Source organism: Medicago sativa, chromosome 8 (genome assembly GCF_051527215.1).
Source record: "Medicago sativa cultivar Bolivia chromosome 8, Bolivia_mono, whole genome shotgun sequence".
Lineage (NCBI taxonomy): Eukaryota > Viridiplantae > Streptophyta > Magnoliopsida > Fabales > Fabaceae > Medicago > Medicago sativa.
The window spans coordinates 52174948-52247036 of record NC_140756.1 but is presented as its reverse complement, the minus strand read 5'-3'; the positions used below and the strand labels follow the sequence as shown (position 1 = coordinate 52247036).

The following is a 72089-nucleotide window of genomic DNA, read 5'->3' as shown; positions in this document are numbered from 1 at the left end:
GAATTAAACAAAATCACATCCAATCAAATCCATATGGAGGGGTTTTTAAATTGTATGCCCATAGCATTTTCATATGTACCATTTTCTTAGGATCAGATTGCATCAAGCCTGTCACGTAGGCCATATATCCCAGTTATTTAAGATTCTGTTCAAGACATATGATATTAGTACACCAAAAGGGGACTCTAGCAAACACACAAATAATCAACCCAATCTTCAACTAATTTATGAGAATTGATAAGCTTGACATATAATTGATTTGAAGAAAATACCACAACTCTAATAACAAGATAGGCATTGATAAAGTTTTGTATGTGGAGCATAATAGGTTGACCTACAGACGGAAGTAGGGATGACAAAAAAATGTGCATCCGCGGATAAAAGCCGCAATGTACATGTAGAGGATGCCTTAACATATATTTATGGATAAAATGAACATGTATTTCAACAACTTGTTGTTTTATGGATACATAAGTAGATTTGATGGTGTCCGCATCCGCAAATACTTATACCTGCTATTAAACTAAGTAAATTACATAAATAACATTACTACTCTTTCAACTTCAATAAAAAAGACGTAATACTATCTCTATCTCTATTATAAACAAATGGCTTAATTTTTTTTCAAAAGCACATGTGTCGTCTTCTAATTCTAAGGAGCATTAATTGTTTCACCATGTCATAAAAATGTGTACACATATTAAGCAAGGCAATACTTATTTATTTCTCTACTAGTATGGAGCTGTGCCAAGCACGGGTAAATAAATGGTTATTAAACTCTATCGAATGAATGTGATGTGATTTAATTAAATGTATATGTAAAAAAAAAAATTCACTATTGACTTACACAAATTAAATTCTAAATTTAATAATATAGATTGATCACAAGTCCCTAAAAAAAAATTGACCACACATTTTTTTTGGTGTTAAATACGGGACAGTTTACGAGATTTTGATGGCGTATGACGCACTTACAATTTAGGTCATAACTAATAAATATATATAAACATCAAACTTGATACAAAAACTAAGTAATTTATTTTAGGGCCTAATAGACCCCTAAAAAATTTGGAGCCCAAACTTCGTACTTATTCTTCGGGGCCCAGGACACGGTCGCCCTCTCCACCCCGCCTCAAATAATAGGAGTTATTACCATAAAAGGAAACGCTTTTGACTTTATTATAAATTAATTGCACAATTTCAATGCATTAACTACTATATAATTTCCTTTTTCATATCCTTAGTAAAAAGATTTGAAAAAATGGGAAATTGATGTGAAAACTGATGAATTATTTGACTAAGTGTAATTTGTGAATTATTTGATGATGTGAAATTGATGTGTTATTTAACGATGTGTAATTGATGTGCTATTTAACGATGTTGTATTTGACGATGATGCTAATTAAAGATGTGTATTTATCGAGTCATATAAAGATGTGCATTGTCGAGTCATTACTTGGTGTTCATGCATTCATGGTCGATCCTATTTGACGATGTCGTATTTGACGATGGTGTGAACAAAATCGGTAACATACCTACGATGTCCAAAATATTTGACGATGCGATAGGTTTGGTACCACATGCATATAGAGTCGAGTTAGGGACATTGCATTCATTGTCATGTATATTTGAAGATGTAATATATTTGAAGATGTAGTATATTTGACAATGTAATAAACCTACGAGGATGGCTTTGGAGCCTATTCGTTTACTTATCGCTTTTGGGAGTCTTTATTGATTCGATGCTCTGATCTGTGACACTAGGGATTGGGGATTTATTTTAATTTAGACTAGGCTTTAGAATTCTTTTGAATTCAGTTTTGATGTGAAATTGTAAATGTGAATATTTTATTTTATATATTTTGAAATTATTCCGCTGCTACATTTAGAATTTAAATGAAATGTTTTTGAATTGAAGAAGATGTTTTTTTTTGTTACAGAATTGAAGAAGATGTGTGACACCCTTGCATGTTAAATTAATTATTATATTTTATTAAAAAAAAATATGTGGGTTTAGGGTGTTACAATGGCACAACCCACACATGATTCTTTCAATTCTTGCAGAAAATTGGTGCTATAGATTAGACTTTTTGGAGATCTAATGTACAGCTAATAACTTCCAATGTGGATTATATGAGTGTTATTATTATCATTTTGTAAATGAATATGAACAGGTAATGAGTGAACCTTAATGCATGACTAATTTTTTTGACAAATTGTCTACATTATTGTCATTATTTTAAGATAGCCACTTATAGCATTTCTATAAGCAATATATATGTCTCATTTCAAGTTAGGGAATATATATGTCCGATTTCATTTTTATTCTTTATTTTTTTTGTATGAAATATATACATCATATAGTTAATTAATGAATCAATTTAGTTTTTTTTAAAACACTATTGTATTCCATTAAATGTTTCTGATAATATAATCAATTTGATACATATACATGAAACTATAAAAACAACCGTGCATCGCACGGGTTAGAGTCTAGTTAACGCTATATGGTACTCTAGGAACCAACAAAGATTCAAGAATAAGAAGATTCACCGGAAATCAACAATCTCTAAGTTTGTCATTTTAAAGAAGTTTAATAGCTGCATACATCCCCCTAAAGTCCCAAAGATCATAGAAGTAGTTTGGCATCCTCCCATCTTCAATTGGACCAAATGCAATACAAATGGATCAGCTAACAACACATCCTCATCATGTGGAGGTATTTTCATAGATAAAAACTCAAAATTCATGCTTTGCTTTGCAGAGAGTACTGGCTATGGTAATGCTCTCCATGCTGAACTCTCAAGTGCCATGAGAGGCATATAAATTGCAGCTAATCACCATTGGAATTATCTCTGGTTGGAGTGTGATTCTGCTCTTGTTGTGAATGCATTCAAAAACAATTCCCTTGTGCCTTGGAAATTAAGAAACATGTGGAATAATTGCTTGCATATTACTAATACCATGAATTTTCTTGTTACACATGTTTATAGGGAAGATAACTATTGTGCTGATGCTCTTGCTACTCTTGGCCTATCCTTCACTAATTTAACTATTTGGCTAGAGTTCCCTAATTGTATTAGTAGCTATTATGTCCAAAACATGCTTGGTTTGTCTGGTTTTAGGTTTGTTAATTTTTGAAGATCTTTTTGGTTTGGCCCTCCTCTTCTTTTCCTTGTATCTTTTCGTTTTGCTAATGTATGTTGGATAATCCTAGCACACTGCTAGGCTATTTTTGTTTAAAAAATAGCAAAACTTTTACAAAGTGCAGGGACCAATGCAAAAAAAAAGTGTAGAAACCAATGCCAAAATATGGTGAAAATTTGAAAGTACAGGGACCAATGCCAAAAAAAAAAAGTGTAGAGACCAATGCCAAAATATGGTGAAAATTTGAAAGTACAGGGACCAATGACATGTTTAAGCCTTTAAAGAATTAGCAAATAATATTTTTTTGAAAGTAAGAACAAACATGTATCCTAGTTCCTTCCCAAACCCTAGCCGTCACCTCTTTCTTCTTCTTGTCGAGAGGGTGATTTAGGGTCAATTTTGACCCAAAAATCACCCCCTCCGAGTTGTTTTTCCTTATATCTTAATTGAATAAGTGATTTCACATATTTTCTGTTTTCTTTCGTTTGTTTTTGTGACATCGTCGTCTACGAACGACTCGTTTGTTTTGATTTCCCGTCTTCGTGCGGTGTGTTTTTGATTTCTCGTCTTAGTGCGGTGTTTATTTGATTCGGAGTTGAAAGATTAGCTTTGAGCAAGTGCAGATCTGATCAAGATCAATGACAATGACTTTGGCGGTGTATTGACATGTATGCGTGGATGACTGCGACATGTATTTTGAAATGGATGAAATATGTGCTTACTAGAATAACTCCAACTCACAAGAAAATTGAAAGTATATTAAACAAAATAGGAAGTTTTTTCAATTTTTTTCATGTCTATGTAGGAAGGTCTCAATCAAGAATGGCTATTAATTGTAGGCCATCGATCGGCAGCTTACTGCCGTTATGAGTATTTTGGCCACTTTTTGGTGCCTGAGAGCAATTAGAAGATTAAGAGTATATATATATATATATATATATATATATATATATATATATATATATATATATATATATATATATATATATATATATATGTTTCACAGGCCAGTTTCGTTAAATTCAAGAATTTCACAAAGTTCGTATCGTTTTGTCATTTTTTTAAAGAATCCTATTTTTCAAAGTAAAACCAAGTTAAAGTTCATGATTATCATCCAAAACCATTTTAAAAATCATAACTATAGTAGACAATCCTAGTCCTACCTTTTTACTTTGAGAAAATGAGTTTTTTTGAAAAATTCATGTTCTTGAACCATTTTCAAACAATATCAATTCGATTCCATAAAACCAAGTTCAAATGTTTCCAAAGGTTTAGAAATCATATAGGTATTGAAATACATCAAAAGACTCGAGTTTGGACGATCCGGATCGATCCCCCTTTGCTCGGAACACTTAAAACATGGGTGACTGTCTCGTGCAACTTGCTATAGCGAGCTCCGGCTCGCCCCCAACAGCTACACCGAACAGGTCACCCTGTTTTGGTTGTTCCCTCTCGGGAACTCCCAATTTTTCACCCAAAATCCCCGTTTTTGATCCCCATGACCCCAAATTTGACCCCAAAACTTGCACACTAATTTATAAACATCAAAAGGCATACAAAACAACAACAAACATCGAATCATAACACCAATTCACCTCAAATTCATCATCTAGTTCATTTTCACCAAAACCCTTAATTTTTCTCATTTTCATTCAAACTTTACAAAAAAAACTACACCAATTCAAACCCCATTAACATATAACCATAAACAAACATTTATGAAGTGAATTTAAATACATTTCAACAACAATCACTCACCAATTCATAATTCACACTCAATTAATAGAAAATCATCAAATCAACTTAACAACAACAACAACTATGAACTTTAAGCTCTTAACACAACAATTTCATGAAGTTTATCATACCTACAAATTCACATGAATTAGGAGCACACATTTCATCATTCAAAACCACAAAAAGTCACAATTATCACAAAAACACTTAAACTCATAATTGAAATTAATAGATTATGACTTAATTGATGAAAAGAAACCATCCCCTTTACCTCTAGTCTTCAAGAATCCAAACCCTAGCTTTTACTTTAGCTCCTACCTCTTCAAACCCCAAGCTCTCTCTCTAGCATCCTTTTTTATCTCCTTGATTCACTTTGTTGGGTATTTGTGTTGGCTGAATTATTGCTAAAACAAATATCATCATTCGTAAGTTGGGACCAATGTTCTAACATGTGGTTAGGCATCTCGTAAGATGCCGGATAAATGTGCTGGATGATGATTTAACATGTCCATTTTGTAGTTACTTTTCTTCATGGTTGCGGTTTGAAGAAATGTATGTGTGGTATCTCTCTACCTTGTCCGAATGGCCTCGGGTTGTTTTAACAACAAATAAATCCAAAGGGGAGATTGTTGGGTATTTGGGTATTCGCTTCATTGTTGCTAAAACAAATACTCGTGTATGTTGGATACGATGTTCCAACATCTTGGCACGGTTCAGTGTGCCCCGTTTACGTGGCTTGGTTTACACAATCCTTATCTCGGTAAGGAAACCACACCTTATTTCTTGTTCACCAAGCGGCGCGTTATTGCCCAAAATCAGTGAAAGATTTGTTTCTAAAATATAAACAATATTTTAGGATTCCTTGGTGTTGTGTGTGGCGGTTCCTAAAAATGTTCCTACTTTTTAGGAGTTACCATACTTGTAAAATATATTTTCAAAAGAGATTTTGGAAAATATATTTTACGAAAAATATTTGTTTCAACATATTTACGAAGAGAATATTTGATACAAATATATGTTTAGCCTATGACGAAAATTCCTATGCTTTGAAAGGCTATATAAGGAAGACTTGTACCCTAGTTTTATTCACCAATTCAAGAATATTGGATTTTAGGGTTTCAACTCATGCTTTATTTGTGAGCCTCTCTTTGTATCACCTTGATGCATCAAGATGGACCTTTAGTTGAGTTATAATGTATCAAAACCATCGATTTGTAAAAGAATAGATTTTTAGGGTTTTGAGCCGTCTTCCCAGTGTGTTCTTCTCTTGTATCGTTTGTGATGCAAGTTTAAAAGTGGTTTTCATGTTCACTACTCCGAAGCCGTGAAGCAAGGAGCTAGGTAGATTGTGTACTACACCAAAGTTGTGAAACAAGGTGTTAGGTAGTTTGTTGGAAGGTAACTTCTACTTTTGTTTTGATTGAGGTCTAATAAGGTCAATGGGGCGGTGATTGACCATTAGGATAGTGAGATGGGATCTCGGATCTAGGAGTTCCTAGGTTGAAGTCTAGACGGGTAGGTACTAGGTCATATATTGTAAACAAGGAGTTTGCCGAGAGCTATTGAATAAGGACTACACTAGTGGATTTCCTTCCCGGCTTGGTAGCCCCCAGATGTAGGTGAGTTGTGCCAACTGGGTGAACAAACTCTCTCGTGCTTTTACTTACTTGTTGTTTATTTTGCCTTTTCTTTATGCTTACTAATAGCACGATGTTGGAACATTAAACGGAACATCTCGCTTTCTGTGCATCCGGAATTGAAACATCACATAAAAACGACTTCAAACTAACACGCTAAAATTTGCATCCGTTATATTTGCCTTGATCCGTCTGTTTTACGCTAGCTCGATGTTAAAACATCTTACTCGACATTCTGTTCATAACATCGTATAAAACACATGAAAGCTAGCTCGCCGAATTTCACACTTTCTCTCTCTACCTCTCTCACAAAATGTTTTTGTGAAATGAGTGAATGAATGTAATGACCTAATTTTCTCACGGGGTTTTGTTTATATAGTCACCACATAAATGGGATAGGTCTCTTATTGTCTTAACGGGATCAATATTCTTACCAACTATTTTACCAAAGTTACTATCGGGGGTGGGAACAAAGCCAGCCGTCCGACAGGGGCCTATGGCCTAGCCTATTTAAAGTCTAGTTCGGCCCGGCTCGTTTATTAACAAGGTCAGGCTCAAGCTTTTTATAAAGCCTATTTAATTAAATAGGCCAAAGCTAAGGCTTACAAAAAAAGCCTATTAAGCCCGTCGGGCCGGCCTATTAAGCTTTTTATGTATAATATATCTTCCATTATTGATATCGTTGAAGTTTTTTTCTCATAAACTCAAGCCTTCATAAGATTAGTTATTTAGTAGCACATATATTGTTGTGATTATACCTTCATAAGATTTCATTATTTAGTTGCGTAGATATATTCATGTGCTTTAGGCCTTCGTAAATTTTGGCCTATTTAGTAGTAGGCTTACATGTGTTGCTAGGCTTTGGTGTAAAATAGGCTTTTAAATAGGCTTTCGGGTTTCATCGGGCCTTTAAATAGGTCGAGTCGAGCCTCGAAAATGAGCCTATGACAGGTAATAGGCCGAGCTCGGGCCTATAATTTTTGAAGTAGGCCGAGGCTTAGGCCTTACAAAGCCCGGCCCGGCCTAGCCTATTTCCACCCCTAGTTACTACTCACCTTAATCGTTAAAATAACGAATAATTACCATCTCTAAATAAATACCCCAACACATTAGTAACTTAGTAAAAATAATTATTCCCACTTAAAACACCAAGAATAACTCTCTTAATGAAACGACTAATTTACCATTGCTCACCAAACGACCAAATTTCCCCTAAGTCTAGAATAACTAAACTACCCTTCTTAAGTCAAAATTCACTAATCTCGAATAAAATACTCATAGAGGCAATTAGTTACATACACGTGTAACAACCCGATTTTTCGATAGATTTATTTTAATATTTATTTATGTGTGTTATATGTGCTCGTATGTGATTGTGTGCCTCTGTGTGTAATTGTGGTTGGGAATTGTAGAATTCGGTGCTAGAAGGGTATTTTAGTCATTTTGGACTCGGGGTATTTTGGTCATTTTACGAGTAGGGGTAATTTTGTAATTTTGATGAGGATTACTTTTAGTGCTTAGTGAGAGTGGGTATTTTACTAAGTTACTAGAGAGAGTGTAGTAATTATTTTATTACCGGTAGTTGACGGTTGTTATTACATTTTACCGTTAAGTGAGTAGTAACATTTTGGATTAGAATAGAAATGGGTTAGGCCCATTAAGGCAATATGAGTTGAGCCCAATTAAGTAAAGCCTATTTAAGCACTAGTGTTAGTAGTGAAATAGGGTTTTACCAACATTTGCCATTTGGGAGAAGAGGAAGAAAGAGAAAGAGCAAGAGAAGAGAAAGGATTTGAAGAAGGAGAGCTAGAGAGAGCTAGGGATTCAAGTTACGGGAGCTAAATTGAAGCCTTAGCTTGAGTTTGTGAAGAATTAAGGTAAGGGGGTTAGTCTTTGGTCATAATTACTTAGTTGTAGCTTCTACCCTAATTCTTTACTTAAGTGCTTAATTGAATAATTGATTATTGTGGAATTAATTGTGAAATTCGTGCTTATGTTATGATGCTATGTTTGGGTATGTAAATTGAATGTTAATTGAGTTGTTGATGATGAAATTGCAAGCTTAAATCATGTACATATGAATGCTTTGTGTTTTGCCCAAAAAATTGTTGATATGAGATGTTGTTGTTGATGAATTGTGATGAATTCATGATTGGTTGTTGTTGTTGATGTTGTGAGGTGTTGTTGTTGATGAATGGAACCTTGGGTTATCATTATTTTGAGCTTTTGATGATTGTGTTGTTATTTTTGAAGTTTTATGGAAATGGGTCAAAATGGTGAATTTTGTTGGGATAATGTTTTGGTTCAAATTTCATATCAATTTAAGTGTCTTTTCATGTTTGGAAATGTTTGGATAAACCTTGGGATCAAATTTGGGCATTGGGAAGTCAAAATTGGGCTTTTGGGGTGAAAATGGAGGTTTTCCCGAGACTGAACTGTCATAACTCGCCACCGCGCTCGCGAGGCGAGTTGGACGCGAGCAGCAGGGAGCTTCTGGGAGCTTACTCGCCTCGCGAGTAAAGTTACTCGCAACGGCGAGTTGCACAGTGCAGTACCCCTGTTTCGCGTTCTTGCATCTTTTCCCTCATCTCTCGTTTTTATTTAGTTTTTGGTGTAAACATGAAAGTGTTAGATAATTTTGTTATCTTTCCAATGGCGTTGGTTTGGCTTGAAAATGATTCTTGGATTTTAAGTTATGAGGAAAACACTCTAAGGATATCTTAGAGGAATTTTATGAAAACTCCGCATAACCTCTTTTAAGTCGACCCAAACCTTATGGATTGTTTCCTACTTTCAAACTTGGGTTCTATAAGTTCAATTATGGTTTTCAAATTGTGATGTGTTGGGTCTAACTTGTTTTGCTTAGAAAATGGGGAATTCTTTGAAAAATGATAAGAGAGACGAACTTTGGGTTTTTCATGATTTCGTCGCATTTGGCCGGTGAGACGCCAAAGTATCCTCTACTGCACCCACATGTGGCCTAGAGGTATACTTAGTTGAGGCATTGAATCCTTTTACTTGGTTTGGTTCAATAATTTCAATTATTTTGAAAATGAGATAAGATAGACGAATTTTGTTGAAAACGGTTCCTTTGGACCAATTGCCTTGTGAATCTCTTGTGAATGATTTTAAATGATCAATTGAGGGTGTATAACTGGTTGTTGAAGGTTGAATATGATGTTTGTCATAAATGATGTATTTTTCCACTCGCTTGGTCATGAGAAGTATGTGGATTGGTTGTGAGATATTGTGTAGTTGATGATGACTTATGTGATGATGCCTCATATGTGAATTGTGATTTGTTGAATGTGTGTGGACATGAATATTTGATAATGCTAATGTTGTTGAGCTAGTCAATGTAATTGGAGGTGTACATTTGCATTGTCGTTGGTAGTTTTATGTTGAAGTTGTGCATTATGAGGTCATTGTTGTATGTCCATGCATCATATCATATGAAGTTAGTTGTTAAATGTAAAAGGAGGTGTACATTTACATAGTAAGAGGAGGTGTGCTCTTACTTAGATGTGCGGTTGGCATCTAAGTTGTTGTATGGTACCACATGCATGTATGTGTCGAGTATAGGTGCATTGCATATTGAAATGAAGTCTTGATGTGATAAGTGAATGTTGTTTGTCGGTGGCAAGTAGATGTTTACTTGAAATATTTGAGTTGGTTGAATGAATGTATATATGGAAGTTAATTGTTTATGCAACTATTGAGAATTAATTTGACTTCTTTATATCCAATTATTATTTCTTAATTATGATTAATGTGAAGCTAACCTCTAGTGGTTTTTGCCGCCTACCCGTCCGTATGGATGGGTAGACGCCGTGCAGTATTAGCCGCCTTTGGTGAGTTGATGCTTGGATAGCGGGAGTTGTCTCGTTGTCGGTTGTCGAGTCTAGATCTTAGGCTCTGATTAGGGTGTAGTGTCCTTCGTTCGTTGATTCCGTTATGTTGTTGGAATTTGTCCGGTGTCGGACTCGGAGGATTATTTTCATATGTTGATGTTTTATTGACCATGGCATGTTGTGTTGGAAATATTATACTTGTATCCGCTGCTCTTGTTGAGATATTATGTTATATGCATGTCGTATTTGGTTTTTGTTTAGACATAGCGTCTCGTTTCTTGAATATTAACAATATTCGCGTGTTTTATCGCTTTAATAGAAATAGGGCGTTACAACACGCGCATGTAAACACACATAATAAATAATTAAAATAATTCTAGTCAAAAACGGGTTGTTACAGAATGCACAGTAACAACATGTGTTGTTACGCACGGCCGCCCTCGCGCAGCCGCTTGCCCAACGAGCCCTCTCCGTTCTTGGGAGATCAAAATATTTGATTTCCGTAAAAATCTCATTTGACCCAAAATCATTTTACAAACTTCATCCAATGTTAACATAGTTTAAAACAACATTTAAAACATTTCAAAACTCGGATTCAATCTTCAAATTCATGAAATCATTATCAATTTTCCAAAATTCAAAAAAACCCCACAATTTCATCCAAAAATCACTTTTAGCACAATCACTTGCATAAATTTCGACATATAAACATATCCAATCATATAGCAAGCATTAAGAACTTGTTTTGAACAATAATTATCAACAAAATCATGATTCTCAATCATTTAAACTAAAACTTCAAAAACAACTTATTCTATAACCTCATACATGAACTTAAGCACATAAACGACTTAATTTCACAAAGCTCAACATACCCATAATCAACATAATTAAATACTACGAAAATCACTTAATCATAACACCAATTTTGATAAATTAACAAAATCAAACATGACACAAATGTCATAAAAGTGATTATAGCTTATTATGAGAATGTAATATTTCCCCTCACCTCAAATCCCAAGCTAATCTCTCGAATCTTCTCCTCTCGCCTTGCTACCTAGCTTTGCTCCTCTTCTTCCTCTTCTAAGATCTTCTTCTATCTTCCTCTTCTCTCTATCTCTCTATTTTCTCTCTCTAGCCACTTTTTGGTAAAACTTATGAAATGAATGCACAACCCTAATTCACAACTAGAGTTATCTTTACATAGTCTCACTAAATGGTTTAGGTTTCCCTCATTCTTAATGCGCCTAGTCACTTCCTCATCTCATTAAAATGTTACTACGAAATTACTTCATTAAAACCCTCAATATTACTCATACACCACCATTCTAGTAATTACCCCATGTTACTACCAATTCCCATCAAATAACTCTACGTATCCAAAAGTACCAAAATACCCATAATACCTCTAAAAATCCAAATAATCAAAAATTATAACACGCCAAATAATTAAATAATAAATAAAACAATTAAATAAATAAAATTTAAAATCGGGTCGTTACATTATGTTTGGTCAATTGTGGTTTTTAAAGGTTGGGTGTTCGTAATCGTTGAAGGAGGAGGTGAGAAGGATATGTTTTGAATAATGGCCACGATGCAAAGCAAAAACCTTATTTTCACGCATTTGATACGATTCACAACTTAGTGAATCGATTCAAAATGAAACGATTCAGTGGTTATACTTGAATCACTTGGAATCGATTCATAACATGTTTAATTTCATTTGAGGAATCTCAAACACAAAATATGGATATCAGCTCTCAGTCAATATTTGAATATTTATTCATCTTGTTGTGATAGTGTAACTCCTTTCATCAACACCATTAGTACAAGAACTTATTAAAACATATATTTGGTTTAATCAACAATATATGTTGAAAATAATATTTAATATAAACATTATTTACCTATTTTAAAGCCTGAAAATAACAAACTATAATGTTGAATTTTAACACAAATATAAATTACTTTTTTACTTTTACATAAAAACATGAAGAATAAAAAAATAATTTAAAATACGTATAAGCAATAAATTAGCTATTTTTTGGATCAAACATACAACATTAACTCAAATCTACAACTCTCAATTTTTTTTGAGGTAAAAGTGCTTATAACATTTCATTAACAATCAAAGTCTCAATACATTGGGGTATATGAAAATAAATAGCGGGATTAGCTAGAAATATGGTCTCTCCCCGCAAGAGTATGATCAACCATATTTGCTTGTCTCCTAACAAACTCCATCCGAGAGTAGACAAAGTTGGAGGAGAGCAGATTTCGGAAAGCCGTAATGATGTGACCAAGCTACGAAATATCTTCCCTATTTTTTTTTTGGGTGACTACAAGTTGTTTTCATCTTTTTCATTTCTGGATGGATTTTTGCGGAATATGATAGTGTTGACGTTTTCTCTCGATCATTCATTCATGACTTGGTCTTCCTCAAATTCAAAATTAAAAGCTCGATCATTCATGATATAGTCTTCCTCTTCCTCAAAAGGAATATATCTAGTCGTTTCACATCATACACAGTAACAGGTTTCTGACATGATGATTAATGAATTATTAATATGAATGATGATAAAAGGATCTACAACTCTCAATTTTACTACCAACCGAGTTAGGTGCAAAAATCCTTAAAAAACTTAGAGAAATGATATTTGTACAACCATTTTGTGATAACTTTTAGACAACTTTCTCTCTCATACTCACATTATATTCTTACTATTTCTCTCTCCCCTTTTTCTCTCTCCATTGTTTTTGACCAATGAAAAGAGAGAAAATGAAGATTGTCAAATAGGTAGCACCAAATGGTTGTTCAAATATCATTGCTCAAAAAATTAAGTTACGTGAATATATTTAAAGCGAAAAATACAACATGAGGCTTACAAAATTAGAGCCTGCTCATGATCAGCCCCGAAAAGTTTTGAATAGATGTGTTTTTTATGGTTTTAAACATTTGATTAATTCGGTTACATGAGATGTACGATCTGTGTGAAAGTATCCGTTTTTTAACCTAAAGCATAGATGCTATTTTGAATTGGTATGTTTGATTGAGTAAATGTATATACATATATGGTATGAGTGGAAGTGGAACAATAATTCGGTATTTTTTTTCTTCTTCTTTTTATTACTAATAAACTTTATGCAACAAAAGTTGACTATTGGGATGGAATGATTGAATATCTTTTCAAAATATATGGAAGTAACATACGTGTTTCGAATTCAATTTTTTATACAAATGGTTTGAGTACAATATATGATGTTTTCTTAAAAGTTTAGTTAAATCAAAGTTTCTTTATTCAAAAGGTTTGAATACAATGATGTTTGTCTTGAACGTCAACGCAAATTTTTTGTAGAGACAATATTTTAACTTCAACATTTTTAAACATGGATTGATGTAAAAACTTTGAATTTTGAATTCAAAAAATTCCCTCAAAAAAAAGTTTGTTTTTCCTGGAGATATTTTGAAATAATACTCCATAGATATTTCGTTTTTTTTTTGGGTATGGTCAGTTCCTTTGTTTTAAATTCAATCAGAAATTGGTAAGACATTTATGTTTAAACAAACAGGTGTACTATCGGATCAAGAGGTGACTTCTTCTCGCCGGTTGTTGGATACTACACGAAGGGTCGTACATCCTTTCTTCAGAGAAAGGGGTGTATCTGGAAAAAAAAAATTGTTGATGTCGAAGTTAAACACTGTGCTCTTGTTGGTTGTTATCTTTGCTCGTGAGATTGCTTTGAAGATCGTTCAGATTGTTTGCATAAACTTAATTGAAGATATGTTGAGATGTCTTGCTTACCGGCAACGAAGTTCGCAAAATATTTACGCAAGGGCCAACTATAAAAAATAAAAATGAACTGGGACATTTTAATCCTCAGTAAACTATTATCTAAAAATCCACTATTTGCCTAGTTATCTAAAAAAGTGATAGAATTTTTTTATTTTTCGTATATGTGGGAAAGAAAATGATATTAGTCCATTAAAATTATGAGTACAAATTATGTTATCAAGAATAATTCCATTAAAAAAATGTAATAAAGAATAAAAAAATTGATCTCCTTCAATGTTTTCTTACACAAAGTATAAACACATTTTATGCTATAGGATGGAAGATCATGCTGAAGTTGCTCGACATTTTGATGACATAAAAGATATCGATGATTATAAGGATGTTTGGACATTATCAGTTAGGATTGTTGATATTTGGTCTGTAATTAGTAAATTCAAGCAAGAACATATTGAAATGGTTATTATGGATGCCCATGTTTGATGATTATCTTACCTTTAGCATCCCGTTTGCAGTCTAAATTTTATGTTTAGATTTTTTATTATTGTTGTTGTGAAAGTGCCTCAAGATTGAAGAAATTGGAATTGGGAAGGCAGAAAATCGGTGGCCGATTTTCTGTGAGCTCTGATGTGGCCGATTTTGTACCTCGGTTTTTGTCGGTTGGTTCGTGCAAAAATCGATGGCCGATTTATGGAGTTCGGTGGCCAATTTTGATAGCGAGAAAATGAAACGAGAAACGTATTTTCGGGTTTTATTGAGGATTCTTTTACTATAAATATAGACATTGTATCAATGTAAACCTTGAGATAGAAGGAAATTTGAAACAAGGGTTCGAGAAAGGCAACAACAAAACTAGGGCTTGTATAGAGTTTGTCTCTTTGGAACAAACATTAGGGTTTGAGGGTTGATTCACCTTGGGAAACACTATTAGGATTGAGTCTCTTGTTACGGGAAGAGATTGGGACTTTGGGTAGAATTAGGCGGAGACTTATTCTTGTAACCCATTGATATCACTTTTGTAAAGTTACATTGTTGCAGAAGTGACTCTAAATTGGAGTTTGGAGTGCAAAATCATGTTTAGTCGGAAGACCCAAAATCGGCGCCCGATTCTCCGGAGGTCGGGACCGATTTTGGCTGCCTTTGGGAGGCTTCCTCGTTCGGAAAAATCGGCGCCCGATTTGGTAAAATCGGGGCCCGATTTTGCGTGATTTTTCAAAAACGTATTTTTATGGGCCAGATTTGTTTCAATTTTATGGGAGTTACTTTTACTATAAATATAGGCATTGTACCGTGTAAACCCGGAGATAGAGGGGCTGAAACAAGGGTTTAGAAAGGCAACAACAAATCTAGGGTTTGTATAGAGTTTGTCTCTTGGCAACAAACACTAGGGTTTGAGGGTTGATTCACCTTGGAAAACACTAATAGGATTGTGTCTCTTGGTTACGGGAAGAGATTGGGACTTTGGGTAGAATTAGGCGGGAGACTTATTCTTATAACCCATTGATATCTCTTTTGTAACGTTTCTCATCATATAGTGGAACGGAGGGCTGCTCTCTCCCCGGACTAGGTCAATTTGGACCGAACTGGGTCAACAAATTCTTTTGTGTTCTCTCTTCTTTTCTCTCTCGCTATTTTCTACTTTTGTCTTGTGTTTATAATTGTTCCATACATTTTGATTTTGGTTGCTTGAGTATTCCGTGCTCCACACATCAAGTTTGTTATTGGTGTGTTTTCTCATCGAATTCGCAACAATTGGCGCCCACCGTGGGGCAAGGGTCAAAGGATAATTAAGTATCATGGGTTCGAAGTGGGAAATTGAGAAGTTTACCGGAGATAACGATTTTGGGTTATGGAAGTTAAAGATGGAAGCGGTGTTAATACATCAAAAGTGTGAGAAAACTTTGAAGGGTGAAGGTTCGTTACAGTCATCATGTCACGAAGCGGAGAAGACCGAGATGGTGGACAAGGCCAGGAGTGCCATTGTCTTGCGCCTCGGGAATAAAGTTTACAACCACGATATCGATGTGGTCAAAGTTCGAATATTTGTAATGACAAAGTCTTTGGTTCATCGGCAAGTCCTAAAGCAATAACTTTACTCATTAAAGATGGTAAAGTCAAAGGCCATCATGGAGCTACTTCTGGAGTTCAACAAAATCATTTGTAACTTGGAGAACATTGAGGTGCGTCTTGAGGATGCGGGTGCTACTGATGGTGTGGTGTTGTTTGGAGGATGAAGAAGGTGATGTGTCTCACCTTGGGATTGATGCCTAGTGGAGCGGTGGTCGTCTGGAGAGATGTTAAACACTCAACATCAGCCTGGAGAGGCGGTGGTAAGAATACTCATGGTCGGTACTGGAGAGGCGGAGGCAGCAATACTCATGATCTACTTGTTGAGGTGGAGTTTCAAGGTTGAAGACATAGTGGGATATACGCATTTACTAGTTGAGGTAGAGTCCGCTCACTTGAAGTGGAGTTGAACACACCGGTAATGGTACGACTATGGAGGACCTTAGGTGCTATGCTCTATGGTGAGCAAGGGATTTCTTCAAGAAGACGGAAGACATTTCGGAGGTTGAAGAAAGTATAGCACGACTTGAGGGATTACCCTAAAAAAGGCCAAGGGTGATTGGATGCAAGGTGATCTTTAAGGAAGCGGGAGATGTCCCGTGTTGAAGATGTTATGGTGAATGCTTGTGGAACTACCTAAAATTCCTAGCATAGTTGGACTGCAAGGACCTTCGAGGAGGCGGAAGACATTCCGAGGGCTGAAGGGGTTGAGGTGTCTACTTGTGTATTACTCTAAAAGCCAAGGGTGATTGGGCACAAGTAGATCTTCAAGGAAGCGGGAGATGTCTCGTATTTAAGAGGTTATGGTATAGTCTTGGAGAACTACTCGAAATTCCTAGCGTAGTTGGACTACAAGCATCTTCGAGAAGGCGGAAGACATTTTGATGGCTGAAGAGGTTAGGGTGTAAACTTGTGGAGCTACTTGGTGTAGTGGGAAGCAAGGGAAAGAGTAGCATGGTGGTTGATGTTAAATTAGCATCATCACTAATTTGGAGTCAAGGTGAAGATTGTTGTAGAAGTTAATCAAAATTGGAGTTTGGAGTGCAAAATCATGTTTGCCGGAAGACCCAAAATCGGCGCCCAATTTATGGAGTTCGGGGCCCGATTTTGGCTGCCTTTGGGAGGCTTCATGTTCTGGAAAAATAGGCGCCGGATTTGGTAAAATCGGGGCCCGATTTTGCATGCGGTATTTTTCGAAACGTATTTTTATGGGCCAGATTTGTTCCAATTTTATGGGAGTTACTTTTACTATAAATATAGGCATTGTATCAGTGTAAACCTGGAGATAGAGGGGGCTGAAACAAGGGTTTAGAAAGGCAACAATAAATCTAGGGTTTGTATAGAGTTTGTCTCTTGGCAACAAACACTAGGGTTTGAGGGTTGATTCACCTTGGGAAACACTATTAGGATTGAGTCTCTTGGTTACGGGAATAGATTGGGACTTTGGGTAGAATTAGGTTGGAGACTTATTCTTGTAACCCATTGATATCTCTTTTGTAACGTTACTCATCATATAGTGGAACGAGAGGCTGCACTCTCTCCCCGAGACTAGGTCAATTTGGACCGAACCGAGTCAATAAATTCTTTTGTGTTCTCTCTTCTTTTCTCTCTCGCCGTTTTCTACTTTTGGCTTGTGTTTATAATTGTTCCATACACTTTGATTTTGGTTGCTTTATTATTCCTTGCTCCACACATCAAGTTTGTTATTGGTGTGTTTTCTCATCGAATTCGCAACACTCATCATTATAGTGAAACGGAGGTCCGCCCTCTCCCTGAGACTAGGTCAATTTGGACCGAATTGGGTCAACAAATTCTTTTGTGTTCTCTCTTTCTTTCTCGTTGTTGTTTTCTACTTTTGTTTGTGATTATAATCGTTACCCACTTGTATTGGTTGCTTGATTATCCCTTTCTCCACACATCAAGTATTTATTCGTGTGAGTTTTCATCGAATTCACAAAAATTGGCGCCCACCGTGGGGCAAGGGTCAAAGGATAATCAAGTATCATGGAGTTCGAAGTGGGATATTGGATAAGTATACCGGATATAATGATTTTGGGTTATGGAAGGTAAAGATGGAAGCGGTGTTAATACAACAAAAGTGTGAGAAAGCTTTGAAGGGTGAAGGTGCGTTACCGGTCACCATGTCACGAGCGGAGAAGACCGAGATGGTGGACAAGGCTAGAAGTGCCATTGTCTTGTGCGATAAAGTTTTGAGGGAAGTAGCGAAGGAAACAACCGCAACATCGATGTGGTCAAAGTTCGAATATTTGTATATGACAAAGTCTTAGGCTCATCCGCAAGTCCTAAAGCAACAACTTTACTCATTCAAGATGGTAGAGTCAAAGGCCATCATGGAGCAACTTACGGAGTTTAAGAAAATCATTGGCGATTTGGAGAATATTGAGGTGCATCTTGAGTATGCAGGTGCTCGATGGTGTGGTGTTGTTTGGAGGATGAAGAAGGTGATGTTTCTCACCTTGAGAATGATGCCTAGTGGAGCGGTGGTCGTACGGAGAGACGTTAAACACTCAACATCAGCTGGAGAGGCGGTGGTAAGAATACTCATGATCGATTCGGGAGAGGCGGAGGCAACAATAGTCATGATCTACCTGTTGAGGTGGAGTTTCAAGGTTGAAGACATAGTGGGATGTACGCATTTGCTAGTTGAGGTAGAATGCGCTCAACCCGAGGTGGAGTTGAACACACCGGTAATGGTACGACTATGGAAGACCTTGGGTGCTATCCTCTAGTGGTGAGCAAGGGATTTCTTCATGAAGACGGAAGGCATTCTGGAGGTTGAAGAATGTATAGCACGGCTTGCGGGATTACCCTAAAAAGGCCAAGGGTGATTGGATGCAAGGTGATCTTCAAGGAAGCGGGATATGTCCTGTGTTGAAGATGTTATGGTGAATGCGTGTGGAACTACCTAAAATTCCTAATGTAGTTGGACTGCAAGGACCTTCGAGAAGGCATAAGACATTCCGATGGCTGAAGGGGTTAAGGTGTGTACTTGTGGATTACTCTAAAAGCCAAGGGTGATTGGGCTCAAGTAGATCTTCAAGGAAGCGGGAGATGTCTGTGTTGAAGAAGTATGGTATAGTCTTGTAGAACTACACCGAAATTCCTAGTGTAATTTGATACAAGGATCTTCGAGAAGGCGGAAGACATTCCGATGGCTGAAGAAGTTAAGGTGTGCACTTATGGAACTACCTAAAATTCCTTGAGTAGTTTGGACACAAGGATCTTCAAAAATGGCGGAAGGCATTAGATGGTTGAAGAGGTTAGGGTGTAAACTTGTGGAGCTACTTGGTGTAGTGGGAAGCAAGGGAAAGAGCAGCAAGGTGGTTGATGGTTTGGCATCATCACTAATTTAGAGTCAAAGTGGAGATTGTTGTGAAAGTGCCTCAAAATTGAAGAAATTGGAATGGAAGCAGAAAATCGATGGCCGATTTTCGGTGGCTCGGTGGCCGATTTTGCACTGCGGTTTTTGTCCGTTGGTTCGACAAAAATTAGTGGCCGATTTTGACGAGTAAAATAAAACAGAACGTATTTTCGGGCCTAGATTTGTTCCGATTTTATTGAGGATTTTTTTACTATAAATATAGACATTGTATCAGTGTAAACCTTGAGATAGAGGGGGCTGAAACAAGGGTTTAGAAAGGCAACAACAAAACTAGGGTTTGTATAGAGTTTGTCTCTTTGGAACAAACATTAGGGTTTGAGGTTGATTCACCTTGGGAAACACTATTAGGATTGAGTCTCTTGGTTATGGGAACAGTTGAGACTTTGGGTAGAATTAGGCGGGAGACTTATTCTTGTAACCCATTGATATCTCTTTTGTAAAGTTACTCATCATTATAGTGAAAAGGATGGCTGCCTTCTCCCCAGAGACTAGGTCAATTTGGACCGAACTCGGGTCAACAAATTTTTTTGTGTTCTCTCTTTCTTTTCTCTGTTGTTTTCTACTTTTGTTTGTGATTATAACTCAAGTTACCCACTTGTATTGGTTGCTTTTGTTATCCCTTGCTCCACACATCAAATATTTATTGGTGTGAGTTTTCATCGAATTCACAACAATTGTAGTGGTCACTTGCTTCACTATTGTCTTTGGGATGCTTATGCAAAGCAATTTTGTGATGGTTTGTCTAGCTACAATGGTACTTGATCATATATATATATATATATATATATATATATGGGATTTGCTAGAACACACCCATTAGTTTTTATGTGGGAGTGTTTTAGCAAGCTACACCTTAGGGAGCATTTAACTACCGTTTAGTTATAACTTGCTAAAACACACTTCTAAAAATAAGTGGGTGTATTCTAGAAATGCTTATAGGAATTGCTAACATACACCCACTTATTTTTTAGAATAAGTGTTTTAGCAACATTCACCTTAAAGTGTATTTAATAACTTTTTAGTTATATTTTTGCTAAAACACGCCTTAATAAAAACTAATGGGTGTATCCTAGCAAACCCATGTATATTATAGTACTACATGCAAGAGTTAAACCTTCCCAAGGTATTCAACAATACTATTACTATGCTTACACAGTGATCATTTTTTCATTGAGCAACTACTAATAAATGTCATATTAATTATATGTCATAGGAAATTTTCCTCTTTGTTTTACTAATATACTTGGGATGGCACTCAAGTTCTATTCAATCTTGATTGTCGTGAAGTTGCTGACTCAAAGCTAGGTAAGTGAACTAAGAGGTGGATTCTTCCGGCACTAACTTATGTTACTATTTGTGCATTTCAGACTTATATTTACTATCAATTTTTTATTGTTCCTTATGATGCATATATATATACATATTTACTCAAAGCTGCAGCTTCCTTTGAGAAATCTACTTTACTATTAAAATAAAAATCTACTTTGTATCACACCATTGAGAAATCTATCTCACACACACACACACCCTATATATATTACAAATTATGTAATTTTACATAAACTTAGATAATCTAGAATGTTTCATCTAGCATCTAATAAGGAGATAGTTACTTTATTTAGTGAAGATGATATCTGTTTTTCAGAAGATGAAGATTCTATTTCATTGGATACGTTGCTAAATAAGTAACTTGGTTCATGTGGTTCAGGTAAAGTAGAATTACTGCTCAACATTACAACCACAGATGTCATGTTTGGTCTATCAACAGGAAGATGTTGCAGACATAAAAGACCTATTTGTAAGCACCGCAAAGCTTCATGTAGAATACATGTGTCCATCAAATTAGTATCAATCAATGTGTGTATAGTTCCCTCCTTCCATAATCTCCATGCCTACAACAATTTAAAGTGTTATTATCTTGGCAAAATTACACTAGAGGTCATTTATCTTATTTATTTGTAACACAAGTCCTTTATCCTCTAAGTGTCCCATAATAAATTAAATTTTTTTGGTACTTACATGCGCAATAAGATTGTGATCCTGTTGATTGTAGGTACGTGTCCTATTTTTCAGTCCACTTATAAGTTCGAGGACTAATACGCCAAAACTAAATACATCTGATTTAATAGAGAATAATCCATCGATGGCATATTCAGGGGCCATATAACCACTGAAAAAGAAACAAATCAGTATAAAGTTGATGTTGAGTCAATCATAGTAAAACTTTATCATCATTAGATACTTACTATGTGCCAACGATTCGAATTGTTTTCCCTTCGATTTGATCAGCTCCACACATTCTAGCCAAACCAAAATCTGAAATTTTTGGATTCATATCTTTGTCTAATAAAATATTATTTGCCTTCAAATCTCTGTGTATGATCCTCAATCTTGAATCTTGATGCAAATAAAGAAGACCTCGAGCAATTCCATACAAGATGTTAAAACGCGTCGACCAATCTAACAGTTTACTTTGAATTGGATCTGTAAACATTGTCCAATCAATTTAGTACTTCTTTCATTCTAAAATTACATGTACCAACAAATCAAATAAAGTGGCTAATTTTTTTTCTTTCAAGTAATCATATGCAGGTGTGGCAGGACTTGCCTGTGATAAAATTGAAATCTCAATGATAAATTTGGTGATTAAGTAGGCTAGTGATGTTATTTGGTGGCTTTCTCTAGTGTTTGTTTCACTTTATATGGTTGACAATTATTATTTTTTTTAACTTTGTTTGCAATTTTAGAGCTACATCTTGTACTAGTTTGCTTATCATTAGTAAATTTTACTTTAAAGAAAAAAACAAGTATAATGGCTAATAGAGATTGTCTAATATGAATCCGATCCTACGATAAACCCTCTTATTATTATTGGTAAGTTTTAATCAAATATTATTTTTACTTATTTTTTATTAAAAATAAAATTATTTTTTACTATAAATGGTAAAGCTCCACCTTTATATCATATTTTAGACGTCCGAGTTAGATTGACGTATTGAATATGTAGCTTTAAAAATATTACGTACCAAAAATAAATGAATCAAGGCCTTTGTTTGACATGTGTTCATAGACTAGTATTTTCTCATCTTTTTCAATGCAACAACCAATCACCTTAACAAGATTTCGGTGTTGAAGCTTAGCACATAATATTACTTCGCTCTTAAATTCTTCCAATCCTTGTCCAGAATTCCCAGAGAGCCTTTTGACTGCGATTTCTTGGCCATCTTGTAATATACCCTACATTAAAAGTAATTATATCAACAATGAAATTCATGAGTTATTACTTTAACCCTATTTTTTGAAAGATAAATAATTTTACTTTAACCCTAGAAGGTAAGTTTATATATACCTTGTATACCGGTCCAAAACCACCTTCACCAAGTTTGTTGTCAGTTGAGAACTTATTGGTTGCATCAAGTATTGTTGAAAGATCAAAGAAAGGAAGCTCTACATCATTTTTGTCTTCCATCCATATGTCGTTTTCTGATTTCTCTTTGGTTTGGTACATGTGGACAAGGCGTTGAAAAAAATTAAAGCATTGGGGGCAAACCATTTTGACTACTATGGATGAAATATATTCTCAATATTGATTAACTAATTTTACGAAACAAGGAAAAAAACACCCCGTCAAAATGCTCAAGTAAAAAGAAAAAAAAAACAAATATTTCAAAATTGACATTCTAGTAGAATTGTTTGAAATGTTCAATCATGTATAGGTTAATTACGTTTATGGGATTCTCGAGATATCCAATTAAAAATAGGGTCATGGTAACTGGTACCTCTAGAACACTAGTTAACACTTATAAATGAAAAGAAAAAAAATAAAGTCAACATCAAAAACAACACATTTTCAGATTTAAAAAAATAAAATACACAATTTTCGAGAAAACATTTATAATTTTTAACTAGTGCCCGAGAACACTTGTTAACGTTTCCCTTAAAAATAATATTTGTCAACTATCTTATGCACACAAATAAAATAAAATAAAATAAACTCACCTAGCACACAAGTGTTAATGTTCACCATTGGATGAAAAAGACACATTATATTTCACTTAATTTAATGTTGAGACTTAATGATTTAACTGTGAAACTATCTTATGCATATCCTTTGATTGATCTCATTTGTATAAAATATTATGAATTTAAAATGATTTATGGGTCAGCAAAAAACCTTTATTATTCATCTTTCTTTTGTAAATGGAGAAAGCCAATAGCATCACAATGATTACTGAAACAATGATTGGAACTCCAAAGATAACCTTCTTGTTACGCCCGTGTTCATTATCTGCATTGAAACACTTCTGATTCTAAAAAACCAATAATCCTAATTAGTTTAAATTGTAGTATATTTAAAAAGTAGAGAAATACTTACCTATATCAGAAGTGTCTGTTCGTACATACAAGTCTTGCCCACTTTCTGAACCTCTCAAATCTACAAGATCATCAAACCATATGGAACAACCTATGTTGCCTTTATTAGGGCTTAAGCTTGAGTAAGCTGTGCATGAACAATTTTGCAAACATTTGACCTTGCATTCATCCAGGGTCATATTTTCACTAACCCAACAATTTTTAGTATCTGGTACCTTCATTTTAACAACTTTAAGAAATCCATCTCTATTCTTGTCTCCACAAGTCCAATTTCCGCTTCGCGCGCATCCTTGTGTCCAGTCCATTGCATTCCACCGTTGAGGTGATTTCGGCTTAAACCCATCTAAGCACTTACAAATCGGCGATCCACCAATGACACAATTTCCATTTGCACCACATATATTATAATCATCACACCTATCTTGTGGAAAGTTTTGGTAAACATTCCAAGTTTTAGATTCCGGAATCCAAATGAGGCGTTGACGAAGTAAAAGAGTTTGGTTCAAAACAAGTATGGTAATCACAGAGCTGTTCTTGAGTGTGTATATATAATACACTTCCTCTTCATTGTTTACGAATTCGTAACTATATAGTGGATTCTCTTGCAATGCAAATACGTTACTAAATGGTCCTGTTCTGAAGATCTCAACTGAGTCTTTCCAAATAAACATTTCAGGAATAATGCTAAGTCTCATACCTGAAGTAAAATTACCTGAAGATGGGTCTTCCCAGTTTTTCCATGCATTGAAACCCCTATTAATACCACTTTTCTTGTCCCATCCAATCTTCATTCCTGCTAATATTGTATTATCAGGATAATCAAAGCTCTGCCACAAGAAATTCTCTTCGTCATTTTCGTTGTCCTTCTCATCTCTAAGTACTAAATTTCCATTGTCCAAGAGTTGCACAATTGGTATTGAAGTCTTCTTTGTTGTGTTTGTCGACCATAGAAAAGATTGATTGTTGCTGAGAACAACAAGGTTTCCTTCATTGTTTACGATCAACTTGCTTGAGTTATCTTTGATTGGATTATCACGATTGGCAACCCAAACAACGGTTTTAACCGGGATGTTTTTGTACCAAATTCCAACATAGCGGTTTGGGGAATTACCTGGACTGAAGAAACCCAATTCGAAGGTTCCATTTTTGGAAATCAAGGTGTTTCCATCTGAAAGTGATTCTGATTGACTAAAAGTATCGGCTGCAGTGGAAAATTTGGAGAACAGTAGTAACTTAGATATGACAAAAATGGTAGTAAGAATTGTCATTTTGGTGTTTCTTGTGATGCAACTCATAAACGAATACATGCATATATATAATAGTGTTTGGATCAGTTGACATGTTAACGTCAAACTTAATATATCGACTTAATATATGACACATCCAATAACTCTTACCAACATAATCATATCATAAAAATTTTATTATCATATAGATATTTTTTTTGAAAGATATTATCATATAGATATGTCAACGAAATTTTACACTAATCGATATCATTTGATATGTCAATAAGTTGCATCAAAATTAACGTTTTATGAAACTTTTATCAAACACGTTAATTTTTATGTATCTTAGTTAATATATCAAATGATACCCGATTGATATAATATTTTGTAGAGATGATATTTGTGATAATAGCTTTCAATCCAACAAGAGATTTTAACATCGTAGTGTTAATTGATCTTAACCTATAAAATAAATATTACCGATAAATATTAATGATGAGAGATTTTGAGCGTAGGAGCGGCGGGAACCTGCGGCCTAGCCATGGGCAACCGCGTCGGAGCTATTCTCCGGCAGAGAGATATCATGGGGGGGATCGGGGTCCAGCCCGGGGTGGCGAAATTGGGGGGGATAGGGGAGATTGGTCCGTAGTTAGGTCGAGGAAGAGGAAAGCGACGGAATTGGATTACGAGAGGATGGGACAGGTCAAGAGGATCGGATGGTCGAGAAGAGCGGCGACGGGCAACGGACAACATCGGCTTCGGGGTTCTAGTAGAGGTTTCAAGGATGAGGTTTTCGGTGGGCAGCGGGAGGAGGGTAGGGTTAGGAATGGCGTGGTAGCTCCAACTATTTGGGAGGTCGTGTTTCATCTGCAGAATGGCATGCTACCGATTTGGTTTCATCCGATAATAGTAACGGGCTTAAAGTTTCTTATTATGTCACAAATTTCCCGAGAATGTTCCATTGTTTCGGTTACGACGGGTTTTTGAGGTTTGTGGAATTTTATCCGATATGTATGTGGCACGCCATCTCAATGCTCGAGGGCGGGAGTTTGGTTTTGTCGATTCGTTAATGTGAAGAACAAGGGTAAATTGACATAAGCTGCGAACAATGTTTGGGTGGGGGACTTTCGTGTATGGGCGAAGGAGGCTAGGTTTGATCGTTTTGCACACAACGATGTTCCCGTGGTCAAGCCTTTAGCGGTCTTGAGGAAGGAGGGAAGGGAGGAAGGTGCGGTCGTGTCTAGGAGGGGGTACGGCAAGGGAGTCTTGACCGAGAACAAAACTCGGAGTGGATGGGAAGGTTACGGTTGGTACCGTTGTGGTTCGGTGGGGGATAATGAGAGGATGAAAAGGGTTAAACGGGTGGAGGAGGGTCCGGGAGGCGCCGATCGGTCTGTGAAGGAGAAGGGAAAGGCGGAGAGGAGAAGGTGAGGGTGGAAAGGGTAGAGGGAGGAGGCCGTGGTTATGGTAGCATGCCACATAAGAAAATTGTTAGCGTATCGAACCAAAGAGCACGCCGGTTGCTTCGTTTATGCTGTGTATAAGTCAAGCGAAGAGGATCGAGCTTGGGCTACTTCGGTATGGTGGCTCATGTGAAAGCGGGGGATTCGGCACTTTCCTTCCAACAACGAATTCTAGATGCCGGTTTCCCTACGTTATCGTTACTCCGTTGGGTGGTGATAGAGTTTTCTTGAATTGCACCGACAATGATGACTTTTCGAAAGTGTTTGAAGGAGCAAAGGAGTTTTTTGGGATGTTATTTACAAATTTCCAAAAGTGGTACGAGTCTATGATCCGATATGAACGCGGTGCGTGGTTAAGGGTGTACGGTATTCCTGTGCATGCTTGGAATGATATTTTTTTCAGACTTTGCGTGTCCGGTATTGGTCGTTTTCTTTATGTTGATGAATGTACGGCGGATAAGGCGAGGTTTGATTTTGCCGGATTCTTGTAGCTACGCATCAACTTGAGATTGTCAACAAGATGTACGATTTTGTTATAGATGGAAAACAATATGGTATTAAGATTGTGGAGGAGTGGGGGGTACAATATAGGCGAGGATGTTTTCATGTTGGAAGGCGACACGAGATGCAATACCGGAAGAGGAGCCACAAGTCAATAATTTTACGGGGACGGACGAGGTTCAAGGTGAATGGGAATTAGATGATCGGTTACTGATTTGCAAAATGAATGGTGCCAACATAACAAAAAAAAGTGCCGAGCCTAAGGTACATACGAGTTTGCGGCTTCTAGTGATACACGGGATGTTCGTGATGGTTTCTTTGAGGTCCGGTTATCTCCCATTTTAGAACCGGTTCAGCAAAGGGCGAGAGCGGCAAGTGATTGTAACAAGCGGCGAAACATGATCCGAACGTGAAAGTTTGCACCAAGCGAGGGACCTTGGAGTATTAATTGGTTAGAAAGTCAAAAAACGATTGCCGAAGGCGGAGTTGTTTTCTCTTCGGCGTGCAAACCAGACACATCGGCCAAGAACAAGGTGACTTCAACAACGTCTCCAATTTCATCAACGAATAAATCAGCAACTAGGAAACATAAAGGCGTGGTTATTCGGTCGGTTGGGTTCATGAAGAGGATAGCGCGCATGCCGGTTGGTGATCGCAAACAGATTCTTCGATTGCCGAAGAAACATAAGCGGAAATCCAGAGGTGTGGCTAAGCATATCGGTTCACAATCGCCAGGTGTGTCAACTACAAATTCTTCTAAACATTCAACATCTTCGTGGTCCGGTTCCGGTTCAAGTGACCGGTGAATTGGTGGCATCTTAATGGTAAAGAGAACTCGGTGAGGGAGGATGTGAGGGAGTTGGGAAAGGTTGTGGGGGTAAAGTTTAATTGTGATACCGCAAATAAATATAATTTACTATCGAGGGACGGGAGGAGAGAGTGGAGGGCAGCGAGTGGGTGTGAGAGTTTGACGGTGTGGTGAAGGGGAAAGAGGGTGTTGGGGGCGTGAATTGAGGTTGTAGGTGGCGAGGGGGTGGGGTGAGGGAGGTAACAATGAAGATTATTACTTATAATGTGAGAGGGTTAGGGTGTGGTGAAAAGTGGGCGGAGGTGCGGAGGGTGGTTTACGAAAAAAAAAAAAACCGGTTGTGTTGTGTATACAAGAGACTAAGTTGGGGTTAGTAAATGATCGGTTGGTTAAAGCTTTGTGGGGCGACGGTGTGCATAATTTTTCTTTTAAACCTTCAATTGGAGCCTCTGGTGGTCTCGCTTACGGTGTGGGACACTTCCAAAATAGATGTGTGGTCTACTTTCGGTCTCGGACATGTTTTGGCAATCAAGGGTAAGGATTTAATAACGGACGAAGTTTTTATTATTTATAATGTGTACGCACCATGTGATTTGTCGGCTAAAAAATTATTATGGGAGAGTTTGTCCTTGCATGTTCATAATAATAGCAATGCGGCCATTTGTGTTTGTGGAGACTTTAATTGGTCGGTGTTTAGATGAAAGAAAGGGTAGAGCGAGTGGTATACGAGCAACCAGATGTGGAGGTGTTTAATAATTTTATTTGTGATAGTCTCGTTATTTGATTTGCCTATATGTGGAAGGTTGTTTACTTGGTACAAAGGTGATGGAGTGTCTATGAGTCGTACGGATCGTTTTGTTGTCAAATAAATGGTGTGATATATGGCCTAATTGTATACGGTGGCCTTTCAACGGGGCTTATCCGACCATGTTCCGCTGATGTTATATGTTGATGATTCTAATTGGGGACCCCGGTCGTTAAGGATGCTCAAATGTTGGTCGGATCTTCCCGGTTATGCTGAGTTTGTCCGTGAACAAGTGGGAAATGTTTGGTAACGCCAAGGGTGGGGCGGTTTTGTGTTACGGCGAAGTTGAAAATGATAAAAGCAAGTTTAAAAGTGTGGCATTCTCAACACGTTCAAAATTTGGATGGTAGGATGAAGGGTCCTACGGATAAGATGTCCGATTTCGACTTAAAAGCGGAAGTTGTTGAGTTAAATGAAGCGGAGGTTACCGAATTACATGATTTATCACATCGTTACAATCTTTGGCTCGTATGCAAAATTCTATTCATTGGCAAAATTCTCGCATGAACTCGGTTGAATGAGGGGGATGCAAACTCGAAATTTTTTCACAATTATATGTCCAACCGGAGGCGCCATAATGCTATTAACATGGTGTACGTTGACGGCGGTGTCGTGGTAGGGGTTCATGGTATTCGTGAAGGCTTGTCTTCAACCATTTTTCCAACCACTTTTTGTCAAGGGGGATAAGGCGGCCGGGCGTTGATGGGCTAAATTTCCATGAGACTTTGTGTCCGACACGGGTACCTTAATAAAGCCATTCTCTTTAGAAGAGGTGAAACAAGGCTGTATGGGATTGTGACGATTACAAGAGTCCGGGTCCCGATGGTGTTAGCTTTGGTTTTATTAAGGAATTTTGGAATTTATTAAAGGATGATTTGTTTCGATTTATGGTGGAGTTTCATCGAAATGGAAAGCCGACTAAGGGAATAAATTCTACTTTCATTGCTCTCATTCCGAAGGTGGATAGTCCGCAACGATTGAATGAGTTTCGACCTATTTCCTTGGTTGGAAGTCTCGTACAAGATTCTTGCTAAGGTTCTTGCCAATAGGCTTCGGTCGGTTATAGGTACGGTGGTGTCTGAATCACGGTCCGCTTTTGTTAAGGGGAAGCGAGATTTTGGATGGAATTTTAATTGCAAACGAAGCGGTTGATGAAGCAACTCGATTGAAGAAAGAGCTTCTTTTGTTCAAGGTAGATTTTGAAAAAGCCTATGACTCTGTCGATTTAGATTACTGGATTACGTTCGGCCAACATGAATTTTCCCACAATTTGGAGGAAATGGATTGCTTGAATGTGTTGGAACGGCTAAGGCGTACGTTTTAGTTAATGGTTGTCCTACGGAGGAGTTCCCTTTACGGCGGGGATTACGTCGGGGTGATCCCTTGTCGCCTTTTTATTCTTGATTGCCGCCGAGGGTACGAACGTGTTAATGCATGCTGCCGAGGGGGCACACCTTTTCACAGGTTACGGTATTGGCACCGAATTTGAGGTTCGATTGACACATCTTCGGTTTGCGGATGACACCTTAATCATGGGGGAAAGAAGCTGGTTGAATGTTCGTACAATGAGCTCGGTGTTACTTCTTTTGAGGAGCCGTCGGGTCTCAAAGTGAATTTTCATAAGAGTATGTTATTTGGTGTAAATATTTCGGTTCTTGGTTGTACGAGGCTGCTTTAATGTTGAATTGTCGAAGAGGCACCATTCCTTTCGTTTATTTGGGGCTGCCTATCGGAGGTGATTCCGGGAAACTCTCTTTTGGAAACCGGTTGTTGATCGCATCGTCTATCGCTTGTCGTCGTGGAATCATAAGTTTCTCTCTTTTGGTGGTCGTCCGGTCCTTCGAAATCGGTCTTGTCCTCTCTTCCGGTTTATTTTCTTTCCTTTTTCAAAGCCCCCGCAGTATAATTTCTTCTATCGAATCTATTTTTAAAAAAAATTTTGGGGGGAGGTGAGGATATTAGGAAAATTGCCTGGATAAAATGGGAGTCTATTTGTACTCCAAAGGAGGAAGGAGGGCTGGGGGTTAGGAGGATGGGTATTTTTAATTTATCTTTAATGGATAAGTGGTGTTGGAGGATGTTGGTGGATAAGGAGGGATTGTGGTACCGTGTTCTCAAAGCTCGGTATGGAGAGGAGGAGGGGGAGGTTGAAAGAGGGAGATAGGCATGTTTCGGCTTGGTGGCGGTCTCGACTAGGATTCGGGATGGGGTGGGTGAGGGTGTAGGTCAACTGGTTTGATAACAATATTCGAAGGGTTATTGGAGATGGTAGGGGTACTCTTTTTTGGCACGACATTTGGGTTGGGAATATTCCGTTAAAACAAAAATTTCCCCGCCTTTTTGAGTTATCCGTTGACAAGGAGTGTTCGGTGGAGGAGATGAGGAGAGTTTTAGGGGCGGTTGAAGGATGGGAAAGGGTGTGGCGACGTCGATTGTTGGCATGGGAAGAGGATAGTATGAGGGAGTTTCTTGTATTACTTAATAATATTGTTTTACGGGATAATGTTGAGGACACTTGGAGGTGGTCGCTTGATCCTACTCTTGGCTATTCGGTGAGGGGGGCATACCGCTTCCTCACTACCTCGGCCGAAGTGATGGACAGGTCTCAAGTTGTTGACGTTTGGCATCAACACATTCCTTCGAAGGTGTCCGTGTTCGTGTGGCGCCTTTTACGCAACAGACTTCCAACTAAAGATAATACGGTTCGGAGGAGGGTTCTCTCTCGGGTAGATGTGAATTGTGTGTCTCGGGTTGGGAGCACCGAAACCGTAACACATTTATTTTGGGATGTGATGTATTTGGATCTCTTTGGTCTACGGTTTGGGGTTGGTTGGGTATATATTCGGTTTCACTGGTGATCTTAAGCAACATTTCATTCAATTTATTAATATGCACTGGTATGCCTAGATATACTCGAAGTTTTTCAGATTATCCGGTTTTCTTCGGTTGGGTTCTTTGGAAGGAAAGGAATGACCGGGTGTTTAATAACATGGCATCGACACCGCTTATTCTCATGGAAAAGGTTAAGCGAGACTTCTTTTTCTTGGTTAAAGTCAAAACAGACAACCTTTAGTTATAGTTACCATGACCGGTGGAAGCAACCGCTTCTTTGTATGGGCGTCCACTAGATTTGTTGTTTTGTTTTTGGCTGTTTTGGTGGTGCTTCGTTTGTTTGGCACTTTATTTTTGTAAATACTCTTGGGTGGTTTCCCCTTTGCACGCCTTGTGCGGGGTAAACCACAATTGTTAATATATACCATTTTTGCTTGTTCAAAAAAAAAAATTTGATCTTAACCTATATATATATATATATAGGGTTATGATAGAAGACACCTTTTGTGAAGGTGTCTTTTATCAAGTTACTCTATGAGCATTTGTTAAAAGACACCAACTACTTTTTATGAAGGTGTCTTTTATCAAAGTTATAACTAAAAAGTGAAAATCACACCTTGAGGTGTGACTTGATAAAAGACACCACACTACTTTTTATGAAGGTGTCTTGTAACATAACCCATATATATATATATATATATATATATATATATATATATATATATATATATATATATATATATATATATAAAATAAAATAAAGTCAAAGGCAAAGTTTTCTTGCGTATTGACTTTGTCTCTTAGTTCCACGTCACTTGAAAATAACATTAGAGTAAAAAATTTATAAAGGTGACAACTATATTTTTTTTGTTTTACGGGAGAAAACTTAGATCATTTCGTTAATAAAAATGTGTTCAATATACTTTGGTGGATTAACTAAGATCTCGGAAACTAGTTAATAATGCGGTCGCCTTAGCTAACCCATGAGACAACCTCATTTGCTTGTCTTCGTACAAGCTCAACACTAGAGTATTCATAGAATTGGCTAAATAAAGATTTACAATCATGAATAATGTCTCCAAATTCTTTTACATCATGCTTATTGTAGGTAAGACTATCAACCACTATCTTTGAATCAAGCTCAAAATCAACTGGTCCTAGGCTCGAACCATGAGCTCATTGAAGAGTTGACAACAAACTCAAACATTTCTCCAATATGAACATCACACTTAGGATTGAAGCATTTCCTCTTAGCCAAGACAAAGGTAACATTCTCATCCCCAATACATATTCCTATACCAACTTTATTCTATCAGGGAAAGATGCCTCAATGTGGCATTTCATCTTACCTCTACTTGGTTTGGACCATCTTACTTGTCTTGTTGACAATGCTTGCGCATCATTGGTCACAACAGTATCCTTATTTGCCATGGATGACAACTCTAAAACACATCAGCAAAATATTGCATATATATAATAGAAGACAAATAAATAATTTTGATTGATATAAACATAGCATAAATAACTCTACCTGCATTTCGTTGAGGTGTAAATAAAAATTTTCCTTTGTAAAATACACATGTATACATTATTTTTTTCTTTTTTATATTTCTCAATCAAAGTCTAGCAAAATCATAAGTGACAAGAAGAATTATTTGAATAATAATTTTTTTAGAGGTGTTACTTTTACATATTTACTTATACATATATTAACATTATAAGAGAACTAGCGAAAAGACGGCCACTCACGTATCCGTTTTTCCGCTCTTTTTATTGCGCTAAAGTTTGAAAATTATGAATAATGTTTTTTATGAAATTTTGATTAAATTAAAATTAAAAATATAAATGTGTGTTGCTTTCAATTATAACAAACCAAACTAATAATGATTATCGATTTCAATGAAACCAACTATATAACAAAAAAATATAATCTAGTTTTTTTAATGACACCAACAACAATCTTTATTATAGAAAAGGTTGTTTAAAGGTATAATTGGAATAATGAAAAAGTAAGTATAAAGATACTCATCTATTTTGTTACATGTGTTATTTGTATTGAAAATTGAGGGTATTTTAATAATGTTTTTTAAGGAAATTTTGATTTAATTAAAATTAAAAATATAAATGTGTGTTGCTTTACTGTAACGGCTCGATTTTTTGCTAGATTTATTTTATTATTTATCTAATTGCTTTTATGTGCATTTGTATGTGCTCGTATGTGATTATTTGCCTCTGTGTGTATTTTCGGTTGGGATTTGTAGAATTCGGTGTTAGAAGGGCATTTTAGTCATTTTGGACTTAGGGCATTTTGGTCATTTTAAGAGTAGGGGTAATTTTGTAATTTTACTGAGGATTATTTTTAGTGCTTAGTGAGAGTTGTTATTTTACTAAGCCACTAGAGAGAGTGTAGTAATTAATTTATTACCGGTAAGTATTTGTTAGTATTACATTTTACCGTTAAGTGGGTAGTAACATTTTGGAGTTAGATTAGTAATGGGTTAGGCCCATTAAGACTTTGTGGGTCAGGCCCATTTAGGTGGAACCTATATAAACTCTTGTTTGTAGAGAAAATAGGGTTTTACCAACATTTTCACAATTGAGAAGAGATAGAGATAGAGAGAAGATAAGGGTTTGAAGAGGAAGATCTAGAGAGAGCTAGAGGAGGCTAGAGATTCAAGCTTTGTGAGCTAAAGTGAAGCTTTAGTTGGTGATTGTGAAGAATTAAGGTAAGGGGGTTAGACTTTAATCATAATCTAGTAGTTTAATTTCTACCCTAATTCTTTGCATAATTGTGATTAAGTGGTTAATTTGATTTTAGGTGTAGGAATTCGTGCTTAATTTTGATGATATGATTATATGCATGAATTGAATGATAATTGTGTTGTTGTTGTTGAATTTGTATGTCAAAATGGGTATATATGAACATGATATGTTTTTTTGTGAAATTAATGATGAATTAAGTTGTGGTTGTTGAATTGTGAATGAATTCATGTTCAAATGTTGTTGTTGTTGTTGTTATCTTGACATATGTTGTTGTTGAATTGATTTAATGGGTATCATTGAAATGGTGAAGTTAGAGACGAATTTTGATGAAAATGGTTTTTAGAGCCAAATGATTTATAAATCCTCTATGGATAGTTTGAAATGATTAAATAAGGATATGTGAATGATTATTAAGAGTTGAATATGATGTTTATCATAATGTGTTGTATTTTCTCCATTAATTGAATTGTGAGAAATGGTATGGAGTTGTTGAACTATATGATATAGTTGAAGCTGATTTTTATATATATGGCAACTACATGTTGATTGAATTGTGAATGTTGTTGGTGATTTCATATATGTCAAGTAATGGTGAATTGTTGGTGAATGCTTATATGTTAAATGAATGGTGATATTCATTTGATGAATGAATGGTGATACACATGTTTATGTTATGTTGTTTGTTGAACATGTTAAATGTTGATTGTTGGTGGTGAATTCATACATGCTAATTTTGATGGTGATATTGTTGGTGAATGCATGTATGCAAATTGATGGTGATGATGTGGTGAATTGTTTATGTGAACATATGCATTGTGTCGAGTCATATGTTCATGCATTCATGACTGATGGTGGTGGATTTTATATCCAATTGAGGTGATAATGATATTTTTGTTGCATCATAGGTGACGACCTTGAGGTGATTTGGTACCACATGCATCTAGAAGAGTCTAGAACAATGCATGCATTTGATTAGTTGATGAGTCGTGTTGTATTTGAATATGTGACTTGGTGAATTGTGCTTTGGTGAAATTTGGAGAACGTTGTGATTATGTGGATTGGTGTATATGTGCATTGGTGGATTTTGTTGATAGTTGTGAATAAATGATCTATGCTCTAATTGCATGTCTTGCCTATTTGTGCTTATACACTTGGTGAATCAATTGATGATAATTATTTTGATAATAATGACGAGGTGAGATTTGTATATGTATGTATGTATATGATGTGGTGATTTCTTTGATAATGATGATTGCTTGCTTATAACTTTGAAATGATGAATCTTACTTGTTGAGTTAAGTATGCTAGATGAGGAATGAGGTAAGTAATCCTTTCGTTGATTTGATGTTGGTAAATCATGAGCTTATGTCGATTACTTGAATAGAGATTGAATATGCCTGCTATGCTATGTTAGAATTGTGATAGCTTGATGTGTATGGAATGAGGGATAATAATCATGTGATGATAGTATTCTAGGAGGGATGGTTATGTATATGTGTTATGCATGAAATCTTTGAATGCTTATGTTTGTTATTTGTTGATTATGATTAATGTAAAGCTTACCCCAAGGTTTCGACCGCCTACCTGTCTCGTATGGATGGGTAGACGTTGTGTAGGAGTAGTTCGCTTTTGGCGAGTGCTTGATAGCGGGAGCTTTCTCCGTTATCATCCGGTGTCGTAGTTTTAGGCTCGATTAGGACGTAGAGTCTTTTATGTCTTATTGATTTGTTTTATCTTGTTGATGTTGTCTACTTGTCGGACTTGGAGGATTTTTAGTTGAGGTTGTATTTGACCGTGACATGTATATGTTGGAGTTATTTGATTTGTATCCATTGCGATTGTTGAGATCTTTTATATATATATACATGTATGTTTGGATTTTGAATTTTGTGTTAGACGTAACGTCTATTTCTTGAATATTCGTTATATTCGCGTGTTTTATCGCTTAATAGACGTAGGGCGTTACAAGTTGGTATCGAGAGCCGTGGTCGATCTTGTTCGGACTAGTATTTGTTGAATTTCTGTTGTATGCGACATGTACGGTGAGTAGCTTTGTCGGTACTTGTTGTGTTGTTTCGTTCTTTTAGGTGGGATTGAGCGTAGTGGGGGAGTAGCAGGTTGTTTCTAGTGTGTTAGTACGGCAAGGGAAGGTATCTTTGGCTGCGGAGGCTCACTTTGTTGTGGTTTGTGGTAAGGTTCCTGTTTATTTTCATTGAATGATGTTTGCTTCCTTGAAGGAAAGTAGTGAGAAAGGAGTTGGTGATTTGCCGGTAGTGCAAGAGTTTCCGAAGTTTTTCCGGACGACATTACCGAATTACCGCCGGAGAGGAAAGTTGAGTTTGCAATTGATTTGGTACCGGAACGAGTCCTATTTTGATTGCACCGTACCGGATGTACGCATCGAGTTGGGTGAATTAAAGAAGCGGTTGGAAGAGTTGCTCGAGGGCCGAGTGTTTTCCCGTGGGGTGCTCTGTGTTGTTGGTTAAGAAGAAATATGGAAGCATGAGGTTGTGTGTGGATTATCGGCGGTTGAATAAGGTGACGATTAAGAACCGGTATCCGCTTCCGAGGGTTGATGATTTGATGGATCAGTTAGTTGGTGCGGAAGTGTTCGGCAAGATTGATTTGAGGTCGGGATTTCATCGGATTAGAGTGAAGGCGGAAGATATATCCAAAATTGCGTTCCGAACAAGGTATGGACACTATGAGTATTCGTGATGCCATTTGGAGTATCTAATGCGCCAGGTGTCTTCATGGAATATATGAATAGGATATTTCATCCTTTTCTCGGACCGTTTTGTGGTGGTGTTTATCGATGATATTTTGGTGTATTCGAAGTCGAAGAAGAGCATGCCGATCATTTGAGGATTGTGTTGGGTGTCTTGAAGGAGAATAAGTTGTTTGCTAAGTTGTCGAAGTGTGAGTTCTGGTTGCGGGAAGTTAGTTTCCTTGGTCATATGATTTCTAAAGGTGGCATTGTCGTGGATCCGTCGAAGGTTGATGCGGTGTTGCAATGGGAATCACCTAAGTCTCGTTTTTGAAGTTAGAAGCTTTCTTAGTTTGGCAGGTTGCTATCGGAGGTTCATTGAGGGATTCTCTAAGTTGGCGTTACCATTGACGCAGTTGACTCGAAAGGACAAGCTTATGTTTGGGATGCTAAGTGTGAGAAGAGTTTCCAAGAGTTGAAGAAGAGGTTAACTTCGGCTCGAGTGTTGATTTTGCCGAATACGAAGGAATCGTTTGTTGTGTATTGTGATGCTTCTAAGATGGGTCTTGGTGGTGTGCTTATGCAGAATTGTCGAGTTGTGGCTTATGCTTTGAGGCGATTGAAAGTGCATGAGCGAATTATCCGACTCACAATTTGGAATTAGCGAGTTTGTTGTGTATGTGTTGAAGATTTGGAGGCATTATCTCGTATGGTTCTAAGTTTGAAGTGTTCGGTGACCACAATAGTTTGAAGTACTTGTTTGACCAGAAGGAGTTGAATATGAGGCACAAAAGATGGTTGGAGTATCTTAAGGATTTCGATTTTCGGTTGAGTTATCATCGGGAAAGGCGAATGTTGTTGCTGATGCTTTGAGTAGGAAGTCGTTACATATGTCCGCTTTGATGGTAAAAGAGTTGGAGTTGATTGAGCAATTTCGAGATTTGAGTTTGGTTAGTGAGTTGATACCGGATGGTGTGAGGTTAGGAATGTTGAAGTGACAAGTAATATTTTGGAAGAAGGTCACATAAGTAGTTTGAATATTCATCCGGGAGCGACTAAGATGTATCGGGATTTGAAGAGATTGTTTTGGTGGCCTGGAATGAAGAAGGAGATTGCGAGTTTGTTTATGCTTGTTTGATTTGTCAAAAGTCTAAGATTGAACATCGAGGCCGTCGTGTTTGATGCAACCGTTGTTTGTGCCCGAGTGAAAGTGGGATAGTATCTCTATGGATTTTGTTGGAGCTTTGCCAAAGATTGTGAAGGGTTTTGATTCGATTTGGGTGATTGTTGATCGGTCGACGAAGTCGACACATTTTGTTCCTATCAAGACCGGTATGTCGGTGGCGAAGTTGGTTGAGATCTACATTGAGCAGATTGTTAGATTGCATGGTATTCCTTCTAGTATTGTGTCGGATTGGGATTCGAGGTTTACTTCTAAGTTTTGGGAGAGTTTGCAGGCTTCTTTGGGAACTAAGTTCGGGTTGAGTTACTGCTTATAATCCCCGATCGATGGTCGGACGGAGAGGACTATCCAGAGTTTGGAAGATTTGTTGAGAGCTTGTGTGTTGGAGCAAGGTGTCGGTTGGGTCGAATGTTTACCGTTGATTGAGTTTACTTACAACAACAATTTTCATTCTAGCATCGAAATGGCACCGTTTGAGGCTTTGTATGGTCGGAGGTGTAGGAATCGGTTATGTTGGTATGAGTCGGGTGAAAGTGCCTTGTTAGGACCGGAAGTGGTGCAAGAGACTACGGAAAAAGTTAAGATGATTCAAGAGAAAATGAGAGCGTCTCGAGTAGGCGGAGAAGAGTTATCATGATAAGAGGAGGAAGGACATTGAGTTTCGGGTTGGTGATCATGTGTTTTTTAGAGTGAATCCTGTAACCGGTGTTGGTCGTGCTTTGAAGTGTCGGAAGTTGACTCCTCGTTTTGTTGGACCATTTGAGATTATTGAGAAGGTTGGGGTTGTAGCGTATCGGATTGCGTTACCACCATCTTTGTCGAATCTTCATGATGTATTTCATGTGTCTCGGTTTGCGGAAGTATGTGTATGATGCGTCTCATGTGATTCAAGTGGATGATTTGGAAGTAAGAGATAATTTGACCGTTGAGACTTGGCCGGTTAGGATTGAGGATCGGGAAGTGAAGCGTTTGCGTGGCAAGGAGATCGTTTTGGTTAAAGTAATTTGGGTTGGACCAACTGGTGAGAGTGCCACTTGGGAATCGGAGAGTAAGATAAGAGTTTCGTATCCGTAGTTGTTTCCTTCGAGGTAATTTTCGAGGGTGAAAATTCTTTTTAGTGGGGGAGTTGTAACAACTCGATTTTTCCGTAGATTTATTTTATTATTTATCTAATTGCTTTTATGTGCATTTGTATGTGCTCGTATGTGATTATTTGCCTCTGTGTGTATTTTCGGTTGGGATTTGTAGAATTCGGTGTTAGAAGGGCATTTTAGTCATTTTGGACTTAGGTGCATTTTCGTCATTTTGAGAGTAGGGGTAATTTTGTAATTTTATTGAGGATTATTTTTAGTGCTTAGTGAGAGTTGTTATTTTACTAAGCCACTAGAGAGAGTGTAGTAATTATTTTATTACCGATAAGTGACCGTTAGTATTACATTTTACCGTTAAGTAGGTAGTAACAGTTTAGAGTTAGATTTGTAATGGGTTAGGCCCATTAAGACTTTGTGGGTTAGGCCCATTTAGGTGGAACCTATATAAACTCTTGTTTGTAGAGAAAATAGGGTTTTACCAACATTTTCACAATTGAGAAGAGATAGAGATAGAGAGAAGATAAGGGTTTGAATAGGAAGATCTAGAGAGAGCTAGAGGAGGCTAGAGATTCAAGCTTTGGGAGCTAAAGTGAAACTTTAGTTGGTAATTGTGAAGAATTAAGGTAAGGGGGTTAGACTTTAATCATAATCTAGTAGTTTAATTTCTACCCTAATTCTTTGCATAATTGTGATTAAGTGGTTAATTTGATTTTAGGTGTAGGAATTCGTGCTTAATTTTGATGATATGATTATATGCATGAATTAAATGATAATTGTGTTGTTGTTGTTGAATTTGTATGTCAAAATGGGTATATATGAACATGATATGTTTTTGTGTGAAATTAATGATGAATTAAGTTGTGGTTGTTGAATTGTGAATGAATTCATGTTCAAATGTTGTTGTTGTTATCTTGACATATGTTGTTGTTGAATTGATGTAATGGGTATCATTGAAATGGTGAATTGGTGATGAGATTTGTTGTTGTTGTTGAAAGTTGTGGAAGTTTTAGTGAAAAGGTGAAATTTGTTGAATTGATGTTTTAATCTCAAATTGATGCATGTTTGTGTGTCCTATAATGTGCATATACATGCAAACAACTTTTTGAAACAAATTTGGGGTCAAGAGGATCAAAATTGGGGATTTGGGGTTGAAAATAGTAGATTCCCGTAAGGGAAACACAAGAACGGGGTTGCGGTTTTGTGCAATTCCCGCCACGGCAACAATGGCGTGCCGGGCGGGATTTCCGAAACAAAGCAAACCCCGTTTTTGTTGTTTGGGTAATTGGGGGCCGATCCGAACTTTCCAAAATGTTTGTTTTGACTTGTTTATCCTCTCGTTTACACACTTAATCCTACCGGAACTTCATTTGAATCAACCGGACTTGGATTTGTGAAATTAACTCAACTTTTGAAAAATGGTCCAAAAGGTTAATTTTTCCGAAAACTTGTTTTTCTCCGAAAATTGAAGTAGGGTTAAGGTTGTGTAATGTTTTTATGATTTCAAAAAATGGTTGTGATTGATTTCATCAAGTTTTAACTTGTTTTGCTTTGAAAATTGCATTCTTTTGGAAAAGTGATGAATAGAGACGAACTTTGTGAATTCATGATTTCGTCGTGTTTAACCGGTGAAACGCCAAAGTACACTCTACTGCACTTATATGTGGCCTAGAGGTATACTTAGTTGAGACATTGGATCTTGTTTACTTGGTTTTGGTTTAATTGCTTCAATTATTTTGAAATGGTGAAGTTAGAGACGAATTTTGATGAAAATGGTTTTAAGAGCCGAATGCTTTATAAATCCTCAATGGATAGTATGATATGATTAAATAAGGATATGTGAATGGTTATTAAATGTTGAATACGATGTTTATCATAATGTGTTGTATTTTCTCCATTAATTGAATTGTGAGAAATGGTATGGAGTTGTTGAAATATATTATATAGTTGAAGTTGATTTATATATATATGACAACTACATGTTGATTGAATTGTGAATGTTGTTGGTGATTGCATATGTGTCAAGTAATGGTGAATTGTTGGTGAATGCATATATGTTAAATGAATGGTGATAATCATTTGATGAATGAATGGTGATAAACATGTTTATGTTATGTTGTTTGTTGAACATGTTAAATGTTGATTGGTGGTGGTGATATTGTTGGTGAATGCATGTATGCAAAATGATGGTGATGATGTGGTGAATTGTTTGTGTGAACATATGCATTGTGTCGAGTCATATGTTCAGCATTCATGACTGATGGTGGTGGATTTTATATCCAATTGAGGTGATAATGATGTTTTTGTTGCATCATGGGTGACGACCTTAAGGTGATTTGGTACCACATGCATCAAGAGTCTAGAACATTGCATGCATTTGATTAGTTGTTGAGTCGTGCCGTATTTGAATATGTGACTTGATGAATTGTGCTTTGGTGAAATTTGGAGAACGTCGTGATTATGTGGATTGGTGTATATGTGCATTGGTGGATTTTGTTGATAGTTGTGAATAAATGATCTATGCTCTAATTGCATGTCTTGCCTATTTGTGCTTATACACTTGGTGAATCAATTGATGATAATTATTTTGATAATAATGACGAGGTGAGATTTGTATATGTATATACGTATATGATGTGGTGATTTCTTTGATAATGATGATTGCTTGCTTATAACTTTGAAATGATGAATCATACTTGTTGAGTTAAGTATGCTAGATGAGGAATGAGGTGAGTAATCCTTTCATTGATTTGATGTTGGTAAATGATGAGCTTATGTCGATTACTTGAATAGAGATTGAATATGCTTGCTATGCTATGCTATGTTAGAATTGTGATAGCTTGATGTGTATGGAATGGGGGATAATAATCATGTGATGATAGTATTCTAGGAGGGATGGTTATGTATATGTGTTATGCATGAAATCTTTGAATGCTTATGTTTGTTATTTGTTGATTATAATTAATGTAAAGCTTACCCCCATTGGTTTCAACCTCCTACTGTCTGTATGAGTAGACGTTGTGCGGGAGTAGTTCGCTTTTGGTGAGTGCTTGATAGCGGGAGCTTTCTCCGTTATCATCTGGAGTCGTAGTTTTAGGCTTTGATTAGGTCGTTGAGTCTTTTATGTCTTGTTGATTTCTGTTTTATCTTGTTGATGTTGTCCACTTGTCGGACTTGGAGGATTTTTAGTTGAGGTTGTATTTGACCGTGTCATGTATATGTTGGAGTTATTTGATTTGTATCCTCTGCGATTGTTGAGATATTATATATATATACACACACACACACACACACACACATGTATGTTTGGATTTGGAATTTTGAGTTAGACGTAGCGTCTATTTCTTGAATATTCGTTATATTCGCGTGTTTTATCGCATAATAGAAGTAGGGCGTTACACTTTCAATTATAACAAATCAAACTAATAATGATTATCTATTTCAATGACACCAACGATATAACAAAAAAATATAATCTATTTTTTTTAATGACACCAACAACAATCTTTATTATAGAAAAAGTTGTTTAAAAGTATAATTGGAATAATGAAAAAGTAAGTATAAAGATACTCATCTATTTTGTTACGGTTTTTAAATGATAAAAGAAAAAACTCGGACATGTGTATATTAATATCATGTTTGTTACATTTTTTTTAATATTTATTTAAATATTCTTATCTATTTGTTACATGTGTTATTTGTATTGAAAATTGAGGATATTTTGATTGCGATTTGTGACTGCTATGCTAGTTTGCGATACAGCACGGTTTGCGATTGTCTGCTAGATTTTTTCCCCCACCGTTTGCGATTCATGTTCACTTTGCATCTATTGAATTACAATTGCTACAGGAATTCCAATTGAATTGAGAATTTAATGTTCTCATAGCAAAAAGTTAGATACATCTATTGAATCCACTGTGTTTGTGCGGTTACATTAATATTAGGTGAGTGGTTTCAATCAATCAATTGGTATTGATTTGGATCAACCAAAGACAACCTAGTCTTTGAAGGAAAAACTACAACAATACCGATGAGTTCTGACTTCGTCTTCTCTGCGCAAGGCGACGGTCAACAACATGTCAAGAAACCTCTGGATATTTCTAAGCCATCAACATCAACGACGTCCTTCCGTGACAAGCTTATAGGTTCCGATCAGAATTCGCAAATTCGAGAAAAGGAAGATATGATTGCTAAAAAATTAGTTTGAATAGAACATGAACATGGCAATCGACTTTTACCAAAAGTTTTTCTTGAAGCTAAGGATTTTGAAGATATGTGTACTCCATGGAAAGATGCCTTAGTGATTAAACTTTGGGGAAAAACTCTAGGATACAACACATTGAAGGATTGTTTGAAGAAAGTTTGGAAACTACAAGGTGGATTCGAAATAATGGATAATGATAATGGATTCTACATGGTTAAATTTGATCAATCCGTAGATAGAGAGAAAGTTATTTTTGATGGTCTTTGGATGATTTTTGACCATTGTTTAGCGGTCTCTCATTGGTCACTTAATTCGCCTCACCGGAAGCAAAAGTCAAACGCACAATCGTTTGGATTCGATTTCCTTGTCTCAATCCGGTTTACTACGATGAGAGCTTTTTGCTTGCCATGGCCTCTGCCATTGGTTGTCCCATAAAAGTGGATAATAATACTTTGAAGATGGAGCGTGGAAGGTTTGCACGTGTGTGTGTGGAGGTTGATCTCACTCTCCCGGTTGTTGGTAAAATTTGGCTCAACGGTCATTGGTACAAGGTGCAATATGAAGGTCTTCACATCATTTGCACAATGTGTGGATGTTATGGCCATCTTCACCGCGACTGCACCGAGAAGAAAAATGAAGCGACGATGTCTAATGGTAGTGGCACTCCACAAGCAGCTCTGTTTCAAAGTCTCGACTCTTCCAATCATGCTCAAAATCACATGCAAACACGCAATGTCTCGAAAAATCGTAATGGATCCCCCCTCTAATATTCCTCATAATGAGGAAGATAATTTGCATGGAGAGTGGTTAATCGTCACCAGAGAAAAAAGCAAGTTTTTAATGGTATTAAAAATACTATTTCACGATCTAACCGATTTGAGACCCTCTCAAATTTGACCCAAACACGTAGAAAGATAAAAAACACACCCTTCACCCATTTCCTCCTAGACCACGTGCTCATGAAGTGGAACGACCCAACAAAAGCTCGGCCGACCTAAAATGTCGTAGAACCCAACAAGTCCATGATAATCAAGTCATGAAGCCTCAACAACAAGTATTAGGCCTTGAAAAACTTCCTATGCCCCAACCAATCGCAATCCTTGGAAACACTCCTAACGCTAATTTATGCAATGATAATAGCACACCTGCTACGTTTAAACAAGCTCAAAACAAAATCATGTCCACCATTTCTTCACCCAGGTTTGGTAATCCCTCGCCTCACAATTCTAACCCCTTAACCTTTCCCACCAAGCCATACACACCAAGAAGAAAACTTGGCCAATATTAAATATGTCCCTCCCGATGATCATCATAAGCATCAAAAACCAAATGATCTTAATATCCTTAAAGAAGATGGCCCATCCAACGTCGAGGACCAACATGAAATCAAATCGATCGATGATAAGAGAAGTCCTCGAATATGGCATTAACAGTATCTCTAGCGCTATGGAAACAACGTAGTGCAATTATCATACTTTCCCTTAATTCCTATAAAGTTAGCTATGATTGAATTCCTAGATTTATCTATCCTTACATGGAATATTAGGGGTGATGTCAATAGGGAAGGGAAACGTCAAACACGTGTTCTTATTCGTCGATATCGTCCGTTATTAGTTGCTATTTTGGAAACACATTGTCGGTTTGGTCGAGTTGTGAATTTTTGGAATTCTCTTGGCTATGAGCAATGTGCAATTTCTAAAGCCCAAGGTCGAGTGGGGGGTGTTTGGTTGTTAAAATCGCATAAATGTCCTTATGTTATTAATGTTGTGAATATTTATTACCAAGATGTCACAAAGGTTCCTGTAACCCACGAGAGGTAGACTTTGGTATTTTTTAGCCGTTTATGCTTGCCTTTATCTTTGTGGTCGTCAACAAATATGGAATTATTTGGCTAGTCTCTGGACACATATATATGGTCCTTGGCTTCTTATGGGAGACTTTAATGAGATTGTTTTGCCCTACGAAGTGAAAGGTGGTGTTTTTCCGGTAATTCCGCTGATAAATTCTCTAAGGTCATTGAAAAATGTTGTCTTATTGACCTTGGAGCTACAGGAAGCTTGTATACTTGGTATAAAAAAGAGTCGGGATTTCTAAAGATTGCTAAGCGTTTGGATCGAGCTTTTGGTGATTCTACTTGGAGGACCTTGTTCCCGAGAGGCTTATGTCGAAAACTTGCTTCGCAACTATTCCGACCATAGGCCAATTTTGTTACGAGGTCAAGGTTCAATACCGGAGAGGCCCTCCGTCCCTTTCGCTTCCAAGCTTGTTGGCTTGCGATGGGATAAACCGCAAGTGCACGGTTTATCGAAGTAGTAATAAAAAGAAAGTATCGTCCGACAGGGAGTTGTTCAATTCAATTAACTTTTAGAGAATGATTAGAGGAGAGTTCAGTTGAAAAGGTTTGATTTTTAATGAAAGAAAATAATAATAGTAAAAGGAGCCTTGGGATTATTGGTTCATCATAATGCGAATCCTTCACAAACAAACCCTTAAACTTATAACTTTACGTTAGTCCTAATTTCTAAAGACAAGTTTCTCTTTAGCCTATCACATCTCCTTTCGGTCTCGGTGAGTGTGTTCCTCCAACAACCACACCTATTCTCATGGGTGATTGCCTTTGGAATCCTTGAAGCTCGAAACTTTATATGTCTCAAGGTTTGCTAGACTATTCTCATGTTTCACAATCCTTGTCTAAATTCACTTGTTGGAATATCAAAACTCTACTTTCGTTTTATGAATTGATATTTGGAATAATGAATTAACAATTATCAAACCCTCCACTTTCGCTTCCACAGTTTGATAATGGTTAATTCATGTTACAACGGTGAATTTAGATTAGAAATTAGGGTTACATAAAATTAAGGTTTAAGACTTGGTTTGATTCGGATTACGTCATTAGACTTATCCAACAATCCCAAGACAAAGAAGTCTACTCACTCATGCTCATCATAGACATAGAGAAAAAGAGGGAAAGCATAAAGTAAATAACAAGAAAGTAAAGAAATAAAAGAGGAACTTTATTGAGAAAGACAATTGTCACTTATTGAATTCCAAGAAATAAAGATGATTTGTTTGTGATGGCTAGCTACTCTATTTATAGGATACATTCGACTTAAATTCTAAGCAATTACATCAATAGAATGTTCCACAAGCAACAGCGGGCTTTTTGGTCAAAACCGAATAGAGTAGCTTAAATCCTAATCAAAAGCAGCAAAAGGTTGTCTGGGAGGTGGCACGGCCGTGCCAACCTTAGCACGGGCCGTGCCAAGCTTCGACTTGGGGGAGACATATTTTTGTCTCCGAATCTTCGTATTTTTGCTCCAAATCAGCTCCAGACTCCTTTCTTTTGCTCCAAGACTCAATCCATCAAATATTTATTCCCGAAATATAATAATTTGCAATTGACGTAAAATAGCTCAAAAAGGAAATAATATTAAAATAAAATAAACTTAAATCTAATTAAAACGAAACCAAATATTATATTAAAACTAGCTAATTATTGACTCATCAAACTCTCCCACACTTGAATCTTTGATTGTCCTCAAGCAAAAGGCATAGACATAGCAGCAACAAAAAGATTAACATATGGCAATACAATTGAAAACTCATGTCTCTCTTAAGATTTTATTTCAATGCACACTAATCACAACTTCAAGTATTCCTTGTGAACCTATTCAACCCAACATCAAGTCTCAAGTGAGTGTGTGTGTGCAGTCCAACCCTTTTCTTGCTCCTATATAAGACATATATTATGAGGAACAGGTTCTATCCTTAACACTAAAGTAACCGAGAAAAGTCCTTTCTTCATTTCATATAAGAGAGACGGGAATTTAGTTAGAATTGACAATTCAAGCACTTGGGGGCTTGCAGATTGCTTAGGGGCTACCATTTTCTCATAGGAAGTCCGCGAGGGGGTATCCTTTCTTCCTAGATTCCATGATCACCCTAAGTAGTGCTGCAATTTTAATCATCTCCACGTAGGAAGTCGGTGAGGGGGTGTCCTTTCCTCCATGCTTTGATGAATTATTTCCTCTTTTGATTGATTTAGAACTTAAGTTCGATTAGAGAGTCATCACCACATTTAGGAAGTCGGTGAGGGGGTGTCCTTTCCTCCACGTGTTGGTGATATTCTCCCGCCCCATTTTGGTTTAACACATTATAATAATATAGCACATTATTTCCAACACAAACTTATACTACTTTTACTCCGAAGACTTTTAAGGGTCCAAGTTACCATTAAAGCTAGAATGTGTTCCTTAAAATACCTACTCATACACTTACTCAAAGATTGCAACTGAGTGTTTTTCTCATTAGAGAATTTTTCACAATAAAACATGATGTGGGTATAGCAAGAACACTAAAAACACAAGAGATCACTTTCATGTGCAAGAAACAACCTTTTAAGAAGAGACAACAAAAAAAAATTATGCCATAATTTTCAATATAAACAAGCTACTTAATCATGTCTTTCGCAATAAAAACAAAACAAAAGAATAAAGTTCAAGAGAGTTTGGAAACACTATGACTCAAGACACTTTATTAGCCCCCCCCCCCCCCCCCCCCCACACACACACACACACACACACACACACACTTAGGAGAAGCATTGTCCTCAATGATTCAAAGTAAACGGAAAGAGAAGAAGAAGAAGAAGAAGAAGAAGAAGAAGAAGAAGAAGAAGAAGAAGAAGAAGAAGAAGAAGAAGAAGAAGAAGAAGAAGAAGAAGAAGAAGAAGAAGAAGAAGAGGAGTAGAAGAAGGAGTAGAAGAAAGAGTAGGAGAAAGAGAGAATAGATAAGGGAAGAGAGGAAGAGGAAAGCTCACAATTTATCATTGAGGTCCATAAGGAGGACCTTGGAGATGAAAGTGTTGCATCATCCTCCAGCATTTCATTGTTTTCTTCGGTTATGCGGTTGCCCCTTTGGACATCATTTCTTAGTCCGGATAGTTCAACACCTTGCCTTTGTTGTTTGGTGCTTATCCTCTCAACCTCAGTTTGCATCCATGCCCATCTTTCATTGTTATTGAGCTCATTAGCTTCTTGGTCATGGTGCCCTTCATCATGGTGCAAAATTAGCACCTTCTCCCGCATCATGGTGCAAGTGATCACCGTCTCCCTCTTCTAGATTTTGCTCATCATGTACCTGGTCATCATCAACATACAACAAATTTGCTTCCACCTCGGTGTTAGTCCGAGATGGGTTAGGAAGTAGTAACAAAATAGGCACATTGAGTTTAAGTGATTATTGCATGGGCGGATGATGTTTTATGAAGTTCATAGCGATGAGGGTATCTATGTTTAGCCTATTGTTTCCCTCAATTGGATTTATCCCCTCATCTTCACCCACTCCAAATTTCCTAGCTATGTATGTGATGATGCTACCCACCACTATCTCTCCCTTACCGGCAGGCCTATTACCTACATCGCCAAGATAATTAAGCAAGTAGAAACAAGTGTTCACAGGGGTGGTTATATAGCATAGCCTATAACATGAAGAGCTCATCGGTTCTAGTGTTCCCTAACTCGGTTCTACCCTAAATGGTGCAAGCCATAACCCTCTAAAGGTACCTAAGCACGGGGTCGTGAATGTTACTAGATTTGTTGGCTCTTGTGATAAATTGCCTAAGACCGGTGATACGTTCCCAAAAGATAGCGGGTTGATAGTCAACCGGCTTTAGACGTTGATCCTAAGAATCATGGATATACCCCTTGTTTGCGAAGCCTAATGCATCACAAAAGTGCTGAAGAGGCATATCATAATCAATATTCAAAAGCCTGAAAGATACTTTGTGGTTAGGATTATCAAAATTCAACCTATCCTTTGTGAAAACAATTGAACTTAAAAACTCATAGGTGAAATTTTCATAACCTCTCATAGGTCTCAGCATATCAGTCCAACCTAGGTTTCCTAGCAACTTAAACACATTATCTCTAATGCCTAGCATATTCAAACTATGAGAATCAGGATATCTAGAAAGATGCAAGGGTTTGAAGATTAGAATTTTATACCTATCCCTTTGCTTGTTGTCCTTGAATTTGATTCCATGATTCTTTTCTTTTGCTTGCCTCTTTGGTGGAGGTCCTCCTGAAGAGCTTGCTGGTTCTTTTCCACTTCTCCTTGAAGCCATGACCTTGACCTTGGTTTGACTTTGTGTGGTTTTGGTGAAGGTTAGGGTTTGGAAAGATTTTTGGTGGAAAAAGGTTGGTTTAGGTTTGTGGTTAAGGTTTGAGTAAGGTTTATGAGTTTAGTTGTGGAGTTTGTTGATGAATTTATGGATTTTAGGTTAGGTTAAAAGGAATGTGAATTTGGTTTATTATGGGTTTGGGGGGACAAAAGTTGTTTTTGATTGGTGGGTTTTGTGTTGAATGATGTTTTGAATTAATTTGGGGAAGAAATTGATTGCTTTGGTGAAGATATGAGGGAGATATGAAGGTTTGAAGGTTTTTGGTTATGGAGGTTGTAAAGAGAAGTTTGAAGGATGAGAGATGTTTGTGTTTGAGAATGAGGAAAGAAGAAGAAAAATTTGTGGTTATACTAACCTAGGAGTCGGGCACGGCCGTGCCAACCTTAGCACAGCCGTGCCAAGTTTCTGGCATTTTGTGGTTTTTGGCTTGGAAATGTATGGCACGGCCGTGCGAACCTTAGCACGGGCCGTGCCGGCTTTGGACATGGGAACTTCAAAATTTTCACTTTTCTCGAATCACACTCGGACAATTACCTACAAAACACTTAAAACAACAAAAAACAAACAAAATAAAAGCAGATAAATGTGTGGGTTGCCTCCCACGAAGCGCTCTTTTAGAGTCATTATCTTGACGGTTAGAAAGTGTCCTTAAAATGGATCAAAGAGATCATATTGTGTAGATGACGCTATGAAGCGTTCTTTCACATCATGATCTTTAAGCATGCAACAAGAGTAAAGTGTGGGACCTTTCATAACATTTTCCAACTCAAAGCCTACCATTTTATCACTCACTTGAAAGACAATCCTACCATTTTTACCATCAACAAGGGCTCCCGCAGTCGTGAGGAAAGGTCTACCTAGGATTATAGGGACGTCATCGTCCTCTTCAATGTCAACTACCACAAAATCAATCGGGATGTATATCCCTTCTATCTTAAAAGGTATGTCTTCAACAAAACCGACTAAGTTTATAGTAGAACGATCAACTAACTTCAAGACTAACTCGGTAGGTTTCAACTCTCCTTTTCCCATCCTCTTAAAGAGGGACAAAGGCAACAAACTAACACTAGCTCCTAAATCACACAAGGCTTTGTCAACGGTCTCACTCTCAATCATACAAGGTATGGCAAAACTACCTGGTTCCCTAAGCTTAGGGGGTGTCTTCGGAATAATTGCATTTCCTTCCCTAGCCAAAGTCATTGTCTCATGATGCCCTGTAGTCTTTTTCTTTGAAAAAATTTCCTTTAAAAACTTAGCATATAGAGGAATCCGAGACAAAGCTTCCGCAAAGGGAATCTTAATGCAAATTTTCTTAAGTATGTTAACAAATTTATTAAATTGACCCTCCAAGTTCAGCTTAGTAATTTTTAAAGGGGAAGGAGCTTTGGTTTCATCAAGCGGTTTCTCATTCTCTATCACAATTTTATCACCTAAAAGCTTGACACTTTCTTTCTCAATGTTTTTAACCTTATCAATAGTTTCTCCTAACTTACTACCCCCAAAAGAAATAGCATTGACATGGGCTTTGGGATTGGCTTCGGTTTGCCCGGGAAAGACCCCGGTGTTTGAGGAAGGGTAGCCACTTGTTGGGCCACTTGGGAGATTTAGGTTTCAAGCATTTTAGAATGAGTAACAATAGAATCAACCTTGGTATTGAGTTTGGAAAGGGAATCGATCGAAATCCGGTTTGGTTTTTAAGTTCTTGAAGGCTGTTTAGATTGATTTGCAATAGTATTCTCTATTAGAATTTCCAAATTTGATTTACGAGCGACTCTACGATTGATTGCATAGCCGGTGGTGCTACTTGTCCATAAGGATTTTGAGGTTTGTTATAAAAATTTTGATTTTACCTCATCCCTTGGTTGTATTGAGCATAGTTCATTTGCTCAACACCATTAATAGCACTACGTACCTAGTTGGCAATCAACACCAATATGACCGGATATACCACGAGATTTCACAAGAAGGAGGTGCAGAAGCGAAGTGATGGGACTAACATTTAGTTTTTCAAATTTTTGAGTTAGTGCATCAATCTTAGCAGCAAGATGATCATAGTTAGAGACTTCGTACATACCTGCCTCCTTTTTGGAGGGTGAAGAATTGGTGATGGCTCTCTCATCGGTCGATTTGTAGTGATTTTGAGCCATGTCTTCAATCAAGGCATATGCTTCGTGTAATTCTTGTTCATTAGAGCTCCACCTCGCAATTTGCATCAACGAGACATCTTAGTGGTATAAGATAAGCCATTATAAAAAGTGTGGACTATGAGCCACTTCTCTAGACCATGGTGGCGACAAAGTCTAAGCATTTCCTTGAAACGCTCCCACGCATCATTAAGAGACTCCCCATCTTTTTGATTGAACCGTGTGATTTGGTCTCTTAGTTTAGCAGTTTTAGAGGGGGAAAGAACCGGGCAAGGAATGCTTGACTCATTTAATCCCATGATGTAATGGAACCAACTTCAAGGGAAAAGTGCTAGCTCTATCCTTTAAGGAAAAGGGAAAGAGATGAAGTCTTACGGCTTCTTGGTTCTCTTTTATGGTTCCGCTAATTCTTAGAAAAATAGAGATGTGTAGATTGGGATCCTCGGCGGGGGATCCCGAAAATTGATTTTTTGCACCAAGTTAAGTTGGGCAGGCTTGATTTCAAAGTTATCACCCTCAACCATTGGGTACACAATAATTGCTTGTGGCTCGGTCGTAGACGGCGTTGCATACTCCTTGAGAGTGCGATCAACCATGGCGGTATTATTTTGTATGTCTCTCTTTCTTTTATGTAAAAACCTTTTGATCTCGGGAACGAATTCAACAAGATTTCTAGTTTTTCGCATAAAAGGTTGAGAACCGAAGAAGTTAACGGTAACAAAAGAAAATAGAAGAGAAAAATAGAAGAAAGAGAAAAAGAATAAAAAATCTAATCCTCAAGAAAAAGCTAATCAAATTAGTTAACTCCCCGGCAACGGCGCCAAAAACTTGATGGGATAAACCGCAAGTGCACGGTCTATCGAAGTAGTAATAAAATGAGAGTATCGTCCGACAGGGAGTTGTTCAATTCAATTAACTTTTAAAGAATGATTAGAGGAGAGTTCGATTGAAAAGGTTTGATTTTTAATGAAAGAAAATAATAATAGTAAAAGGAGCCTTGGGATTATTGGTTCAACATAATGACGAATCCTTCACAAACAAACCCTTAAACTTATAACTTTACGTTAGTCCTAATTTCTAAAGACAAGTTTATCTTTAGCCTTATCACATCTCCTTTCGGTCTCGGTGAGTGTGTTCCTCCGGCAACCACACCTATTCTCATGGGTGATTGCCTTTGGAATCCTTGAAGCTCGAAACTTTATATGTCTCAAGGTTTGCTAGACTATTCTCATGTTTCGCAATCCTTGTCTAAATTCACTTGTTTGAATATCAAAACTCCACTTTCTTTTTATGAATTGATATTTGGAATAATGAATTAACAATTATCAAACCCTCCACTTTCGCTTCCACGGTGAATTTAGATTAGAAATTAGGGTTACATAAAATTAAGGTTTAAGACTTGGTTTGATTCGGATTACGTCATTAGACTTATGCAACAATCCCAAGACAAAGAAGTCTACTCACTCATGCTCAACGTAGACATAGAGAAGAAGAGGGAAAGCATAAAGTAAATAACAAGAAAGTAAAGAAATAAAAGAGGAACTTTATTGAGAAAGACAATTGTCACTTATTGAATTCCAATAAATAAAGATGATTTGTTTGTGATGGCTAGCTACTCTATTTATAGGATACATTCGACTTAAATTCTAATCAATTACATCAATACAATGTTCCACAAGCAAATGCGGGCTTTTTGGTCAAAACCAGAATATAGTAGCTTAAATCCTAAGCAAAAGCGGCAAAAGGTTGTCCCGGGAGGTGGCACGGCCGTGCCAACCTTAGCACGGGTCGTGCCAAGCTTCGACTTGGGGGAGACATATTTTTGTCTCCGAATCTTCGTATTTTTGCTCCGAATCAGCTCCGGACTCCTTTCTTTTGCTCCAAGACTCAATCCATCAAATATTTATTCCTCAAATATGATAATATGCATTTGAAGTAAAATAGCTCAAAAAGAAATAATATTAAAATAAAATAAACTTAAATCTAATTAAAACGAAACCAAATATTATATTAAAACTAGCTAATTATTGACTCATCACTTACCCACGATGATTATCCTTTTGTAGTCAATAATGCGTGGAAGAATGGGGAACCGTATATCCTTGCTAGTCTTAATAGGGTTCGAGACGACTCTTTAACTTTCAACAAAGAGGTGTTTGGAAACATATTCAAGAGAAAGAAAGATATTGAGAAACAACTTCAGCATGTGCAGAAGATGATTGAGAGAGTGGATTCTATTCATCTCAATATGGAAGAGGCTAATCTTCGGAGAGAATGTACCGGGAAGTTCGAATCGGGAGGAACTCTTTTGGTACCAAAAGTCCAGAGAGAAGTGGGTGAAATTTGGAGATAGGAACAACAAGTTTATTCATACACAAACTATTATCCGTAGAAAACGAAATAAAATTCAAGGATTACATTTGGACGATGGAACTTGGTGTGCGACGTGATGCAACTTCGGGATGTAGCTATCGATTTTTATAGTAAACTTTTTAAGAATGATGCTGAAGTTTAACCGGATAGCCCGAAGGTAGAGCTTCGCCATCCTTTAACTCTCAAGGGAGGAACTCTCTTATCAAGCAAGTGACTAAGATTGAGGTTCGCAATGCTTGTATTTTCAATGCAATCTTTTAAAGCCCTGGACTGATGGATTCCAACCTCTCTTCTTTAAACACTTCCGGGATGTAGTAGGGGAAGATGTTTGGAAGTATGTGATGCAATCTTTTAGCAGTGGATATATTGATGATAAAATTGCAGAGACATTACGGTTCTTATTCCGAAAGAGAACAATCCTACAAGGCTTAAGAACTTTCGACCTATTAGTCTTTGTAATGTAATTTTCAAAGTCATCACCAAGGTCCTTGTTAACCGTATTCGCCCTTTCCTTGATGATTTGATTGGTCCCTTTCAAAGTAGCTTCATTCCCGGGAGAGGTACACCGATAATGCAATCTTAGCTCGGAAGTGGTCCATCATATGCATACATCCCGTTCTAGAAAAGGTATCTTGGCTTTTAAAATTGAATTAGAAAAGGCCTATGATAGATTGGATTGGAATTTCTTGAACTTACATTGAAGGAGTTCAATTTTCCCACACCCATTGTCTCTTTGATTATGAATTGTTCGAAAGCCACAAACCTTTCTATCTTGTGGAATGGTGCAAAACGACAATTTCAAGCCATCAAGGGGTCTTCGACAAGGTGATCCACTATCTCCATATTTATTTGTTTTGTGCATGGAGAAATTAGCATTGAGCATTCAAAGCAAGGTTCAACAAGGGATTTGGCGTCCGGTGCATTTATCTCATAAAGGTCCAGAGTTTATCTCATCTTCTTTCTTGATGATGTTCTTCTCTTTTGTGAGGCCACTCCGGATCAAACTAAAGTGGTAGTGAACACCTTAAATGAATTTTGTATTGCTTACTGGTATGAAAATAAATGTCCTAAAGTCTAAGGCTATGTGTTTTAAGAGAGTGCATGAGAGTGTTAAACGAAGTATTAAAGAAATATCCTCTATCCGTTTTGTGGCCAATTTGGGGCACTACTTGGGTTTTCCTTTGATACAAGGTCGAGCTACAAAAGATACATATGATTATATTTTAGAGAAGATGCATAGAATACTCTCAACTTGGAAAGGTAATCTCCTTAATAAAGCGGGGTGGGTTTGCCTAGCCAAGTCGGTTACTACGGCAATGCCTATATATACTATGCGGATGCATTATTTACGTTCAAATACGTGTGATAAGATCGATAGAGTCACAAAGAGCTTTATTTGGGGTGGCACGGGTAGTAATAGGAAATGGAACGAGTTAAGTGGTCTCTTGTTACATCCCCTAGGAAATTTTGAGGCCTCACTATTAGAGAAGCTAGATTATCTAATATTGCTCTTCTTGGGAAGTTAGTTTGGAACCTTCTTTATGATCCTCAAAAACTTTGGGTGAGGGTTTTATCTCACAAGTACATAAAAGGTGGCGACATTTCGAACATTAAAGCTAAAGGAAACATTTCTCTAATCTGGAGAAGTATATTAAAGGCGTTGGAAGCCTTGAGACAAGGCTTTCAATTCCGCATTGGTGACGGATCCTCCTCATTACGGTATGATAACCGGACGGGGCTAGGAGCGCTTTGTCACTTGGTTGATTTTGTCAACATTTTGGATACTCAATTACAACTTAAGAATGTTAGTTTTATTGGATCATGGGATTGGAATAAACGAGATGACGATAGTTCCAAACGAACTCAACACGACTATTGATCAATTCCCCCCTCCTTTGGCCTTTAATGATGATATTCAAGATAGATGGGTTTGGGGAGCTTCACAAACGGAAGGTTTCTTGTTCTACAACATATAGTTGGCTTTTATCACGTTATAGAGAGTTGAATGATAATGAAAGTTGGGATTGGATATGGAAATTGTCAATTCCGGCCAAGGTGCAACATTTCATGTGGCTTTGCATGCACGGTGCAATCCCAACTAACAAGCTTCGACATCACCGCAACTTGGCAACTTCACCGGTCTGCCGGCGATGTGGAACATACGATGAAGACGTGCTTCATTGCCTTAGGGATTGTGCTCCATCGTATTTCTTCAGCTTCACATCCTGTAAAACATGGTTACAAACTATGTCTAAAGGAGCTTTTGGTAACATTTTTGCAATAACTATTTGGTGGATACGGCGCTTCGGGAATAATCATATTATTGGCGACAAGCAATGGAAAATCCAAAATGTCATTCATTTTATAAACATTATGCATACTCATCTAACTTCGTTAATATTCACTCCTACGAGCACCCATTAATCGTCACATGGTTAAATGGACCCCACCTCTAGATGGATGTGTTAAGTTGAATATTTATGGAAGTTGTGGTTCTTACGGTGACATTGGTTACGGAGGTTTACTTCGTGATAACAAGGGAAATTGGATAGCTAGATTCTCTTCTGCGAGGGCAAGGGGATGCGCTTTTTGCTGAGCTATTTGGGGTTTACCATGGTTTGATGTTGGCAATCAACAACTCTACTCAACAAGTTATTTATGAAACAGATTCTTTAGAAGTCCTTCGTCTTCTTCAAGATCCGAGATCACTCTCATATGCATGTATACGCCTCTTTGTTGGTGAAGATTTTTGGGCTAAAAGAGCATATTTGTGACACTTCTTTCCAACATGTGCTTCGAGAGGGCAATCATAGCGCATATTTCTTGGCGAAGCTCGGGCGCTCTTTAAGATTAGGTGTGACTTTTTGGCATGCTCCCCTTCGGAGTTGAAGTCGGTCTTGAGGCTTGATGCCCCAGGCCGAGCCTGTTCTTAGAGTTTTTCTCTTTATTTTCTTTTTCTTTGTCATTCTACCAAAAAAATTTGAGGGTATTTTTAGAAGGAAAAAGTTAGCCCAAAGAAATCTTGAAAGGAGTAGTTTTTTATATATATAGTATAGATAAGAAATATATTTGCATTTTTATATTGAGAAATAAAATAAGAGAACTTTTATAAAGAAAATATTTAATCATATAGAACTTGTAAAGAGTCTTATATTAGGCGATAACGAAAAACTTGGAATAGAATTTTAGCGATAACGAAAAACTTGGAATAGAATTTTATAAATAGGTTATATTAGGCGATTCTTTTTTTTTTTTAAAGTCTTATATTAGGAGATAACAAAAAAAAAGTGTTATATTATTCTTAGTAAATTTTTATTTTTGAAAGTATTCTTTGAATAAATACCTTTTGACAAATTCTTTGAATAATTTATATACCCATATTTTGGTAATATATATGTCCATAAACATCCAAAAGAGAGTTCCCGTAAAAAAAAAAAGGTTCTTTTTTTTGTGGTGGCCGGGGTTTGAACCCGGACCTTTGCATATTATCATGGTTGTCTTTATCAACTGAGGTAAGCGACAAAAAAAAAACAAGGGGTTCTGTTTCATCTATAGTAAGCGTTTGTTTTTTACACATTTTAATTCTGTTATTGGAGTCAGCTCTAATTACAGATTTAATTAGAGTCTTCTGTTTATGATTGATGGTAAGCGTTTGATTATAATCTAATTTTCTTTCTCGAATGACGTTTTCTTTGGATCATTCATTCAGACTTCTGCAAAATATCAATTTAAAAAATTTAATGAGGTATTTGCTTTGGTCATTTGTTCATTTTTTTTTCTTTCTGAAAAGGAACGATCATTCGCTCATATAATAATAGTCTTCCTTAAAAAAAATACAGAAATGTAAACGACCCAGTCAAAGTAGAAAGACTTTTTTTTTAATGAGACAAAGTAGAAAGACTTTTTTTTTTTTTTTTGAGAGAAAAAGTAGAAAGACTTGACCACAAATATATTAATATGGATGATGATCAACGTTGTTTTGAGGAATGAGTTTTTCAAGATTTCAATTTTATAATTACATTTCATAAGAATCTATTCCGTATATTTTTTTAAGGAGAATCTATTCCGTATATAAAAGATACATGACCTCCCCCTCTTCCACACAAAAAAAAAAAAAAAACGGAAAATGAGTTTGACACACGAGAGAGATCAATTTATACTAGTTCCTCTCACAACCCGAGAGTAGTCTAATCCCTTTGCACTTCCAATAGATTTTGATTATAATCACTAAGATTACAAATGTTTAAGCACACATTCAAGAGACTTCAAATGCTCAAGCACGCAAGTAAGAGACTTCTAATGCTTAATCACGACCGAAAGAGATTTCTAACAATCTAACTTAATAAAATAAAAGATTTTTTGATTTTACACTTGATATACAATTAGAGGTGTGATAAATTACGAGAATAGAGTAAGACTCTTCAAACTTTAGAGTTTCTAAGATAATAAATTGGTACGAAATTCTTAAATGTTTATGCGCTTTTCAATTGGACAAAGTAATGACATTGTTAAAAACTGTAGTGTCTTGTTAATTTCTCGGATCTTCAGCTCCTTAAATAATGAAGGATATGATAGAAATTAGAGAGGAGCCAACACATAATTTAGAGTTTTTGAGAAGCTTGATTATAGACGTTGGAATGTTTCTTGATTTGGTTAACATCGTTGAAAAGACATTAAAAATTCCCTTGCTTCAATTGGAATTACCTGTTTCATTCCTTTTGTCTTTGAATTTGACTTAGAACGTGATTCGAAGAAGACAAATTGTAATTGGTCAAATGTAGAAAGCGACCCTCCTCTAGAAGAAGACAATGTTGACGTGTCTTATGAATCTTGAGCCTTAGACTTCGAGAGTACGAAGTCTTCAGATGCCGACGCTCCGTAGTCTCGATCTCCGGCAACCTCTAAAGCTAACTCCTCTTCTGATCCAAAGGTTGATTTATGGTTGACCTCTCTTCATATCTTCTACTAAGTCTCTAGCTTCTCTTGTGCTTGAGATACTCTTATATATGTTTAGAACTTGATAAATTTTAATTTATGGTTGTGCATACTTGAACGCATAATAGTAGACCCAATTCTTCAATACTTTGTTATCATCAAAACTTCAGAGGCATTGTACAAAATTCATTTTGTTTCAACAATCTCCTCATTTTTGATGATCACAAACACAAGTATTTAAGGACAATTGTTCTCAATCTAATTAACTAGTTGACTCCGGATTCGAGGTTTGTAAGACCCCCCTTGTTGGTAAGGGTTTTAGGCCCATTGTCAATATTAGATACCTATCCCATTGGAGAGTAGTATCTATATATATATATATATATATATATATATATATATATATATATATATATATATATATATATATCTATCTATCTATATTCTATATAAATCATACTAAGTCATAATTTTTTCTAAACCCTACCTTTCCCCCTTTTATGAAAAAAAAATCATGCTAGGGATTGAATTATGAAAAAAAATCATGCTAGGGACATGAAAAAAAAATCATGCTAGGGATGGGATTGAACCAGGTACCTCATGCTTCCATTTTCCATTTCACATTTATTACCACCAAGGCACTTATGATTTTAATGACATGTGATTGCTTCAATGTTATGCATTCAACATAAATCTTGGGTCCTATTTCTTTCAATCTCACAATCCCTAAATTATTTTTCACCATCATGCAATTGAACCTAATAAACATAACCCCGCCCTTTTTGGTGGCCTAATTAAATTTTATGAAAAATAAGTTACGCAAGGAATTGAATCGGGTAACACATGAAAATTTCATTTTTTTTAAAGTCACTAATGTCATTGCAATTACTTTTTTTTTTGTAGTAGCTCATTTTCATTATTATTTTTTCTTTCAATTACCACAAAACTGTTCCTTTTTATTATTATTGTTCTTTCGATTATCACAAAATCGTTCCTTTTCATAATTATTTTTTTTTATTTCGATTACCACGTAGCAGTTTCTTTTCCTTTTCATTTTTATAGATTTAATAATCTTTGTGGTTAAGACCAATTTTTAGGTGCAGACTTTTGTATATATTTGTTCTTTTGATTTGTCCTTTTTATTGCAGCCCATCTTTTATTTTTGTTGCTTTTTGAGTTAGTATCATAACATAATACTCAATATAACTTTAAAAGTAAGAATATAGACAATTTCATAGTTATGTACGAAGCTCTACAAAAAAAAAAAAACTCCAGGCAGAGGTTAATTTATTTTTAATATCTATTTCACTTCCAATCAATTTAACATTCAATTCATTTTGTCTTCTAATTTCAACGCACAAGAATTTTAGTAGATATTATTATTTTTTTTTACCAAAAATGACTTAATTATCCCATTCATGCATATATCCAATTATCCCACTAAAAAAATATTTTATAGATCATAATGTGCCTCTAATTTGAAAAGAAAGATGGATGAGAAACAAACCAATGAAATAAAAAAATTATCCTCAAATCCTAACTCTCTAAAAACAAATATTTGGAGATGTGTAGAAATGGAAAATAATGGATGGAGAGTGGGAGAAAACAAACAATCAAGAAATGGAATGGAGAAAAAAAGATGAGAAAGAGGAAGAAAAAAAAAAAGGAAGAAAAATATATCGAGAGAGAGAAAGCTGAATCATGATAAAGTGATATGTGGAAGAGAGGGGAGACGGAACTGAGATGTCAAGGAAGAGTTTTCAATGGGAATCAAGGTTTCAATGATCATTAATAAAAGTCAAGGACAATCACTTAAACATGTCGGAGTATATCTTCTAACACCAATATTCTCATGTGGTCAATTATATGCTGCAATTTCAAGAGTGACCTCAAGAAAAGGTTTGAAGATATTGATAACCAATGAAGATGGTAAAGATGATATCGTCGCATCAAATGTGGTTTACAAAGAATTTATTAAAAATGTGCAATAATTTGTATCTACTTTTAGATTTTAAATGTTTTTTGTTGTTTATGTTTCTCACTGACATAAGTTCAATGTAAACAACAACATTAACATTTTCATGAATAGTGAATCACGACATTAACATTTTCATGAATAGTGAATCACGATATAGTATTAGGTATTGCATCAAACCTAACTCGTGCATCGCACGGGTGTAGGTCTAGTATATACTTAACTCATGAAAGAAAATTAAGGTTAGAAACATTTCATTCACATAACAAAGTTAGAGAGGCTAGAGAGAGAAAGTAGGGAGATAGATAGAAGAATAGAAGAGGAAGAAATCGGAGAAGAGAATAGCTAGAGAATGGGAGCTAGAAGAGGAGAGTGAAGCCATAGCTAGAAGATTTTGAAGGTTTAAGGTAAGGGGATATATTCTTTCACTCAAATAAGCTATAATCTCATGTTTCTACTTTTAGGTCATAAATGCTTTTGTGTGAATTTCGATTTTGATGATTTTAAATGTTAATTTTCGTGCTCATAATTGAATGATGATTTTGGGTATGTGAAATTTATGGTAAACTTGTTGTTGGTGCTTAATCTTCATTGTTGTTAAGTGTCGAAAAGAAAACTTTGGAATTTTAACTTAAAATGATGAAGAATGATGTTGTTGTTGTTATTATTGATTGTTGGTGAAATCATGATCATATGACATGAATGTTGTTGAGTTGTGTTGGAGATGATGATTCATGCCTTGGCTGTTGCTAAATGTCTTGTTGTAGTTAAGTTGTTGTGTTTTTGAAGCTTTTATGAAAATGGGTTATAAAATGGAGAAGTTTGTTTTGATGAATTTGAATGAATTAATGAATTTTTTATGATGAATTTGGTTGGTTAGAATTTACTGTTTTTGATTAAAGGTTTTGAGTGTGAAATCGTTTTGGTGACAATCGGGTTTTTGAGTAAAAAAGTCATTTTAAGCACTTTTGTGAAATAAGTCATTTTGGGGTGAGTTAAATTAAGTTTTTTTGGGTTGTCGAACTATGTTTTCGAGTATGTATCAATGGTCTAAGTGATTGGGAAACGTTTGGCGAAAACAAGATCGAAATCGGACTTGAAAACAAACTTTTACGCGCGAAGACGCAAAAATGCATTTCCGCTGTTCCAGTGCAGAGGCACGAGCGTGCGCCTCCCTAGCACGGGTCGTGCGTGGCACTGTGACGGGTGCCACGACCGTTCTGTGTTGAGCACGACCGTGCCGATGCTTTGCGGGGTTCCCGAACATGGATTTTTCACACTTTTCGATCCCAAACGTATACCAATGGTTCCCAAATGATGTGTAAATTCCGCAAGTGCACGGTTTTATCAAAGTAGTAAAAATTATCGTTTCACAAGGAGTTGTTGTAATTATGATTATCTTTTTAATTTAGGATTAGCTGAAAGATTTAAAGTTTGGATTTTTTACATATTGATTGATGTAAAATAATAATAAAAAGCGCCTCGGGATTATTGGTTCATCATAATGTCAAATCTTTCACAATCCAACCCTATATTGAAATCTTATGTTAAATCTATTTCTAAAGACAAGTTTCTCTAAGGCATATCAAGGTTCCTCTTGGAATCAAGGAGTGTGTTTCAATTGCAACCACGCCTATTCTCATCGTTGATTGCTATTGAAACCCATTAAGAACGAAACTTTTAAGGCCTCAAGGTTTACTAGATTATTCTCATGTTTTGTAAACCTTGTCTTATCTCACATGTCCAATACTAACCTTCTTTGTTCGATCCTTCAGGTTATTATTTGAAATATGAAATAAGAATGGTGAGATTAGATTAAGAAATAGATTTACATAAGATTAGGGTTCTAGGCTTAGTTTGATAGGATTAGGTCATTAGACTCATCCAACAATCCCAAGACAAAGAAATCTACCCACTCATGTTCATCGTAGAAAAAGAGATTAAAGAGATGGAGAAATAAGACATAAAAGTAAATAAGCGAAAGTAAAGAACAAGAATTATAAAGAACAAGAAAAACAAGAACTTCGATTCAAAGAAATAATTGTCACAAAGAATTCCCAAGAACAAAAGATGATTCTACAAGTCTGATGGCTCCTCTATTTTTATCTAAAGGAACAACATAAAATTGCAATAAATCGAGACATAGATTTGTACTAAATCGGCATATAAATTTACACCAAAACGGCACATAAAATATGCACCAAATCGGATAATAAACTTGTACCAAATTAGACAATGAAAATGCACTAAATCTTCCCAAAGTAGCATGCACGGTCGTGCTGCGGGGCACACGAACGTGCCTTCTTGAAAAAGCAAAAGCAGCAAAGGGTGGCATGAGATCGTGCACGGCCATGCTTATCTTGGCACGGACCGTGCCGACCGTTCGACGTTGGCAGGCACGGTTTGAATAAGGGGGCGCACGATAAGTGCATTTGCGAGCACGACCGTGCGCGATAGATGGACAGAAATTCCCATCTTTTCTCTTCTCTAGAAAGCTCTCGTCACTCATCATTCTTCAAATGTGCCTAAACCATGCTTTCGGATCCCTTCTTTTGTGTTCAAACTTCATTCTTCATCACTTTAAATCACGAGATTAAAACAAACAACTTGAAGTAAAATAGTTATAAAAACAAACTAAAGCAAACATAATTCTACTAAATAAATGCTTAAGAATCACTAAATTATTGACTTATCAAACTCCCCCATACTTGAATCTTTTCTTGTCCTCAAGAAAAAGACATAAACATTAGCGGCATTAACAACACAATAACATAAATCAAAAACTTTTGTTTCTTCCAAGGCTTTGTTTTCAGCGTACACTAATCACAACTTCAAGTATTTCTCATGAACCTATTCAACCCAACAACAAGTTTCAAGTGAGTGTGTGCGTGTGTAGTCCATCTTTTTCTTCTTGAGAAACTCAAAGAGTGAAGGGGACTTCAACAACATCATTTTGACGAATATGTCACCACCAAACTTGAAGCCCTATCTTTCAACCCACAAATCCCCGAAGTGAGTGGAACGATTCGGTCAAAAGCCTTTAAGGCTATTGAACACCATGAGAGGGTTGTTACACTTGGAAAGCTCATAGAATCCCTAATTTTGGAAGAAGAGTTCGTGGATTTGAAGGCTGGAGATTTGTGAATCCCTTTATGAGAAGCTAAAAGCTAACCTTCGTATTTGAACTTGCAATCGAGTTATCTAGCTTTCCGGGTCTTCGTTTGCAACCTTTGATTTCAGTTTTTGCTCTTCTTCTATTTGGTATTGTTATGTGTTGTATTGAGACATAACGGTCCAATTTTGTAATGCTTCGACAATGTTTTGTATTATTTTGTTGATTCAAAGCCGAATATTTCTTTGTTGTCGAATTTTAAATGTTTGTGCTATTTTTATTTTCACACAATAGGCTTACACTTTCCAGTATGTGCCTTTTATTTCGACATATTATCAAAAGAAATTCATTCCTTTGACAAATTGTAAATGGCAGAGATTTTCAATTTTCGGGATAATAATTATTTGCAACAAAAGACTACTTGCAAATAAATCAAAATTTGTAACGAAATCCATAATAAACATAACTCTTTGCCCCCACTTTTTGTTATTGACAAACTGTCAAAAAGGCTACTAAATAGGAATCACATCTATTTTGGCTTCAACCACCTTTTTTGGTTTCAACCCACAACTTTGAATACCAAGGCAACTAATGCCAAATTTTACCATTTGGTTTTCAATTAGGAACCATACAAATTCCTTATCATAGATACAATCAACTTTATGGCCAATTAACCATCATTTCCTTAAGCTTCAACCTAAGTATTTCGATAGTATCTTCACTAGTGGTCTCTTAACCGGCTTTTGCTAAGTGCCATCCACTAAGGCCTTCTTAATCTCATGTTCGGCTAAACAAGCTGTGATTTTGCTCTAAGCATTTTGCTCAGATGTGATGATCATCTTCATCATTCCCTAAGGTTAGGGAACTTAGATCTTCCAAACTAGGTTACGTGTCGAGAGTTTGGTCTTCAAGGCTTGCAAAGCAATGCCTATTTTGGATCTCTCGGTGCCTTCTCTGTTGAGTCTTTATCAAGGGGTTCTTCCCCTTGTAATTTTTATTGTAAGCATACTTCTTTGACTCAAAGGAAGTACCATTTTTGTTATCAACAATACCGGCACTTCCTTTCACCACATTATTTTCCCATGTTGCACATTCTTATGGGTCGGCGAACCCATTTTTGATCAGGTGCATAAGGATTAAAAGCTTTTCCTTGTCCACTTTTATTGACGGAATTGGTGGTTGAAGGAGTTCTTTTGATGAAAATAATATAACTCTTAGTAAAGGAAAACTTAGGTCTATGATCACGAGACCATTTCCCTCTTTTCTTAGGTTTTGGGATGGAACTTTCAAGGCCTTTAGTTGCCTCTTTGTCAAATACAACACTACATCTAGGTCAAAGCATTACCTTAGAATTCTTCACTGCATCGATTGACGAAGTCAATCGGTTCTTCTTCATCCGAAGGATAGGCTACCTTCAACTTCTCGTCAAACCGAGGTTACGGGGTAGTCTCTTCGACGTATCCTGCATCTTTAGTGATGTCCACCATTTGACATTCTGCAACATCGTATACTCGCTTTAACTTCTGCTTCACAAACAAATCTTCGACAACGTCAACAATTTCTTCAACCATATTGCAGCCTGCAATGTCGGTGTACATCATACTCGCATCTTTCAAAGGATCAGATTTTACGTCCATTTGAGGCTTTGGCTTGTCTCCAAACTTCAGCCTTCCTTCATTAAGACCTTTCTGAACCAAATCCCTAAAAGAGAACATCATGAGGTGTTATGTTCCAAATAATTAAGGTATATGAAAAAACCTCTTTTTCTTACGTTGCTTTAGTGGTGGGATTTTAAAATCCTTAGGTGCTACCACTTGACCATCGGCAACTAAGAGATCATAAATCTCGTCGCATTTGGTTACGTCGAACGTATATGTTTTGGGAACATATCTTTCATTGCTTGGTTCGACAGATTATTCCCATCTGAGGGCCTTAACCATTTACATGTATAAGGCGGCCCTGGTCTTAGTTCAGCAATGTCAACCTCCTACCTTTCGACATCGCCAAAAGCTATGTCGAATTCTTGGTCACTTTCGTTTGATTCAACATAAGCAACCTTTTCTCTTTTGTGATATTTCGAGTTCTAGCTTTCTCAGTCCTTATTCTTTCGACATGTCGAACTCTATCGGTCAACTAGGCCATATATCTCAAGTGTTGAGTGTCTAGCTTCTTCTGATGGAATAATCTAGGCCACTAGCGGCCATTTCAACTAAGCGATGCTCATGCACTTATGTGAAACATCTTGCCTTTAACAACACGAATCTATTGCGATAATCATCAATGGATTCAGCATGATTTCTCTTGACACTTGTCAATTCCTTTAGACTTATTTTAGATTGGCCCATGTAGAATTGTTCATGGAATAACCTCTCTAATTGAGTCCAATTTTGGATCGAATATGGTGTAACGGTAGTAAACCATGTGAAGGCATACTTTGTTAGAGAATTTGGAAAGTATTTCAACCTCAAATTCTCATCATTTTCTAGATCTCTGCCTCTGTCAAATATCGTGTGATATGTTCGACGGTGGACTCGGTGGTATATCTTCCAAACTTGGTGAACTTAGGACTTTTGTAACCCCTAGGACGTTCAAACTGTAATACCAATTCCAACAAAGGAGAAACAAAGTTTGGCTTATGCAGGCTGTAACGCCCTATTTCTATTAAAGCGATAAAAACACGCGAATAAAGAATATATTCAAGAAATAGACGCTACGTCTTCAACAAAATTCCAACAACATGCATATATGAAAATTCTCAACGGTTGCAACAGATAAAAATCATACATCACCAAAGTTTACATGTCATAAGATCAACATAAATTCATAAAGAAAATCTCCAAGACCGACAAATGGGCAAAATCTCCACAATCATAAGCAAAATCGAAATCAAAAGTGACACCTAATTAGAGCCTAAACCTAAGACTCTAAGGAACCGACGACGGACATTTGCTTCCGCTATCCAAGCAATCACCAGGCAACTCACCGAAAGCAAACTACTCCTGCACTCCGTCTACCCATTCATACAAACGGTAGGCGGTCAAAACCGATGAGTCATTATTTAGACTATTTTTATATATTATTTAGTTTCGTTTTATTTAGATTTGGTTTTATTTTATTTTAATATTGTTTCCTTTTTGAGTTATTTTACTTCAATTGCCTATTTTTATATTTCGGGGAAAGAATATTGGATGGAAGGAGTCTTGGAACAAAAGAAAGGAGTCCGGAACTGATTCGGAGCGAAAATACGAAAGATTCGGGAACAAAAATATATTCCCCCAAGTCGAAGCTTGGCACGGCCCGTGCCAACATGTGGCACGGCCGTGCCACCCTCTAGAAGTCCCTTTTGCTGCTTTTGCTTAGGGCCCAAGCTACTCTGTTTTAGTTTTACCAAAAAGCCCTTGTAATTGCTTAGATTTTAAGTCGAATGTAAGCTATAAATAGAGTAGCTCCCCATCACAAATATTCATCTTTATGTCTTGGAATTCAATAGTGACAATTGTTTTCTTAATAAAGTTCATATTTTTATTTCTCTGCTTTCCCGCAATTTATTTTATGCTTTCTCTCTTCTTCCCCATGTCTACGATGAACATGAGTGAGTAGACTTCTCTTGTCTTGGGATTGTTGGATAAGTCTAATGACATAATCCTAATCAAACCAACCTTAACCCTAATTTCATGCAACCTTAATTTCTAATCTAAATTCATCGTTTAAACATGAATTAACCATTATCAAATTGTGGAAACAAAAGTGGAGGGTTTGATAATTGTTAATCCATCATCTCAAATAGCAATTCATAATGCAAAAGCGGAGCTTTGATATTGGAACAAGTGAATTTAGACAAGAATTGCAAAGGCGAGTGAAATAGTCTTTGCAATTCTTGAGACATGTGTAGTGTCAATCCTTATAAGCTTCTTCTAGTAATCAATTCAGCGAAATAGGCTTGGTTGCTAGGGGTAAACTCTCACTTGGACTTGGTCGGAAAGGTGAGAGGCTAAAGGGAAACCGGTCTTTAGAAATTAGGTGTAAAACATGAAATTAGAAGTTAAAGTCTTGGCTAGTGAAGGACTTGTTATTATGACAGAACCAATGATCCCAAGGCTCTCTTTATTATTGTTATTTACTTTCAACCAGCTGAACCTCCTATTTTATAATCTTTCTTCTCCTCTAATCATTCTCTAAAGGTTAGTTAAATTGAACAACTCCCTAGCAGAACGATACTCTCTTTTACTACTACTTCGATAGACGGTGCACTTGCGGTTTGGCCTATCAAGTTTTTGGCGCCGTTGCGGGGGAGTTAACTAATTTAATTAACTTTTTCTTAGTGATTAGAATTCTCTTCTTTTTCTTTTCTTTTTCTTCTTTTACTCTTTTCTTTTCTTTACGTTATCGTTAACTTCTTGGGTTCTCAATTTTTTATGCGAAAAACCGGAAATCGAGTGGTATTCATTCCGAGATCGAAAGGTTTTTACATAAAAGAAATAGAGACGCACGAAATAATATTGTCATGGCTGATCGCACTCTCAAAGAGTATGCAACGCCCTCTATGGCTTAGCCACAAACTATTATTGTGTACCCAACGGTTGAGGATGACAACTTTGAAATCAAGCTTGTCCTACTTAATTTGGTGCGGCAAAATCGGTTTTCGGGATCCCCGTCGAGGATCCCTATCGTCAGATCTCTGTTTTCCTAAGCATTAGTGGAACCATAAAGGAGAACCAAGAAGCCGTAAGACTTCATCTCTTTCCCTTTTCCTTAAGGGATAGAGCTAGCGCTTGGTTGCATTCCCTTAAAGTCGGTTCCATTACTTCATGGGATCAAATGAGGCAAGCATTCGATGACCGTCCGTCATTGCATGTTTTTAGTTGTTATTTGTATTGTTTTTGTATCATAAAGAGAGACAACTACCTATAATTCATGGCGAAATCGGACGAAATTGGGAACGGGTGCTCAAAGAGGATAAAAGAGGAAAAGTTCCTAAAAATGCAAGCCATCGTGCCACGAAGCCTTTCATCGTGCCACGATGCTAGGTCAAAATTAATGCTGTCCTCACTGGAATAATCGTGGCACGATGACTCCCCAACGTGCCACGATGGTGCGTTCGCCAACTTTGTGAGTGTGATCGATCTGCCGACAAGCGTGCATCCGATGTACGATCGTGCCACGATGACTCACCAACGTGGCACGATGGTACGATACGGTTGGCCACCAAAATGTGTCTATAAAAGAGAAGCTTGGCCAAAGGTTTGAGACACGAAGTTTTATGGGATTTTAAGCATAGAGGAACAAGGAAACGAAGGTGCAAGCTCTTAGAGTCATACCAACTCTCAAGTTGGTAAGAATTTATGTATGCTTTTATCATTTATGCTTATGATAGTTTAGTTATGAGTAGCTAAACTATAAGTTTGATTGAGCCATGATGATGCTATTGTAATATATGAATCAGGTAGTTGTACTCTCTCTATTATCAATATTAATCAGTCTTTATTCATTTTTACTTGTGCTTAATGCTTTTCTAAAGTAATTGTTGGAGGACCACTAACCATAACTACTTCAATTATGATTAAGAAATGATTTTGGGAACCAAATGACCACTAACCCCTGGCTTTTGATCTTGATCTAGTAAACTTGTTTAACTCAACATTAGGAGCCCGAGAGATGGGAAATTGAGGGTTATGACACATAAGTTAACGTTCTAATATTGCTTCCTAATGTTATTGCTTTGCCACGTAGACTCGGGATAGAGTAGGCGATTCTAGCTTAGGAATGGGTATTGATGCGCGAGAGTGATCAATGCTATTTTGTTAACTTGTCGTAAAGAAAGATTAATAAGTGAGAAGTAGAGAGAGGACAATTATCTCATATAGAGCAATAGCGGATTCAACGGCTTAATCATTCATCTCAATATAATTTACTGTCGCAATTTACTTTACCGTTTGTTACAATCAAATACCAACTGCCTAGGGCAACCTCATAAACTTTTACATCCTAACGAATAACGAACTTGTTAAGTTGAAGTTAAATACAGTCCTCGTGGATCGATATTTTACTACTTCGATAGACGTTGGTACACTTGCCAATTTCCTATCAAGTTTTTGGCGCCGTTGCGGGGTTGTTGAATCATTTCAACAAGGCAATATCGTTATTAATTAGGATTTACGCAATTTATTTTTCTGTCATTTAATTTCTGTCATAGATTTTCTGTCATTGTTATTTTGTTTTGAGCGGTGCTACTGAGGTACTTTGTTATTTATGCGAGGTAGAAGAGGTGCGGACGATTTGCAATTCAATCCCGAAATTGAAAGGGCTGCGAAAGCCAATCGGAAAGCTGTCCGGTTGTCCAAATCTGTTCCACCGGCTGCACGAGAGCGATTACCTAGTCTTGCTATCTTTGAAAGCGAAACAATTACTTCCCCGATTCGAGTGTCATGGGAGAACCACCTAGACCAAAGTTGGGGGATTATGGGTTAGCTTTACACCATGGTCAATTGACTCATACCTTTCAACCTGCTAACCCAGTTGCGTTTGATATCAAATCCTTTGTCTTGAATGGGTTGAGGGATAAACGAGTTCGATGGGTCGAATCTATGAGCCCTCATGAACACTTAAGCCGTTTCGCCGAAACTTGCGAGTTTTGTGTGCCCCCGGCCACCGTGGTCGAGAGCCAAAAGAAACTTAGGCTATTCCCATTCACATTAACCGGTAGAGCCAAAGATTGGTTACTAACCATCCCTAATGGAACCATTGGAAATTGGGGAGAGTTAGAACTTAGGTTCTTAGCCAAATATTTTCCTATGTCCAAATTTTGGGATAAAAGGATGGAGATATCAGTTTTCAAACAAGGAGAAAGTGAATCACTCTATGATGCTTGGGAGCGATTCAACTTGCTTCTCAAACGATGCCCCAATCATGAGTTAACCGAAAAACAAGATCTCCAAATTTTCATGAAGGGTTAACCTACAACAATAGAATGTTCCTAGATGCATCAGTGGGGGTAGTTTCAAGAACAAAACTGATCATGAGGTTTTGGAGTTAATAGAAACCATGGCTAGCAATGAGTATCGTGGCTTGATGTTAAGAAGAAAGAAAGAGGAGTGTTTGGGGTGAGTGACCAAACTGCTATCTTAGCCAACCAAGCCGCAATGAACAAGCAACTAGAGACTCTAACCAAAGAGTTTCATAGTTATACTCTAGCCAACAAACAACATGTCGCTTAATACATTGCCGAGGTGTGATTTATGTGGAGAAGGGCATCCAAATGGAGACTGCCTACTGAAGAATCATTTGAGGAAGCTAACTACATGGGAAGCTACCAAAGACCTAATCAATACTACAATTCGGTATCAACAGGCATCCTAATCCGAGCTATTCAAATAACAACACTTTGAATCCTTTGCCGCCAAATCCTCAACAACAACAACGGCAACGAAAGCCATCGGCTCTAGAGGAGACGATGATTAACTTCATGAAGATGACTCAAGGCAATTTTGAAGAAATGAAGAAGAGTCAAGAAGCTGAAAAGAAAGAACAACGAAGCTTCAAGAAAGATGCTTGAAACTCAACCGGGTCAATTAGCAAAGCAACCGTCCGAACAAAACAAAGTAGGATTCTCGGGTAACACAACCGAGAACCCTAACAATGAATCTTGCAATGCTATTGAATTGAGAAGCGAGAAAGGTGTTGCCACCTATTGTCCAAAAGAAGGTTGAGGAAGTAGTAGTGGAAGAAGAACAAAATGGTGAAGTTGAAAAGATTGATGAGGAGATAGTTGAAAAG

The 72089-nt window shown here is 36.8% G+C and overlaps 2 protein-coding genes and 2 non-coding genes across 4 annotated transcripts; 1 reads left to right on the top strand and 3 right to left on the bottom strand.

Moving 5' to 3' along the window:
• Nucleotides 1-21010: 21010 nt before the first annotated feature.
• On the bottom strand, nucleotides 21011-25296 carry LOC146899440 (G-type lectin S-receptor-like serine/threonine-protein kinase At4g27290). Its single transcript, XM_085734706.1, has 7 exons — nucleotides 24012-25296; nucleotides 23811-23924; nucleotides 22986-23128; nucleotides 22663-22873; nucleotides 21883-22120; nucleotides 21656-21806; nucleotides 21011-21528 (listed from the first exon to the last, which is right to left on the bottom strand). Exons 1-7 carry the CDS (start codon nucleotides 25276-25278, stop codon nucleotides 21220-21222), a joined length of 2433 nt encoding a protein of 810 aa, XP_085590832.1. The 5' UTR covers nucleotides 25279-25296; the 3' UTR covers nucleotides 21011-21219.
• A 24997-nt stretch (nucleotides 25297-50293) lies between these two features.
• LOC146899439 (uncharacterized) lies at nucleotides 50294-50977 on the bottom strand. Its single transcript, XM_085736766.1, has 2 exons — nucleotides 50678-50977; nucleotides 50294-50311 (listed from the first exon to the last, which is right to left on the bottom strand). The coding sequence occupies exons 1-2, from the start codon at nucleotides 50975-50977 to the stop codon at nucleotides 50294-50296; spliced, it is 318 nt and encodes a 105-aa protein (XP_085592892.1).
• A 1079-nt stretch (nucleotides 50978-52056) lies between these two features.
• On the top strand, nucleotides 52057-52163 carry LOC146899438 (small nucleolar RNA R71). The gene has a single exon (XR_015024340.1). It is a non-coding gene; the product is annotated as a small nucleolar RNA R71 (small nucleolar RNA).
• Nucleotides 52164-71122: 18959 nt separating this feature from the next.
• On the bottom strand, nucleotides 71123-71229 carry LOC146899437 (small nucleolar RNA R71). Its single transcript, XR_015024389.1, has one exon. It is a non-coding gene; the product is annotated as a small nucleolar RNA R71 (small nucleolar RNA).
• Between the last annotated feature and the right edge of the window lie 860 nt (nucleotides 71230-72089).

Excerpts from the sequence above, each read along its gene's own strand:
- LOC146899440 (XM_085734706.1), bottom strand. The coding sequence starts at position 25,278 with ATGACAATTCTTACTACCATTTTTGTCATATCTAAGTTACTACTGTTC. Across the intron at positions 22,121-22,662 it reads CCTTGATTCATTTATTTTTG|ATCCAATTCAAAGTAAACTG; the intron begins GTACGTAATATT and ends CAATGTTTACAG. Across the intron at positions 21,529-21,655 it reads ATCACAATCTTATTGCGCAT|GCATGGAGATTATGGAAGGA; the intron begins GTAAGTACCAAA and ends AAATTGTTGTAG.
- LOC146899439 (XM_085736766.1), bottom strand. The coding sequence starts at position 50,977 with ATGACTTTGGCTAGGGAAGGAAATGCAATTATTCCGAAGACACCCCCT.